The sequence below is a fragment of the Odontesthes bonariensis genome, chromosome 4 (assembly GCF_027942865.1).
Source record: "Odontesthes bonariensis isolate fOdoBon6 chromosome 4, fOdoBon6.hap1, whole genome shotgun sequence".
In the NCBI taxonomy this organism is placed as follows: domain Eukaryota; kingdom Metazoa; phylum Chordata; class Actinopteri; order Atheriniformes; family Atherinopsidae; genus Odontesthes; species Odontesthes bonariensis.
Genome location: NC_134509.1, coordinates 40,060,484 through 40,132,572, shown reverse-complemented (window position 1 = coordinate 40,132,572; position 72,089 = coordinate 40,060,484). Strand labels below are relative to the sequence as shown.

The 72,089-nt window shown below is 42.5% G+C and overlaps 1 protein-coding gene across 1 annotated transcript; it reads left to right on the top strand.

Annotated features, from left to right (window-relative positions):
* The first annotated feature begins 15,043 nt into the window (after positions 1–15,043).
* fbxo8 (F-box protein 8) lies at positions 15,044–62,136 on the top strand. The gene is made up of 8 exons (XM_075464207.1): positions 15,044–15,280; positions 16,549–16,660; positions 17,253–17,336; positions 24,178–24,322; positions 24,479–24,605; positions 33,496–33,614; positions 45,270–45,466; positions 56,321–62,136. Exons 2-8 carry the CDS (start codon positions 16,549–16,551, stop codon positions 56,506–56,508), a joined length of 972 nt encoding a protein of 323 aa, XP_075320322.1. The 5' UTR covers positions 15,044–15,280; the 3' UTR covers positions 56,509–62,136.
* The last annotated feature ends 9,953 nt before the right edge of the window (positions 62,137–72,089 follow it).

The following is a 72,089-nucleotide window of genomic DNA, read 5'->3' as shown; positions in this document are numbered from 1 at the left end:
GGAAATGCCAGAACCAACCAATGTTGCCGACATCAGAAGGGTGATGGGCATGGCTAACTACTTGGGTAAATTTCTCCCTCACCTCTCATCATTCACACGACCTCTGAAAGATCTTCTGTCTGAGAAAACAGAATGGTGTTGGGGAGCAATGCAGCGAGAGGCTTTTCAGAAGCTAAAGACAGAGCTGAGCTCGACCAGAGTCCTTGCTGTGTACTCACCCTGTGCAGAGACACGCGTGTCAGCCGACGCGTCGTCCTTCGGTCTCGGAGCCGTCATGGTCCAGAAACAGCCAGAGAGCGGTGACTGGAAGCCAGTTATGTACATCTCAAGAGGTCTGTCTGATGCAGAGAAACATTATGCTCAGATTGAGAAGGAGGCACTAGCAGTGACCTGGGCATGTGAACGACTACAACCATACCTGCTGGGCATGAGGTTCACCCTCGAAACAGATCACAAACCTCTGTTGCCATTGTTGAGTACTAAGGCGCTAGACGCGCTTCCTCCTCGAGTCCTGAGATTCCGCCTGAGACTGTTGAAATTCTCCTACGACATCGTGCATGTGCCCGGAAAACAGCTCATAACTGCAGACACGTTGTCACGAGCACCGGTGGAGCACACAGCAACTCAGGCTGAGAAAGACCTAGAAGCGGATGTCCAGATCTTTGTGGATGCGGTCATACAGTCTCTTCCTGCTACTGAAACTAGACTGCAACAGCTCGCGGAGAAGCAGAAAGGAGACCGCCTATGCAGAACACTAATCCACTACTGTCGGACAGAGTGGCCTGACAAAGTCCACCTGCCAGCTGAAATGGGGCCTTACTGGAAGGAAAGACAAAACCTGACCCTGGCTGGAGATCTTCTCCTGAAAGGACAAAGGATCGTCATCCCCAGCTCGATGAGGGAGGAGATGCTCAACGTCCTCCATCAGGGGCACCAAGGCATAGTGAAATGCCGCGCCAGAGCCCGTCAATCACTCTGGTGGCCAGGACTCTCAGCTGACATTAAACAGAAAGTTGGACAGTGTCTCACTTGCACCCAGCATAGAAGAACAGAGAGAGAACCCCTGCTGACAACTCCAGTACCCGAGAGACCATGGCAACGCGTAGGGACAGACTTATTCGTCTGGAACAAGAAGACCTACCTCGTGGCTGTGGACTACTTCTCCCGTTACATTGAAGTTGCCCACCTCAATGTTGCAACAGCCAACACCGTCATAGCAGCTCTGAAGCATGTCTTTTGTACTCACGGGGTCCCAGAATTCCTCATGTCGGACAATGGGCCACAGTATGCCTGCGATCTCTTTCGAGACTTTGCCAGTGAGTACGGATTCAATCACATAACAAGCAGCCCGAGGTACCCCCAAGCCAATGGAGAAGCGGAGCGAGCCGTGGCTACTGTCAAGGGCTTGTGGAAGGAGGGTGGAGATCTTTCTAAAGCTCTGCTCAGCTACCGATCCACTCCACTGGAGAATGGCTATTCTCCAGCACAGCTCCTGATGGGGAGACAACTGAGAACCACTCTACCTCAAGTACCTAAAGCCTTGTCTCCACGCTGGCCCAACATCAAGCAGGTCCGCAGCATGGAGATGCAAGCGAAGAGGAAACAAGAGCGACTCTACAACAACCGCCACAGGCCACACTACAAACCAGACCTGCGCCCAGGCCAGAGTGTGTGGGTTACTACAGAGAATGCCTACGGGACAGTTGTACAGCCGACAGCAGACCCAAGGTCCTACATCGTCAGAACGGAGAATGGACTGTTGAGGAGGACCTGCACGCACCTGCGTGCAACCCAGCAGCCACCATCTGATGCACAACCACACACTCCAGTTGTTATAGGCTCTGGTGGTGTTGTCAACACTGCAGGTGACACAGGCGCCACACCACACCGTGTCACAAGCTCAGGGAGACACTCCCGTCCACCCAAGAGACTGGACTTGTGATGATGTTACTGATTGTTGCATTGCAATGTTACTTTGTAAGAGAACAAAAGAAAAGTTGATTTGATTTGTTCACAGTCACTGCAACGTGTGCGTTTTGATAATGAAGAGGTTACCGGTTCAGAAGACTTGTATGTTATGTTCTTGGAAGAGTAGATTTTTGATGATTGTATTCTGCTACAAATAACAGGAAAGGTTCTTACTTAAAAGGGGGAGATGTTGTGTAAGCAAAGGGTTAACGCCAGTGTTCTGTGACAGCCAATGAGAATGCTCGATATAGAGATACGGACATGTCACCTGTGTTATGTGTTGTGGTCTTCAGTAAAAGTTACACAGAACCTCACGCTCTGCCTCGTTATTACTAGAACAGTCTAATAACGTAACAGAGGTGCAGTCAGGCGGAGGAGGAGGTTTGGCGATGAAGGTTGACATTGAGGTGGAAGTACAGCAGGGCAGTGGAAGCAGTATAGAGGAAGCAGCTGTAGTGGTGGGGGTGGAGGGAGCAGCAGCAGAGGAGGGAAAAGCCACACTGTCAAACCTGTTGTAATAATGGTTGAAAGTATTGGCTCTGTCCACATCACCTTCTACAGACTGAGAGTTCTTCAGTCTGTATCCAGTGATGGTCCTCATGCCCCTCCACACCTCCTTGGTGTTATTGTTCTCCAGCTGTCTCTCCACCTTTTTCTTGTACTCCACCTTAGCTCGACGTAATGTCTTTTTAAGCTCCTGTTGTACACTCCTCCGCCTTTCTGTATCCCCATTCTGGAACGCCCTCTTTTTCTGGTTCAGGAGGTCTTTGATGTCACTGGTGATCCATGGTTTGTTATTTGGATAGCACCATGGGCGTCAGTTTGATTTCAGAAGTGCTGGGGACAATTAGCATAAACCTGAGTAAGGTTTGAAAAGTGCTGGGTACAAGCTAGGCCCATTACTTCCGAATTGAGGTTTCATGATAAATAATAGGCATTGCATTAGATGATGCGTATTGACGCGATATTGTCCCCATATTAAAATTGGATTCGGATGTTTAATTCCGTGTCCAATCCTTGACAGTGCCAACAGTTCTTCTCTTGTGTACACCGCTTTAGTAGTAGTGCACATTGTCAAAAAAAAATTATTAAAACAAAAAAGCAGATCAATAAAAATAACTAAAAATGTTTAGATGGAAACTTAAAAAATGAAGAATGACAAATAATCATATAAACAATGAGAAAAATTGAGAGCTACACAGACTTGCTGCCAATAAGGTCGGCGCATAGCAACATATATATAATGCTTTAGTCTTTCAGTTTTTACCTCCAGTGTTTCCTCATGGGGGCCTATCACACTGGCAGCTGCTTTTGGTCCACTGACAGGGGTGCTGTCCTGTGGACTGCTCTGGCCTGGGTGGCTGCAGGACTCTGCACCTTGGTGTGGGGCCTCTTGGCTGCCCGTGTCGGGGCTGTCTCTGTGGCGGCGCTCCCTGTAGTCGTGGGCCGGGGAGCCCTCTCAGTGTGGTCGGCCGCCCAGGGTGTCTTTTTCCTTGCCTTCCTTGCCATTTCTCTGTCTATTAGGTGCAGTGGGTCTGAGCTTGTGTGTGTACGTGTGTGTGGGTGTGTGTCTCTGGGTATTTATGGAGGTGGGAGGGTTTATTTGTTTTGTCATTGTTGTTTTTAGCCAAAGTCAGTCAGTGGGGTTACATGGCACTGTACAAATTGGATTAAGGGTTAAATTACAATAAGACTGAGTTATTAAGTTCATGTATACACCTTAATCTGACAAGAAATTGGATCAGATTACTCGCGATCGGATTAAGACCCCGAGATAACTGGGTTGAAAGTCACTCTAAACCTGCTTTTAGACGCTGAAGCACGTGGTGAATTAGACTTTGCGTTCTGCGCATGCTCCAGATTTTTTCCCGGGGTCGTAAACCGGAAGTCAAAGGAGACGATATTACTGTTGTTGTCGCCGTCCGAAAGAAACAAACAACGAATGGAGAATGCGCCGTTGTGCATCGCGTTTGTACAACAAGCAGCTCATCACAGACCAAATGTAGAGGGACGTAGCTTCATCTTGCTCTTGTTCGCCATCTTTCTCGAATACCTGAGTTTGTTGTTGTTGGTGGTGGTCAGGCGCGTCATTTCCGCCGGGGACGGTGAGGACGCATCCCCGGCACTTTGTCTGACGAGCAGATTTGTCCCCACCACTTTAAAAAAGTAGATAGGCCCTCCAGAAAAACGCGATTTTGCGATCGCTGATTTTATTGCAAAATCAGCAAAATACTGCTGATTTATGCGGGGGTCAATATTTTTCAAAAAAGCTGCATATTCACCGCAATAATCACATTTTCCACGCAAAATATGCGAAATATGCAGGACTCGCTTGATTTCACAATCTCCGCAATTTTCTGCATAAAGTTGGGAAGAGAAAAAAATGTCGAAAATTAACGAGAGACAAAATGAAAAAAGCTAATCGATCTCACCTACCGACGCACATTACTGCCAAAGACCGGGCAAACCAGTACCCCGATGTCTTGCACGAAAGCGGGGGGAAACAATTCTGCACCCCGTGCAACTGTGTGTTGGAGCATAAAAGAAAATCGTCGGTGACGTGCCGCTTTACCAGCGCAAAACATTTGAAAATGCTTTCTGCAGCTGCGGAAAGGAAAGCCAAAGCCAGACAGCTGACGTTCACCGAGGCATCAACCTCCAAAAACATTGCGAGGGCTACCAGAAACGAGGTGAGTAGCGTACAAGCTTGAAATTGGCCAAATAAAGAATAAATGAAACAGAATGAGACCGAGAAGTGTGTGTGTGTGTGTGTGTGTGCGCGCGTGTGTGTATGTATTATGAAACTGCTCAAGTTGTTAAAATAAAAAAAAACCTTCTGTAAAGTAACTTGGTTCCAGTATGCTTGTTTATCATAGGAGGTCTTTAAAATGACTCTTTTTCATTCAGTAGCAGCATATTTTGCAACTTTGTATAATTCACAACTTTTTGCATAATTCGCAAGTTCCGCAATTTTTCGCAATTTCACGGCATAAAATCATTAAAAAACCCGTATATTCAATCGCAAAATCCAGGATTTTAGCCCACAAGATCAAGGATTTTAGCCCGCGTAATCAAGGATTTATGCCCGCGTTTTTCTGGAGGGTCTAAGTAGAGAAAGTGAAAACGCCGCTTTTGGTGCAGAAGCTGAATTGGTGAGCTGTGCATCATGCATGTAACAGACTACTCTGCTTTCCTAAAAACTATAATTTTATATCATGGCATTCTCCTAACCAAAGACTATTTGATCCGCTCTGCTTTCACTCTCCTTGTATGAATGCGCTTGCGATCAGCCCCCATTGCTGAATCGCAACTATGTTGAATCCGCTCCGCTTGCGGTCTGCAGTCTGTTACAGTGTAACGAGCGATGAAAGACGTCGCTGGTGTTGCAGGTGAGATTTGTCAGTGTTTATGATGCATATCAGGCGAGATAGACAATGAATGAAAACTTATTTCACAGAGGGGTTGCTGCTCGTTCACTCTTGCCCGTCGTTTCATAGCCTGGCAATGTTTGAAAACTTTGTCAGGGCAAGGGCTGTTTGTAGCCAGGCTACGTCTCCTGATGCGCTCTTGCTTGGTCGAGGTTTGTCTGAGATTTGTTGGTGTGTCAAGGGCTATGCAATAACCGAAATCGTGTCTTGTACTAAAATGCGGATTTTGAAATACGAATAGGGCCTACTCTTAAGTTTGTCCCAACACAGGATGTTTCCAACGGCCTAAACAAGACCGCGCAGATGGCTTTTAACTTTTAATATGGGGACAATATCGCGTCAATACGCATCATCTAATGCAATGCCTATTATTTATCATGAAACCTCAATTCGGAAGTAATGGGCCTAGCTTGTACCCAGCACTTTTCAAACCTTACTCAGGTTTATGGTAATTGTCCCCAGCACTTCTGAAATCAAACTAACGCCCATGGTGGTGGTGAAGCGGTCAACCGGCGCTGTACCCATTTCAACTATTGCTAATAGAGCCACTTCCGGTTGACCTCTTCACCACCACCAACAACAAACTCTCCCTCCATCTCCTGCCAGGTGTGACAGTAGGCAGCAACCAGACTCCGCCCTGGTGACCAAGGAAACCTGCTCACCCCAGCCTAAAATTCAGAAACAGACCTCCACAGCCAAGTCAGACCAGAGGTCCGTTTCATGTAGCAGGTTTAGTGAAAACTCTGAGTTGGTTGACCCTGAAATGAGGGAAACTCTGAGTTTTCCGTTTCACAAAGGGAGGTAACTCAACCCCGAGAAAGAGGGGTAACTAGCCTGTTTCACAAAGAGAGGTAACTTAACCTCTCGGTCAGTTACCGGAGTAACAGACTCTCTGAACCTAACCTGGTCGGGACCAGGTTTTATTCAAGAAACCTTGACTTTCTTTCTGTCTCCGCCCTCTTTCAGCCACACACGCCATTTGATTTCCTCATTCATTCAGTCAGCAGAGCGAGTTCTTCTACTTCTAGAAGTATGGACGAAGTCTAGGAGGCGACTTTTTTCACGAACATGTCCTTTTGACAACGATCCCGTGGATGAAGGTGCAGCATTATTGCGCAGAGAAATAAATATTCGTCGGAGATGGTTATCAGACCACGCATAGATTTTTGCATTTACAGACAATTATCTTTTTGAGCGGCACCATCAGAATGTGTTGGGACAAAAGAAAAAAAAGACATAAAAGACAAATAAATATTTGTATGAATAGGCTTAAAAAAGACATATATAGGCCTATTATATTTTATAAAGGCACTCGTGTCTTGGGGGTGGACTCCCTCCAGGGATTCCCTCAGCCACTGCCCTCCCGTTAGAGGTGGCGGTGCTGGGCACCACCCGTTTTACGGGCATCTGCCTTCTTTCTGTTGGCTCAGTAGAAGTCTGTGTTAGTTTAAATAGGCTTAATTATTTAACAGAACATGATATAGATGATGACTCTAAATTGTCCTTAGGAGTGAGTGTGAGTGTGCATGGTTGTTTGTCTCGTTTGTCTCTATGTGGCCCTGTGATGGACTGGCGGCCTGTCCAGGGTGTACCCATTGACCGCTGGGATAGGCTCCAGCCCCCCCGCGACCCAACCGACGGATTCAGCGGTATAGATAATGGATGGATGGATGATATAGATGAGAAGACATAGTTTATGTGTGTGAAAACAGCATTATGTTGGGAATAAAATAACTGCACAGTCAAATAGCCACTTAATATTTATTTTACAGTGTAAAACATGATCAAAATGAGGTACCTCCATGCCGAGGTCTCACCTGTTTGAACAATGTTTTTATATTTCATCTTAAACTGCTGCCAAGTGCGCTTCTCCCCCGCGGGATTGCACCTAAATGAAATAAATGAATGGGCTACCATTCAAGCAGTTTCCCTGTAATATTATTGGGATTGCAATGGAATACATTTAAACTTACACTTTTGCTGCTGCAACGGTGTTGCACTTATTTCTAAAAACGTATTGAAACTCGCCGTATGAGTGCATTAAGATTTCCAATTCGAGGTTGGTGAAAAACGTAGCCCCTCCTCTTCCCCGTTGCCAAGGTGACTCGTCGAATCGGGGCTCCATTGATGCTGGCTTTTTAAAGTTGTGGTGCACATGCAAAACTCAAGGTGAACCTACTCAGAGTTGATTAACCTCACTCAAATCAGCGTTTCTGGAACCGAAAACTCAGGGTTTTCTATCTCAGAGTAGATCAACTCAGAGATCAGGAATAGACTCAGAGTTGGTTGAACCTGCTTTGTGAAACGGACCCCATGACATTAGTGAAGTGGGAAACAAACTTGAGTATTTTGAAGAGAAATTAGTTGTTTTGACTGTGCTAGTATTTAGTTTAAGAATCTTCGTAATTTTTAAAGAGAATATGCTGAATTCAATTCAATTCAATTCATTTTTATTTATATTGCGCCAAATACAACAAATGTCATCTCAAGGCACTTAGATAATAAAGTCCAATTCAAGCCAATTGGAATTCAATTAATTGTAATCATAATTATTCATAAAATAATCCAATTCGTTCATATAGAGCCAATTCAAAAACTATTTCCTAGCTAAGGAAACCAACAGATTGCACTGAAACTTTTTTTTTTTTTCGGTCCAATCTCCCATCCTGAGCGTGCCTGAGGCAACTGTGGAGAGAAACGACTCCCTTTTAACAGGAAGAAACCTCTGGCAGAACCAGACTCAGGAAGGGTGGCCATCCGCCTCCACCAGCTGGGGTTTGAGAAGACAGAAAGGGTGGTGGTGGGGGGGGGGTTACTGTAACACCATTCAAAATGTAGCAACTGTGGCTGGTGATTAACCAAGCCTAGCTAAACCCCCTGGCAAGGCCCACCACCATGAAGACGACAATTTAGAGTGTAAAATGTATTTGTTTATTTACAACAGCGTTAAAATCCTGTAGGTGGTTTGGCAGTAGGACAATAAAAACACCAAATGACACACATGCAATTAAAACACTTTCAGTAAAACCATGCAAATAAAAGTCCACCTGCCCAGCCTGTCTCCCGATACTACCACCACGGCTACGAGGTGCTTTGACTCAGTTGCTAAATAAAATCAATAAAACCAAAAGAAAATAATACTAAAACAACGGCTGACAACGGCACCATGCACCCGTCTCCAAAATGTTTGGTGGCCAACTCCTGCTGTCACCTCTGACGGTACACTACGCCACCGTCACCCTGGCTTTTCTGCTCCCCAGCAAATACAGGACAACCACACACCTTGCTGTCTGCCGGGCACCAACACACCTTGCAGTCTGTGCAGCACAGCTCCTACTGGCTTTTGTCTTAGGAATTGGCCACACCTGGCCTTAATTACCCACTACCCCTGTCACAAAAGGATATCTGGTGGAACAGGGAAACACGAATTAATGACCACAATAATGTCACATATACATAAAGAGAGTAAAGTGAGGAAAGGTGTGACAGATGAGGCCCCCCAGCAGTCTAGGCCTATAGCAGCTTAACTATGGGATGTTTCAGGATCACCTGAACCATCCCTAACTATAAGCTTTATCAGAAAGGAAAGTTTTAAGCCTGGTCTTAAAAGTGGAAAGGGTGTCTGCTTCCCGGACATTTACTGGCAGCTTATTCCACAAGAGAGGGGCCTGATAACTGAAGGCTCTGCCTCCCATTCTACTTTTAGAAACTCTGGGAACCTCAAGTAAACCTGCAGTTTGGGAACGAAGTGCTCTGTTAGGAAAATATCTTACAATGAGATCTTTAAGATATGATGGAGCTCGGTCATTAAGAGCTTTATATGTGAGGAGAAGAATCTTAAATTCTATTCTGAGTTTAACAGGGAGCCAATGAAGAGAAGCTAAAACTGGAGAAATATGATCTCTGCTGTTAGTTATCATCAGAACTCTGGCTGCAGCATTTTGGATCAGCTGAAGGCTTTTCAGAGAATATGTGGGACAGCCCAATAATAAAGAATTACAGTAGTCCAATCCTGAAGTAACAAATGCATGGAGCAGTTTTTCTGCATCACTCTGAGACAAGATGTTCCTGATTTTAACAATATTACGAAGATGAAAGAAGGCAGTCCTAGAAACCTGTTTTATATGCGAGTCAAATGATAAGTTCTGGTCAAAAATAACTCCAAGGTTCCTCACTGTAGAACTAGAAGCCAAGGAAATACCATCTAGAGTAACTATATAACTAGGCAATTTCTCCCTGAAGCGCTCAGGTCCAAAGATAACGACTTCAGTTTTGTCTGAATTTAGAAGCAGACAGTTCTGAGTCATCCAGGTCTTTATGTCTTTAAGACATGCTTGTAATCTGACCAACCTATTGGGTTCATCTGGTTTTATAGATAAGTACAACTGGGTATCATCAGCATAGCAATGGAAATTTATGCCATGCTGTCTAATAATGTTACCTAATGGAAGCATGTATAAAGTGAAAAGAATCGGTCCAATCACAGAACCCTGAGGAACTCCATGACTTACTCTGGTTTGTGAGGAAGATTCCATCATATCTTAAAGTGAAATCTTTCAGATAAATATATCTTAAACCAGCCGAATGCAGTTCCTTTAATCCCAATAACATGTTCAAGTCTCTTTAATAAAATACTGTGATCGACCGTATCAAATGCAGCACTGAGATCCAACAGGACAAGCACAGACACAAGTCCGCTATCAGAGGCTAAGAGGAGATCATTGGTAACTTTCAGCAGTGCAGTTTCTGTGCTATGATGCACTCTGAATCCTGACTGAAACTCTTCAAAAAGATTATTTCTGTGTAAATGATCACAAAGCTTAGCTGCAACTATTTTCTCAAGAAGAACATTAAAGAAGACTGGATATAGGATGATAATTAGCTAACATCAGTTTTGATCAGTTAAATCTGTATAATGTATGAAGAGCACAGGGATTTCAACAATTGCAATGCAACATTTTGCACCATTTTTTGTTATCTTGTTTTGTTGTCTTAAATTAATGTTATAATTCTTTAGCTTCATCAAATACACTGCCCATGCTGCTGAGATTCTGGGTTGGCTGGGAGATGCTTCCTCCTGAACTCAAAGGTACTGACGAATTAACAAAAAACAAACAAACTAACAAAAACAACAACAACAAAAAACTGTTTTAATCAGATCAAAGTGAGAATACAGCCATGTGTTAATAGTTGATGGGTCCAATCAATATCATTATATTTTTCAAGAAAAAAACAATGCAAACAGTAATACATTTGTTATGCAAATTAAGATATTTTATTTTCTAGTTACTTCCACAATGAATTCATCATATGGTTTTCAGCATTTTCCGTCAACACTTCAGCTTATTCAGCATCTTCAGTTGCCCTCATTCGTCTTTTCAGCATTCTCACTGCTGTTTTGCAGGGACAGCTTTTTCTGGTTTATTTGACTTCTTACATGGAATTATTAGCCAATAATACAATTGGCATTTGTTGTAAACTTTCCCATAACAATAGGAAAAACACTTTACTGTGAACATGAATATAAAACTTTTCTAATTAATGGCAGTTGACTGAAATGCTGTGTCCTGTGCCAACTGAAGGGTGAGTGCAGCCGGCTACTGCCGGTGTTTTACTTATCAAACACTGCCCCCTTGTGGTATGTCAGCACACTGAATGTCCTTCTTCATTAACTATGGGAATATGTCTTTCCTTTGATGCCTTCCTATACCTTTCCTTACTGAATTGCCTAATCCTGTGCTTTTAATTTTTATTCTTTGCTTTTTATCACGTTACAAAAGCAATACTAAACAGTTTGCAGTTTGATTAGATAGAAAAAAAGAAGAAAAAATAAATACGTTTACAGATGTTTTTCTCAATTTAATTTTGCACAAATAACATTCACATGAAAAGTTAGAACTTTATCACAGAAAGACACAATAGGTTGCAACATCTCTTACCATCCCAAAAGTGGTGGGAATTTATTTGGAATTGTTTGTTTATATATGTGTTTTACTTATTGTTACTTCTATCTTTGTACTTCTATCTTAATCCACTGCATGCAGAACCTTTGCAGAAATTGCTAAGAATTGCTAGATGTTGCAACAGATTTGTGGCCATCACATTAATGCTAAATGCATCTTAAACATGTAGTTGATGGCGACGTACTTCTCCACAAACATTAGACGTCAGACGAATGTTGTTTGGTGACATACTGACAACATCCATGAGATTAGAAATATAGGCGCATCACAATGAATTAGAATATCACCAAAAAAGCTCTTTTATTTCAGTAATGCAATTGTAAAAGTGATACCCATATATTGTATAGATTCATATGTAGTGACATATGTCAAGCTTTTATTTCTTTCAATTTTGCTGATTACGGCTTACAGCTAATGAAAGCTTCAGTATTACATAAGACCAATAAAAAAAGAGTTTAAAAAAAGAAATGTTGGCCTACTGAAAAGTATGTCCCTGTACTGTATAGTATATGCACTCAATACTTGGTCAGGGTTCCTTTTGCATGAATTACTGCATCAATGCAGTGTGGCACTGCGCAGGTCTAATGGAAACCCAGGTTGCTTTGATAGCAGCCTTCAGGCCATCTGCACTGTTGGGTCTGGTGTCTCTCATCTTCCTCTTGACAATACCCCATAGATTCTCTTTGGGGTTTAGGTCAGGTATTATTATCATAAACCAGGTATTGGTACTTTTGGCAGTGTGGACAGGTACCAAGTCCTGCTGGAAAGATGAAATCAGCATCTCCATCTAGCTTGTCAGCTGGGGGAAGCGCTCTAAAACTCTGGGAAGACTTTGGACTTGATAAAACACCGTGATCCAACACGAGCAGATGACGTGGCTCCCCAGATCATCACTGACTGGAAACTTCACACTGGCCCTTAAGCAACTTGGATTCCGTGCCAGACTCTGGGACTTTGATTTCCAAATGAAATACACAATTTACTTTCATCTGAAAGAGGACTTTGGACCACTGAGCAACAGTGCAGTCCTTTTCCTCCTCAGCCTAGGAAAGATGCCTCTGATGTCATCTCTGGCTTAGAAGTGACCCGACACAGGGGATGTGACAACAGAGGACAAGACTCAGTTATCATCAGTCTCCAACTATTACTCCCATACATTCTCCTGTTGGAAAAATATGTTTTAACCCTCTTCTTCGTAACAATAATAAGTCAGTTAGATCCCTGTTTCAGAAGGAGGCGACTTCTACTCCTGCTGTCGTGCATTTTTGGAATCGCTTTCGGATTAATATATCTTGGAAATTTACCTGGTTGCTCCCAGATCACTTTCTTCTCACCAACAAGGTAAAGGAAGTGTCCTTATTCACAGGATCTACCCTGCTAAAGACTACCTAAAGAAGTTCAACTCTAACATTAATGTAAACTGTACCTTTTGTGACCTTTGCCCTGAGTCCATTACTCATTTGTTCTGGTTGTGTCCTCATTGTAAAGATTTCTGGCAACATTTTGGTAATTTTGTTGAATTAAAAATATCAGCAAGCTTCCACTTGTACTGGGAACATGTCCTGTTTGGGTTTCAACTAAGTGGCAAAATGAATCAGAAGGTTTTCTTTATTAATTTATTAATTATCAAAGCTAAATTTCACATACACAAATGCAAATTTTTGAAAAGAAAACCAAGTTTCTATGTTTTTTTGATTCAATTAAAGCAATACTTGCTTACAATTAAACCTTCAACTAATCATAAAGCAAAAACAACAATATGGGCTTGTTCCCAACTTGGGATTATGGACGAACTGTTGTCCTAAATCTTTGTTTTATTTGATTTTTTTTTTTTTTACACGAGACCCCTTGAAACATATGTCAGTTTTGTTCAATAGTTTTCTTTTTTGCAAGAGTTTTGTGACTGTTATTCTCTTATTATCATTATTATTATTATCCTTATGCTCCCCTTGGCTGGCTTTTTTTGACGTTATTTACACATTTATATGTCGTTATTCTGCTTTGTTGCAAATAAAGTTCTTAAAAAAAAACAAAAAAAACCTAAAAAACACAAGGAATGTGACAGTTGCTGCCCATGTCCTTGATATGTATGTATGTATGTGGTGGCTCTTGAAGCACCAGCTGCTTTCCACTCTTTTTTAATCTCCCTCAAAAAGCTGTTGCTTGTGCATCTTTTTCTACCAAACTTTTTCCTTACACTCAACTTTCCATTAATATGCTTGGATACGGCACTGTGTGAACAGCCAGCGTCTTTAGCAATGACCTTTTATGGCTCACCCTCCTTGTGGAGGGTGTCAGCCCAATGATGTGTAGCCTCCTGACCCAGACAGAGGAACCTTTCAGAGGCTCAGGAAACCCCAGCAGGTGTTTTCAGTTAATTAGCTGATTAAAGTGGGACACCATGAGTCGACAATATTGAACTTTTCCCACAATATTCTAATTTCCTGAGATACTGAATTTTGGAAATAAACGCTTGAGATATGTCACACTGTGTGCAATGAATCTATGTAATACATAAGAAGCACATGTCGAATTGCATTACTGAAACAGATGAACTTTTGGATGATTTCTTGTACATAACACCTGTGCATCCGTCTATGGCGACCATGTACTTCTCTGCGACATTAGACTCATGCCGCTGTGTCCAAAACTACTCTTCAATGAGGGGCGAGGCTAGGGTATTTTTAGTGGTGCCGAGGCACCACCGTGAGATAGCTCGGCACCCCCTGGCTAAGCACATTTTTAAAATATTGTATTATGCAAAAACAAATTTTTTTTTGCTCAAGGATGCATTATTTTAGTGACCATTCTATTTATTTTCTAGCATTTGTTTTTGTTTTAACTCTTTACTCCCAAAATAAATGTTGAGTTATCTTCAATATTTGTCTCAGGCTCTCTGTTATCCCTGTCGAGCCACAGTCTTTTGAAATGAAGATGTCAAAATTGAATGTTGTAGGGGAAAACACTACTCAAAGCAAAACTAATACGGCTCCAAAATTTATAAATGTACTAGTTCGCCTCAATTAGTGAGAAATAATGTGCCTCTGTGAGCACTGGGGGCTGGGCCCCCTAAAGACCAGATCCTAAAATCGCCCCTGTCTTCAATCATAAAAGTTACACGACAGTCTCCTAAGGTGTCTTATTCTCCATGGTAGTTTTAACATCCCATTGCTATTTAAACGATCGTTCTCTTGGTTTAAGAGACAAACTCCTTCGTTGCCGCGTGTCATCACTTTTTAGCGCTGGCGAAGAGAAAAGGAGTGGACGGTCCAACTGATTTATGCCCCGGGCGAAACCTGGTGCTGCTGCTGTTTTTTTTTTTTACTTTCTTTTTTCACACCCCCCCCCCCCCCCCCCGGGAACCCGCATCTCCTACTGCGCAGGTCAGGTTAACACACGGAATCCCTAAATTCAGGTGGGTAGCCTGAGTAATAGGTGATGTGTCATAATCATTACTCACTTTAGCAAGATGCAAGTCAAATAAACTAAGAACGCTTCATTGATATTACATCAAAGTCGAACAAAATAGCTCTCTCTTGTCAACTTAAACGAGCTTTGGTAAGCCAACTGTGGGATTCGCTGCAGGAAGGAGTGAAAGCCACCTCAACCAATCACGTTCCAGTCTGATGGCTCATGTGGTATGTGTAGCCAATTGTATTAAAGTGAGGGCGAGGCCACGGATCAACGCACCTTGCTTGTCCGAACTTCCATCGTTGCTTGTTTACAAGATTGCAATGGATTTGTTTCTGCAACGCAGTGAACGTTGGGCAGTCCAAGAGTGACAGAACGACTGGGCACCGCACTATAAGAGTCCTGCTGTTATGTCCGCTGGTGTTCTTCGTTCGGACGAGTTACCTACAAACTAATTCATTTAGTATGTGAATACGAGAAAAGGGACATGTAACTGGATGTCTGCTGCAGGTCAGTTTTATGTACTTGATGAACTTAGGCTAGCACGCACGACTTATTCATCGGCACCCAGGGCTTTCATTTGCTAAGCAAAAACTTTTAAATACATTTAAATGCAAGTAATTGACAGCTTTCAATTAAACACACGCACACACACACACACACACACACACACACACACACACACACACACACACACACACACACACACACACACACACACTGCGATTACCAGCTCATAATTTCACTCATAATTTCAGTCCACCACGACGTACTTTACCGAAATAAATGAAACATTAAACATCAGTGAAAGGAAGCTGTTTTTCTCAAGTATCCAGTGTCATTGTTCAGCTCCATATCTTGTAGATTTATGTTGATTATCAGATTATGAACAAGCAGGGTGCTTGCGCAAGTCTTGAAAGTCTTAATAAGTATGGAATTTTGAAGCACTGTTTTCCAGACCTTGAAAAGTCTTGAATTTTGTGTGAAAGTCTTAATAAAGTATGGAAAATAAATGTATGGTAGAATTTTACAGTATGCTCAAAGGCATTGTGAAATGAGAAATAGGAAGGTAGGCTATAAAACTATAATTTTACTTACTGGTCACGTACTGCATTAGCCTAATGAGATGTGAGTGAAGAGACTGAATTCTACATACATTCATCCATCCATTAATTTTTTTTTATAGATATTTTTTGTGACAGTTGTTTTATGTGAAATTCATGTACTTGTGATTTTCATGTTTTGAAACGTTTTCATCAGTAAAAGCATAATTTACTGTGAATAATACATTTGTTCATTGAATACTAGCCTATAAAAATGAACATTTCTAATAAACACAGTTGGTACAATCTCAACCAATGAAGTAGGCAGTAGGCACACAAGTTACAAGTACATAAAGTTAAGATCTTGGGAAAAAAAAGTATCAGTTTTAAAAAAGTCTGGAATTTTAATCTGGAAAAAGAGCAAGCACCCTGACAAGGCTAGATCATACAACAGGTGAAGCTTAGTCAAGTATTAGTTGTTTCTAACTAATTCACTGACAAGTTTACATGGAAACGCACTGCTTGCCCCCAGCAGCTGGTAGATAGTTTGGATGGAAACAACTGATTCTGAATCGTGTTTCTGTTGTGAGGTATACACATGGTCAAAGAGATGGGGCTACAGTTACCCTTATTACCATTTATGCGGGTCAATAGAAGGTCAAATGCAGCATTGTGTGTTCTAGCATCCTCTAAGTGACTTGCTTGTTGTGTAATGTGGGACTGTCCGGCATACAGATGGGTCAAGCACTCTGGAGGCTGCCTCCCAGACAACAGCAGCAGCTGCAGGAAGAGCTCGCTGACCGGCTGTCTGACCGAGGAGGAGGAGGAGGAGAAAAACATGAGCAAGGTAACTCTGCCATTTTCACATCACTTTGACTTCTGTCTGTATATTACTCAGTTTAATATTGGGGGTGATTGCCTTTCATTTCATGGAAGATATGAGGTTGGTAGTGCTAAAAAAAAAGCTTGGCTGTCAGGACAATAACTTAGTGTTCCATCAAAAGTATATTTAATGTGATGAGTAGGGTAGGGCTGTCACAATAGCTTCTCATTGGGAGCATTAATTGAAACGTATGATCGCTTTCTGCAGGTTTTTATGGATTACATTGCATGATTGAGTTATTGGATGAATAATGTGCACCTGTTCCAGATAAAGGGTTTGGGGAGGAGAGGCTCATTGACTAAACATGTTGAAAGTCTTTTATAGTTTACCAAACAAGCTACAAATAAATAATGGTCATGGAAAATAATGAGCCATATGGTAAGAACAAATAAGAACATGAGCCAAAGATTAAGAGCAAACTAATTAGAAGAAATACAGTTCTGTAATATATTTCTGTAAATAGTGACAATTAAAGTCCCCTTGTCAGATGGCAGGATTGTCTTCAACTTGCCAACCTTATGAAATACGTGTAAGCCCCCTCTCTCCCCTCCCCCAGGGAATGATGGAAGTGCTCAGAGAAGAGCTCCACAGCACTGCTACGGCCCCGACATTTATCATCTGCTGAGAACACGCCGGGGAGGTATGAACACACAAACATGTTAAGGCGAGACACTACAGGTGAATAGGGTAATATTTTAAGATAATAGATATCAAATCAAATCAAATCAAATTTATTTATATAGCACATTTCATGTACAAACAATTCAAAGAGCTTTACATAAAATAAAAGCATTGCAGCAGGGAGTGGAAGAAGCATTAAAAATACATAAAATAATATAAAGAGAAACAAATAAAATCATTTAAATGAATAACAGTCAAGATAAGTTCAAAGATATCGTGCAGATTTCATGCATAGACACATGAGAAAAGAAATGTCTTTAACCTGGATTTAAAAATGTCTCCATTTGGTGAAAGTTTAATCTCCACTGGCAGTTTGTTCCACTTGTTTGCAGCATAACAGCTAAATGCTGCTTCTCCATGTTTAGTCTGGACTCTGGACTGGACCAGCTGACCTGAGTCCTTGGATCTAAGAGCTCTGCTGGGTTCATATTCTCTGAACATATCACAGATGTATTTCACAGATGATCTCACCATGAAAATATGGGGGAAAAAAATGTATTACAAGTTTTAGAAATTTGTATGTTTAATTATGCAAATGATGCAGTATCTCATTAAATATGCACAAATTTGTATATATTTCCAGAAGATGGATCTGAACATATCATAAAGCCAGGTGCAAAATTCTTTTTTCATTTTGTTTACACACAAAATGTAAAGAAAATTAGAGGGATTTCAGGATATCTGCTTTAATTTCCTAGGAAATCAAAATATACTGTCCGTAGCCTAAAAAACATCGATTTTCGCCATATTTTTTTATTATAATGTCACATAAATCAGGCCAGGAATGATTTATCAACAAATCCTTCTGTAAATAACTTCAGAATACTGCTAAGTGTATAACTGGAAAGTTTGGTGTTAGTAGGTGCTCCATAGGCTGAAATATTGATACTGGAAAAATACAAAAAAACTGATTTTGAGAAAACGGCATTTAAAGATTTAAATAGGGGAATTCAATACATTTGTATTAGAAACAATTGCTCAAAAACAGAATAAATGCTCAGGCCCTTAGTAATACTAATATTGAATAAAATAATCTTATTGATAAAGAATACAAGCTCAATACAATACAATAAAAGATCGCATATCAATTCATTGAGACGTGCGACAGCCACGTCTCAATGTCATTAACTCCCCTTGGTTTCCTAGCGACAGTTTACGGTCAGGTGTGCTGCTCCCCGATGGTTAATCAGCTGATCTAATCGAATTTTTTTTTATTGCATCTTGCAAAGCGCAATTGTTGCTTTCTTTTCTTTGAAAGTTGCGGGGTTATGGGGCATTTTCGGAGATTCCGCGAAAGCTAAACACGTCAGAGTCCACCACATGATGCGTCTGAGCGAATCACGTTAGCAGAAACGAGCAGCAGCCAATGAGATTTTGTCATTAGCTATAAATCTGCCTTTAAACATTCACGATTGGTTACTGATAGAAAGGAAGTGCCATTATTTGGGTGACATATCATTGTGCAGGAGACTCAGGGCTTTACAACGATACCGGTCATAGACCGGTGGACTTCAGTAAACAGACGAAGCTTGGCATGGCGCGTTGGAATGCTAACTTTTTGGTAAATTCGGGCGAAAGGTACTACCGCGAGTAAACAAAATGTAATAAAATAAATATTTTAATTTGTTTTTTCTGCGTTTTCTTTAAAGCAGGTTGAAAGAACACATATTGAAGGAGTAGACTGGCCCAAAATCTCAAAATTGACCACTGCATGAAAAATCACTGTTTTTGCCTTAAAAGTGTCTCGCCTTAAAAGCACAACTATACTTTGTATTGGTACTTCATAAGTATACCACTTTCTTATTATTCAGTTCAGTTCAATAATACTTCATTAATAAATCGTTCTTATAAAGTATTGTTGTTGTATTAAGTGTTATTTGAAGATCAGATGTTCTTGGTTATTTATTTCATTTTGTTTTGATGGTGTGGATGTTGGTTCAAATATTTCTAACTGATGGGCATTGGTTTAATTCTTTCAGAAAAAGCTTTTACTACCAGCCAATTCATGCACATGAGGATAAACTTCAATCATTACTGTAATCCATGTTGATGTTTGACGTAATTGTTGGAATTTTATTGCTCTCAGACCACTTTTTAAATTGGGCTCAAAAAGCTTTCAAAGGGTCGTCCTCACATAGACTGAGCTGAATTCAACTGATGTTTGAAGTTTTGCTCTGGAGATTAAATTTAAAGCAAAGAATTTGGACTTTTCTTCTGATAAAATTAAAAACAATTTCATAATAACATTAAACACAATATTGCATGACTTGAATTAACTTTGAACTTTTCTTTGTTTGCTTTCATAGATTTATAATTGTTCATAATTTTTAAATTTGGTCAATATCCATAAGAAATTCAAATAAAAAAAACTTCTTAAAAATGCCGAGTCCAAAGGCAAAGACACCCCGGTGAGAATAAAAAAAAAAAATGAAGCAGCAAGCATTTGCAGCACGGATGCTGTGTTTGTTCATTTCTAGACACATTATGCAGTTATTTAGGTACAGACTAAAATGTCTGAGAAACTCCTTGAATACATATAAAGACTAACTTGAGGCAGAAAGCACATCAGGAATAAAACAATTCAAATTAGTCTCTTAGTCTTTTTTCTCTTCTTTTACAAGCAAAACCCAGTAGGCTGATTTTTACACTGGGTAAAGCTATAGAATGCTAATTATATGTTTTTAATCAGGCAAATTGATGTTATTTAGCGAACACCACGCAACCACAACATTTAAACCACCTCATCAGTACAGAGTTGCACATTGATATCAGCATTTAGTACACTATGCTCTGGGTATCATGGACAGTCTGATTACTATCCACCCTCTTTAGGGCTCTAGATTATTTTTCATCCAACTTGAAATTTTTGGAGCACCGGCACTAAATTCAGGGTCACTACTTTAATAGCAATCAAAATTTTTGCCATTCATGCATTTCTAATTCTTTAAAATCTGAACGACATTACTGGGAAATACTTTTGTAATAAACATATAAATGACCTAATATCAAACTACTGATATAATTCTAAGAAAGCGTCACAAAGTTAACTGTTGTTCTAAAGAAAGACTCTTATCTGAGAAAAAACACAAAGGGAGTCTGAGAGTGGCTCATGTGTTAGTGTTTGTCCAGCAATTATAACGCCTGTGGTTCAATCAGTGGTGCAAAAAGGGAGTATGCTCTCCATGCGGCACATGGGGCGCTGCACTAGAGAGGGCGCAAAGCGATGGGGGGAAAATAATTTCGAGTAGGGATTTTCTTTATTTAACAGCTTTTTGTGGTTGTGTAAATGATATGAACAGGGGCACGTTACTGATTCGGCGCCCTCGCCACACAAAACACTCGCGCTCCAGCGCGCTTTGAATCTTGTTTTCATCTTATGACAGGGTGCTAAAGATGGAGAAACGGAAGAGAAAGTTCTCTGGGGCTCAAAATAGAAAACGGTGGAGGGAGAAGGAGAAATAGTTTGAAGGGATGAAAGAAAAGTTTTCTAAGTGGTTAAAAGACAGCAGGTAAGTTCTGTCAAGGCTTAGTGGCTTGTAAATATTCCAGTTAGCTAAAGCTACTACTGGTGAAACGACAGGTTACTGTTGTCTTGCAACTGAACTGATCAGTATTTACCCACCCTGTGATTTAAAAAAGGAAAATCTGGAATTACTAATAACAAAGCAAGTGTCGCACTAAATTTACATACATACTTAGAATAGAATAGAATAGAATACAAGTACTTTATTCATCCCAGCTGGGAAATTACTTTGCAGTTGCAGCATACAGACGAGTAAAAATAAAAATAAGAATAAAAATAATATAATAATAATATGTACAGCAAAAAGTGCAACAATGCAGTTGTGCGAGATTGAGATGATAATTATTAGTGCAGAACAATGATTAACTGTTATTTTACAGAGTGATGGCATGTGGCAGGAAAGATTTCCTGTATCTATCCCTTCGACAGCGGAGCTGAAGTAGTCTGTGTGAGAAGGTGCTCCGCTGTACTTAGAATATAATGACCATTGGGTGACACTGGTACATGTAACTTGACCTGTTTTTTGTTTTTGATTGAGTAGATCACCAGGGGCCTCATGTACAAAGACTTGCGTGGATTTCCTACTGAAACATGGAATACGCTCAAACCCAAATGCCCTCCAACGTACAAAAATATCCGGATGTATGAATCTGTGCGCACGCATCAATACAAGCACATTTCCTTTGTACATCCCAATCAATGTGGAATTGAGCGCACATGTTGGAGCACCCGAGACATGTGGGTGACTCTGATTACCCCCCAGGTAAATACCTATGTTTTTGTGTAACTCACAACAACGTGTTCATACAGTATCATGAAGAAGGGCGCCGGGGAAAAGGTGAAGCTGCTTAAGACATTTTACACTTTACGTTATTAACATTTGCCCACAGAGACGATCAGGGGCTTGTTAGAAAGATCTGAAGCTGAAGTTTAACCAGCAAAAAACAGCAAGAAACTAACTTTAACCACCGACTGATGCTGTGAAGACGGGATAGAAATTGGGGGCGCACATGCTCAATGCACGTCATGGGGAATAATATTAGGACAATTACACAATAAAGTTACTCACCAAGAAGCCACCCATCGCGCACAGTGCCACCTTGTAGTCTGTTCCCAACGACGCTGTTACTCAGAATGTATGAATCGTGCGTTGAACTAGGCCACCTCGCCACAATGTTGGTTAATTGCATTTGCGCTTCACATATGATCTGTACATCGATCGAATGAAAATGTTTCCTGTTGACGTACAAATTCATCATGTGATGGCGCTTTTATAGCAGCGTGTGTGCAGTCGATAGCTCCGATTACATTAGGAAAACTGGCTCTCGCTTCAAATTGAGCTTTAATGTTGGCCTGTTCAACTGCATTGTATGGCTCAGATGCGGGTAATTCCGTCCCACCGGCTGGCATGGCTCGGCTCAGGGTCGACTGGCACAGTCCCAATCGGTTGGCCAGCTCCCTCTGGAATGCCCCGGTTGCTATAGGAACCCCAGTGTGCACATCACCTGTGGGCACAGGCAGCGCATGGCTTCTCTCTGTGTTGCGCTCCAACGACGGCCGCAGCTCTGCGCACAGTTCAGGAGGATTGCCCTCGAAAACCTAAAGCGGCTGATGAGCCAGTCGCCATCATGTTCACTAGTGATGCGCGGGCCGGCCCGAGCCCGGCGGGACCCTCGGGCTAGCCCGCGGGCCGGGTGGGGTCGGGCCATTATTTTCTTAGAATCCACGGGTTGCGGTCGGGTCGGGTCAGATCACAGACAGTTATCATAATTACACCGTTAAAATCACACTTACGCACATCCGAGACAGCAGAATGCCAATTGACAGCGTCTGCACTTGTGTGCTTGCTCTCTCCCCCTGCGCACAGCACCAATGCTGAAGACCGCAGAATGCAAGCAAACAGGCAGCCTACTCACGTGAAGCTCTCTCTCTCTAAATTCATATGACATGCACAGAGCTTGGGTGTCTGATGTGGCAATGAAAAGTGGAATTACAACCATAATCGTCAGATGGATGTGCTGCGGTCAAGACTTTAGAGTAGCAACTGTATTGATGCAAGGGAAATTAAGGGTGAATGCGCGCAGCTTTTGGCAGCCTATGACATTACGCACCCCCTTGCGCGGCCGCAGACAGTTCATTTGTGTTTAATAGGCCTACATAAATAAATACTTATTCATTTAATTTTTTTTTTTAAGCGGGTCGGGTGGGGTCGGGTTAAAAATCATTGTGTAATCTTTCGGGTTGGGCGGGCTGGGTTGGCTGCGTGATGGGTCGGGTTGGGGCGGGCCGTAAAAATCATCGGCTTGCGCAACACTAATGTTCACACACGCTCTCTTCGAATTTCACCATTTGCAAAGTCTTCTAATACCGCTAAAGCAGCCATTGTTTTTAATGGTATGTATTGCACCACTTTGCGCATGCTTTTATATCCACTTGTGTAACTGCAGACACATGGGTGTGATAATTGTTTATCAGTATTAATTGTTTATGTATCTCAAATGTGCACATCACTGTCTGAGTGATCTAATTGTTTTCACATTTATTTATTATAACAGTTTCCCAACATCACCTCTAAGTGTCACCAAAGAATCAACAGCTGTAGAAAAGTGCGTACGCCAGCCATGAAGTTGCCGCGAGGCACCGCACATTTCCACGGTCATTTCGCTCTTGATACATCTGATCGTTGACGTGAAAAGGTGCGTACGCCACTATTTTGTGCGTACGCACCCTTTGTACATGAGGCCCCTGCTGTGCTGTGTTGTTGTTTTTTTGCAGTATGAGACGACACCCCCCCGTCTCTCTCTCATCACCAGTCCCAGTTATCGACCGTACTTGATCATGACTGGATCACTGAAATTCATAGAATAGATAAGATTCATGCCAGTCATGTGTCTGCATACCCCTCATAAAGTAGGTAGTTGTACACCTGGGTCCAATCACTAGCCCCTCTATGTACTCTAGTGTTGCATTGCCCTCTAAAGTGCTCTATGGTGTACGATATGTAAGATAGAGAAAAGGCACTGCATGCGTAGAATAAGAAGCAGCGCTGTGTGTGTGTGTGTCGAATAAAAAACACATTGCAAAGGGTGTTGTCCAACTTAGCTAAAGTTAAAAGGAGCTGAAAAATAATTTGCCATTCAAGTACCAGTGTATTTGAAAATGAGTTTCACATGGAGTTTCCAACAACCTCTAGTTTTAATTTGACTAATAGAAGCTATCGGGGAGCATCTAACTAAGTCTAAACATTTGTTTCTTATTTTTGTCTTCCTATTTGTAGGTAAAGAGCAGCATGGCTTCATAGATTTGGAGAAACTGCCCCCTGAATTGGGTATTACCATACTGTCATATCTGAATGCTACTGATCTGTGCCTGGCTGGCTGTGTATGGCAGGACCTGGGAAATGATGAATATCTATGGCAGGGGTATGGAAGTTCCCCTGTTTTTTTTGTTGTTTTTTTCAGCTATAAATTTGTGGTGATTAAAATCATTTTATTTTCACCTCCAGTATACAATGGTCTGTTGTGGTCTTACTTTTTTAGTTTGCTACTTTTTTAAGCCAACATGTGTTGAACCAACAGGCTGTGCAAGTCCACATGGGGTCATTGCTCCATCTACAACAAAAGACTATCTGCTGGTTTCTCATATCGAAAACTCTACCTACAACTAGATGAAGGCAGCTTGACATTCAATGCCAACCCACAGGAGGTAAGTCATACACAAACATCGCAATTCTGTAGCCTTTTAGGTCTATCACCTCAGCATCAAAGTGTGATTGATATGTATATGTGTTTTTTTTAAGGAAGTACACTTAATATGTTAAGTTGGCACTTTAGCCTCACAGTGCCCAGTTCAAATCTGGGTTTGGGTTTTTGTCTTAGTTTGTGGAGTTGCCATGTTCCCTCCATGCCAGCGTGGGTTTTCTCCATGGGTCTACTCCAGCTTCTTCTGACAACAGACACGTTAGGTTGATTGGTCTCTCTAAGTTTACTGAAGGAGTGAGTGGGATTATTACAATGATTATTTGCCTTGCGTAGTGAAGTGTGGAAAAAGGGGCGCTGAATCTCTGGGAGACCCAATAACATGTTGGATTTATTGACTCACAGACCTGCACAGAAGTTTACACAGATCCCCAGAGGCTTCAGGAGCCAAGAAACATATATACAGTCACTTTCTTAAAATTGGCCATTCGCATTTGAGATGACTTTGGAACTCCTACTGTACTCCTTAAACTCCACAAATCTGCCACAAGACCAATAGACTTAAATGATGTCTTATCAGATAATACAAAGGACATTGAAATGTAGAGGAGGACCTCAGGCCAAAGACAGAGCAGATCCTCTCTCCCAGCTAAAAAAACTGTCCATATGATTTAATTTAGTCTCCATCTCTTTCGCACATATATTCATACTTTTGATAATTGTTGCTGACCTTGTTCTAAATATTACTAATGTCTTTTTCAGACCCCTTTGAACAATATGTGTTTTAAGACAAGAGAATGGAGAAATTAAAAAACTGGAATTAGACCCAATATTTTGCGCCTCCCAGACAAAGACAATAAAGTCCTCAGTCAACCCTATTGGCTGAAATCGGATCCTAAAGCCACATAATGCTAGCCTAGCAAGTCAGACCCGTACAGCAAAAAGCTGTACAGGGGTCTAGTGACGTTGGATAGCAGTGTGGGCGGGATAAACGGTTGTCTGTTAAGTTGCCTCTGCACTCAACATCACGCAATAGGATGGCGCAACAACCAATCAGAGCGTCGTCCCACCAATGGAGCAAGCTGGTAAATTAAACTTTTACCGTACCCGGTGAGCAAAACTCAGAAAACGCCCTTTTTTTTCAAGAAAAACTTAAGTGCAGTTATCTGTTCGTCTCGCAAAGAAAAATGTATATTTAAATCTTCTAGAGTCGCTGCCAAAGCCAACTCGAAAGACTGTTCACTGGGCGCAGCCATTGTTTACCTCTCTCTGGAACTACACACTGAAACGTCGCACCTCTGTCGTCACTAGGTAGCCCGGCCTCCGACCCCGCTCCTCACGATTTGATTGGCCCGATTAAGTTTCGATTTTCAGCCTCGCAAAACGACCACAACCAACCAAACCAACTGCACCTTTATCTCATTTTGTATTGAAGCGACGTGTTGCAACATCAGCCTGAAGCTTCGTCTCTGATGTGATCTTTTTCTTCCATTTTTTTTGCCCTTTTGAAGCATCCCCATAATTTATATCCACGTGGTTAAAATATTGCAACAAGGGGTCGCTTTAACCGAATATTTTCCGTGGTAATCGACGACGGTGGCGAGTGCGCATATTAATTGGCTAATGTCTCTCCTGATACATGACCTCGTTGGCTTCCCTCGTTCAGAGACGGAATGCTCCTCAAGGACCGCGACACTGCCTTCAGGTCGGGCACTACAGGACTGTACAGTGCTGCCAGAGCCAACCTGAAAAAAGGAATTACAAAAGCCAAACAGGACTACAAACGCAAAATAGAGGATCATCTCGCTAACCACAATCCACGGCAGATGTGGCAGGGCATCCAGGAGATTACTAACTTCAGAGGGCGAAGTAACATGGCTGTGGACTCAAGCGATCTACTAGCGGAGGAGCTGAACACCTTCTTCGCACGCTTCGAGATCCCAACCGATAAATCTGCAGCCACACCTCTACAACCACAACCCCAACCCCACCCACCCACCCCCAGCTCCCACACATACACTGTGCAGGCACAGGATGTGAAACGGGAGCTCAATCCCAGGAAAGCCACCGGTCCTGATGGGGTTCCTGGGGAAGTACTTAGAGCCTGTGCGGATCAGCTCACACAGGTCTTCACCACTATCTTCAATCTCTCCCTTGCACAGGGCTCCATCCCAGCCTGCCTGAAGTCTGCCATCATCATCCCCGTCCCCAAGAAAACACCAACGACCAGCCTTAATGATTACCGTCCCATAGCACTGACACCCATCATCACTAAGTGCCTGGAACGGCTGGTCCTCACACACATTCAAGCCTACCTCCCCCCCCTCCTTTGAGCCCTACCAGTTTGCCTACAGGGCAAACCGATCCACTGAGGATGCCATAGCTATCGCTCTTCACACCGTGCTGAACCACCTGGAACACAGAGAGAGCTACGTCAGGATGCTCTTCATAGACTTCAGCTCAGCTTTTAATACCATCATCCCTGACATCCTGGATAGCAAGCTGTCTGACCTCGGACTTCCCCCACTCACCCGCAGCTGGATAAAGGTCTTCCTCACGAACCGGGCCCAAACAGTTCAACTTGGTCCCTACCTCTCCTCCACCCGAACACTCAGTACGGGCTCCCCACAGGGGTGTGTGCTGAGCCCCCTCCTCTACAACCTCTACACCTCCGACTGCAGACCGGCCCACAGCAGCATCACAATCGTGAAGTTTGCTGATGACACGACTGTAGTGGGGCTTATCTCAGGAGGAGATGAGTCAGCCTACAGAGAGGAGATTGTGCAGCTGTCTAGCTGGTGTGAAGCAAACAACCTGGCTCTGAACACCACAAAGACTAAGGAGATCATCCTGGACTTCAGGAAGCACAGAGCAGATCCGCCTCCCCTCACCATCAAGGGCAACGCAGTGGAGAGAGTGCGCACCTTCACCTTTCTGGGCACCACCATCTCTGCTGACCTGTCCTGGTCCGCCAACACCAAGGCTGTCGTCAAGAAGGCTCAACAGCGTCTGCACTTTCTGAGAGTGCTCAGGAAGAACAACATCAACCAGAAGCTGCTGCTAACCTTCTACCGTTCCTCTATCGAGAGCATCCTGACCTACTGCACCTCGGTGTGGTTCTCCCTTTGCACCGGGGCAGACCGGTTGAAGCTCCAGAGAGTGATAAAGACAGCGCAGAGGATCGTGGGTTGCCCCCTTCCTTCCATCAATGACATATACGCATCTCGCTGCCTCAGCAGAGCGCAAAACATTATCAAAGACATCACCCATCCCGCCCACCACCTGTTTGACCTGCTTCCCTCTGGTAGACGCTACAGGTGCGCCAAAGCCAAGACAAACAGACTCAAGAACAGTTTCTTTCCAAAAGCCATCACCATCCTGAATGCACACATGCACCAGCGCCCCCAACATGCAAAACCTCATGTGAAATAACCCCACCTTCACAGAACCCCCTGTGCAATAATCTTTTGTGCAATAATGTAAGATAGTATTTTTCCATTTGTATTTCATTTTGTATTTTTGCACTTGTATCTATATTGTGGTATTTTTATTTTTTTATTTTATTTTATTTCTTATTTATATTAGGACCAGCATGTCGTGGAGCCCCCTGTAATTTCGTTGTGTACAGTTTGTCTGTTGCACAATGACAATAAAGCTTTCTAATCTAATCTAATCTAAGTCTTGCCGACTTCTGATCACTTCACTTTGAGAAATGTTCCCTGATTTCAAATCTTTGGCTGAAGTGGCGCTTGTAATTCCAGTCTCCAGGGTGGCAGCAGAGCACGGATTCAGAACAACATCAAAACAGCCATGAGAAATCGTCTGTCCGAGGCAAAAGTCCAAAACTTCATGACAATAACCTCTGCAGCAATCCCACTTGAGACATTTGATTACGCACAAGCGGACACGCAATTCAAGTCATTGCGGCCCAGGAGGAAGGTGTGAGGCTGTGCGTTCAGGCCACAGCAGGTGAATTGTTCAGGCCCCAGCAGGTGAACTGTTCAGGCCACAGCAGGTGAACTGTTCAGGCTACAGCAGGTGAACTGTTCAGGCCCCAGCAGGTGAACTGTCCAGGCTACAGCAGGTGAACTGTTCAGGCTACAGCAGGTGAACTGTTCAGGCCCCAGCAGGTGAACTGTTCAGGCCCCAGCAGGTGAACTGTTCAGGCCACAGCAGGAGAACTGTTCAGGCTACAGCAGGTGAACTGTTCAGGCCACAGCAGGTGAACTGTTCAGGCCCCAGGAGATGAACTGTCCAGGCCACAGCAGGTGAACTGTCCAGGCTACAGCAGGTGAACTGTTCAGGCCCTAGCAGGTGAACTGTTCAGGCCCCAGCAGGAGAACTGTTCAGGCTAAAGCAGGTGAACTGTTCAGGCCACAGCAGGTGAACTGTTCAGGCCACAGCAGGTGAACTGTTCAGGCCACAGCAGGTGAACTGTTCATATTTTAAGTGCAATCGTTTCATTTCATTGTTCATATGTGGCTTCTGGGGCCACAGTCAGTGGTTTTGTCTGCTATAAATCTGCTTGATGTGTGATGGCGCAGTGTGGATTCTCTGCCCTAACTTGTTCGGACTGAATATTAATAAAAAATGAATGAAAATGAAATGCTGTTGAATATGTCATTATTATCACAAGACCATTTAAACTTCAGTACTTATAGTTTATATCATTTTTAAAATGAAAGCGACGGGTAAAAATAGATTATGACGGGATTTTTACCACCCTGTCAGTCAAAATGACGGACAATGAAAAAGTCTAGCGCAACCTCTGATTGCAACTCACCTCACAACACATTAAGTTTGTACACATACCAGTTATTTTCGTTGTCAGACACTGAGGTCAATTCAAGCCAGTGGCATGTGTGGCTGATTCAGATGAATTAGAATTTTATTCCCTCTTTGAAGGTGGTGCCCTTTCATCAAGGTTTTCTTTTGTTCTTCCTTAATATGGTAGTGAGTACGCTACACTTGTTTGTCTGTGTGTTGACATTTGAAGGACTAGCCCCAGATGTGCAGATGTGCCCTGCCTCTTGCCCATTGGCAGCTGGGATCGATTCCAGCTTCCCCACAACCTTGAGTCGGATTAAGTGGATATATGCATGCTCAATCAATCCTAGGTTAATTTCAGAAACGCCAATAAACCTAATTTGCTCGTTTTTGGATGGTGGGAGGCAGCCGGAGAATCTGAAAAAAACCACGCATGTATGTGGAGAACATGCAAACGCCACACAGAAAGGCCCCACCTGGGATAATAATAATAATAATAATTTTATTTGTAAAGCACTTTCAAATCAAAGTGCTGTACAGGCAGTTAAAATAGCATATAAAAAAGTTAAAAACACTCATGACACATAACACAAGGTGAACAAGTGGGTCTTTAGCTTAGCTTTAAAAACATCCACAGAGCAGGCCTGTCTTATATCTACAGGAAGACTATTCCAAAGCTTAGGAGCCCGGAAAGAAAAAGCTCGCTCTCCGACAGTCTTTTTTCTGACCTTAGGGACATTCAAAAGGCCAGTTCCCTGAGAGCGAAGAGCACGAGAAGGTGCATACATGTTTAAAAGATCATTCAGGTAAGAGGGTGCCATACCATTTACAGTTTTATATGTCAACAATAAAACCTTAAAATCAGCTCGAACCTGACAAGGAAGCCAATGAAGAGAGGCCAGCACCGGGGTAATGTGCTCAAATTTGCCTGCTCTGGTCAGAATACGAGCAGCAGCATTCTGCACCATCTGTAGGCCTCGAAAACATTTTTTAGGCAATCCTGATAGAAGGGCGTTACAATAGTCTAAGCGAGAGGTGACAAAGGCATGGATGAGGACTTCAGCATCCTCAAAAGACAGGATGGACCTGATCTTAGCGATCTTTCTAAGGTGGAAAAAGGACACTTTGGTTACCTCCTTTATGTGTTTGTCAAACACAAGAGTCTGATCAAATAAAACACCAAGATTTTTCATTTTGTCGCTACAGTGAATAACACAATCATTCAGAGACAAAGTAACATTCTCAAATAGGTTATGCAGTTTTTGAGGTCCAATGACCATCATCTCGGTTTTTGCAGAATTAAGGAACAGGAAATTTTTTGAAAACCAGCTCCTAACTGCTGAAAGACAGACCTCAAGTTTGGACAAGTCATACCCATTTTCCAAGGTTACAGGTATATACATTTGTAAGTCATCCGCATAACAGTGGAAACAAATTCCAAAAGAGCGTAATAGATGACCAAGTGGTGCAAGGTAGAGGGAGAAGAGAAGGGGACCCAAAACAGACCCTTGTGGAACCCCATATCTAACTGTACAGGACTCTGACAGAACATTATTAAACAAGACACATTGAGATCTGTCAGATAAATAAGACTTCAACCACAGCAGCACCTTGCCCGAGATGCCAAAACAATGTTCGAGTCTTTCCAACAAAATACAGTGATCAACCGTATCGAAAGCAGCGCTGAGATCTAACAACAAAAGAAACGAAGCACGATCAGAGTCAACATTTAATAGCAAGTCATTAACCACCTTCGTCAGCGCAGTCTCTGTGGAATGATTTGCGCGAAAAGCAGACTGAAGAGGTTCAAAGAGATCATTTGTGTTTAAATACTGGACGAGCTGCTTTGAGACCACTTTCTCAAACACCTTTGATAAAAAAGCAAGGTTCGAGACGGGTCTGTAATTTGATGGTGAGTCAGGATCTAATCTAGGTTTCTTCAGTAAAGGTGTTACCACAGCTGATTTAAAACATGCTGGAAACATTCCTGAAGACAAGGAATAGTTTAAAATGGATAAAACATATGGGCCTAATGTAGACCAAAGCTCCTTTATCACCCAGGATGGGAGAGGATCCAAAGAGCAGGTTGTTGAGCGTGCCGATGTTACAGTCTTAGATAGTTCAGACAATGAAGGGAGTGCAAAGTCAGTTAGTCCTTGTCGCCTGCTAATGGGAGGAGCAGCAGCACATAGCACATCACAGTTTGGAGACTGGGGTATCTTCAGTCTGATGTCCTCAACCTTGTCATTAAAAAACAGGAGAAAATCTTGCGCTGTCAGTTGAGGGCAGCTGATCACCTGATTTCTCTGGGTAAGTTTTGACACAGTGTCAAACAACAGTTTTGAATTGTGCCTATTATTCTCAATCAAATGAGAATAGTAGGATGACATTGCAGCTGACACAGCAAGCTGATATGTAGTCAGACTATCTTTCCAGGCCTGATAAAATACCTCTAGTCTGAATTGACGCCATTTGCGCTCAACTTTCCTACAGTTTTTCCTCAAAATTAAAACATCTGCATCCAGCCAGGGAGTAGGACTCTTTTTAAGACACTTCTTAACCTTTACTGGGGCCACCGAATCCAGCAGGTCATGAAGGACAAGATTAAACTTCTCAGTTAAGATATCCAAAGAACAATCAATACTAAAAACTGGATCAACCAGATCGGATAATCTTAAATTGAAGTCTTGTAAGGCACTGGGGCTGATATACCGAGATGACCTTGATGTCGCCATTTCTCTCCCTGAGGTCAATGATTTCGGAATTAAAATATCAAACAGAATTATTAAATGGTCTAAAATTGGTAAGACACATAATTCTTTAACTGAGACAGACAGCCCATAGCCTAAGACAAGATCCAAGGTATGTCCATGACAATGTGTTGGCCCAGACACAAACTGTGTCAAATTAAAAGAGTCAATTATGCTTAAAAAGTCTTTGACCAGTGGCTTATCGTCACAGCATAAATGAATGTTAAAATCCCCCACGATTAAAATCCTGTCATAATGAAAAACAAGACTTGTTAAAAAATCAGCAAATTCAGAAATAAAATGTCCATTATACTTGGGGGGGCGATAAATAACAGCAACTAAGACCACACAGGGATGATTTATAGTGAAGAGCTGCGATTCGAATGAGACAAATGCAGCAGAGCTTGCAGACTGACTGCATTTAAGAATGTCATTGAAGACTGAGGCAACTCCCCCTCCTCTCCCTGTCAGTCTCGGGGAACTGAAGAAGCTGGTGTCAGGAGGACAGAGCTCCAGCAGGGGCGCCACTTCACCGTCACGCAGCCAACTCTCCGTTAAAAACATGACATCCAGCTGATGAGTTTCATAAAAGTCACGGAGGACGAACGTCTTATTAGAAAGGGACCTGGCATTTAAAAGAGCCATTTGGACCCTTCGCTCCTGATCCGGAGGAGAAGCCGTGCAGTGCAGCCGATGCAGGTTGTCAGAGTTTACTCCACCTCTCGAGCCCCGCCTCCTCTGTGTCCAGCAGCTCCACATCAGCTGATCGAGCTGGGTAGACGCCGGGTAAACAGGAAGGAGGTACCGCTGCTGGCAAAGTAGAACCACTTTACAAAGGGAATAATCACCGATGTGATTTATAGTTTTATCCTTAAGCCAGGTACGGAGCTTAACACGCATGCCTGCGCGTGTCCCACGAGCCCGACCTCGTCTCCTACGGGTCCTTCTCCAAGGGAGAAAAGCCGGCTCCCGGCAAAGCAACTCCTCTGGCATCGATGAAAAAGGTTGATGACGCGTAGTAGTCCTCGATTCATCGCCAACAGGACTAAACTTTCCGATTATGTCTCGGATGTCTAAAAGGGCCTGGCGCTCATACACCAGTGAGGATTTAGATTCAGTTACTAGCAAAGACACCACTGTTAAAGCAACGAACAATACATACAAGACAGGAACAGAGACAGAGAGATGGCATGCCACAACAGTCGGCGCCATCATGCACAACAACACAGAGCCTGCTTGGATTTGATTCAAACCAGGAACTCTTACTGTGAGGCAGCAGTGCTAACCACCACACCACATACAGCATGTAGATGTATTCCATTTGGATTCTTTATATTTAGCTCATTATCTTTGTGTATCTGTGTTTGTGTTTGCATGTAGGGTGTCGCTTACTTCAGGTCTAAAGGCATACTAGTGGATCATCCAACAGAGCTGGCTAAGTTCATTTTCTACACCAGACGGCTCAACTGGAAGATGCTGAGGATTTATCTTGATGAGAGGTTAACACGTAAACACCAACACACACACACACACACACACACACACACAGAAACCCCATAAGTCCCCTTTAGTCATGAAAAATGTAAATATTTTATCACAAGAAGATAAAATTCATAACCTATGTTTATGTGTGTGCAAAATGAAATTTAGGCTTCAGTAGTCCCATTTCTCAATCACATGTCTCAGGGGGACCTACTGTGTTGCTGAATTGAGTTGAAGCTTTGCCAGCGTTGCTTGGCAGGGTAAAGTTTTTAAAGACGTGTTTAAAGTTCAGAACATTTCCAGCAGCAGTGGAACATTCTGTTCATCAAGTTACATTTCTGATCTCATGTCTTTGGTCATGATTGCTTGTCCCTTGAATTCCGAAAGTTGAGCACAGCCAACATTGAAGCCTGCCTGTGAATCATGTCTTTGTTACTGTAAAGGGAGCTATAGACTGACAGAAAAAACAACATACACCATCTTCTAATTCTGAGGTTTTTCACATCAGGTCATTGTTAAAAAAAATCATGTGGTCATTACCAGGTCTTAAAATAAAGTAAATACAACATGAAATGAACAACAACACAAGACATATTACACCATGTCATGACTTTCTTTTACAAAGATTAAACTAGGATTAAGTGTGTGAGTACACCCCATGATTCAGCAGCAGAACCTTAAAGTAATCATTTTCTGTATCATGTTATTTATCATTTTACATAACTATGGAGGAATTTTCAAAGTTTACCACAACAACAACAATTCCAACATATGTGACAAGATGTCAGCATCTGACACCTACAAGTGGCCTCGGATGGCCGATCCCCTCAGGCGATAACAACCTCATAAATACAAACTGAAACCTAAAGAAAAAAAATCTATATTTAGCAATCTAACAGCGGAAGGAATAAAAGAATCTGAATAACGATTTATTTTCCTTGGGGGTGCATAATTGTGCCACCCTGAGGGCATCAGAACAAATTCACTGGAGTGAACATGGCCAAATGTGGACCACTTGTATCTTCCAAAGTGAACACAGGTCTTTGAACTGGACTCCAATAATCGTGGAGCACACTTTGACAAGGCTGTTTCAACTATTTTTGTCTGTCACAGACAAACCATTAAAGCAGCATATTATTGAAAATGGGACGAGACTTTCAATGAAAACTACAATAAACATTTCTAGAAACGCCAAATCAAGACATCATTAACAGGCTTGTGCAGAACTTAACAATCTGTTGAAGAGATCCATTTCATCTGAATCAGGTGTGTTGAAGCAGGGCAACATCTAAAACCTGCAGGACAGCGGCCCTCGAGGACCGACTTTGGACATCCCTGGTGTATATGCTCAGTTCCTATTTCCTTTCCTATTTATTCACGACTTGGCCACATGCCACAACAACTGAGCAGCAAAGATACAACAGAGCTCATATTCACACTAGAGGGATGGTCGAGTGTATGTTTGTAGTGTGTAAAAATCATTTCCAGTGTTTACGTAATACACTTCATTTTGAGCCAAGAAGATGCTGCAAGGTGATCATTGCTCCAGCTGTGCTGCACAACTACCTGAAGCAGCTTAATTGTCCTGATCCTCCAATGGAAGACCAGAATGATCCAGATGTGCCCATGCTGGTGGCAGAAAATAACCAACGAGGACTTGCGCTCAGAGCTGCTTTCACATTGCAGCACTTTCAGTTAGAAAAAAGATACATTGAACCATGGAATGTATTGATTATGGCTTGTTTTGCCTTAAGTGTTTGTTGTATCCAACATATTTAAATAGTGTGCTGAAAAATGAAATGAGAAACTCAACCAAGGCTGTTCTAAAATGTAGGTTGCGGTGACTACAGTACTCACACATGCATCTTTCTTTGAACATCTCTCACATCCAATTTGACCTGTAGAATTCTCATTATTTTAATGTCATGCTCTTCTTTCAGAGATTTCATTTTCTGCTCGTGAAATTCTAATGCTGCGTGTACACCAAGAGTGACCTGAGCGCCGGAAATCATTATTTCTCTATGGAGGGTGAGCGAACTGGTCGACCAGAGCGGATTCCAGCGATTAAACTCAAGCTAATATTATGGTACTGAGCTATGACGCGGTTCGGCGAAAACCAATGACAATCCACAGATTGTAGGGGTCCGACAATCCGCGGGGTTCGCAGAAACAGACGTGTAAACTTTGGTTCCTATCCAAACAATAGTCGTTTAATCCTGAGACTGTTGCAATTGCCGTGTCGAGTGCTTCAATACAATAGTGTAGTAACCCCACGCATACCTTTCTCACTGCAATTAAGTTTTATTTCGGATTTTATTTTGAATTTAGTTTATTTTTCACAGCTGTCTCTGCTATTCAATTCATTTTTATTTATATAGCGCCAAATACAACAAATGTCATCTCAAGGCACTTAGATAGTAAGTCCAATTCAAGCCAATTGGAATTCAATTAATTAATAATAATCATAATTCATAAAATAATCCAATTCGTTCATATAGAGCCAATTCAAAAACAATTTCCTAGCTAAGAAAACCAACAGATTGCACTGAAAACTTTTTGTTTTTCGGTCCAATCTCCCGGCCTGAGCGTGCCTGAGGCGACTGTGGAGAGAAACGACTCCCTTTTAACAGGAAGAAACCTCTGGCAGAACCAGACTCAGGAAGGGTGGCCATCCGCCTCGACCAGCTGGGGTTTGAGAAGACAGAAAGGGGGGGGGCGCGGCGGCACTGTAACACCATTCAAAGGATATCTGTTGGAACAGGGAAACACGAGTTAATGACCACAATAATATCACATATACATAAAGAGAGTAAAGTGAGGAAAGGTGTGACAGATGAGGCCCCCCAGCAGTCTGGCCTATTGCAGCTTAACTATGGGATGTTTCAGGATTACCTGAGCCATCCCTATTCAAGGTAAACACAAGAAACTTGTGCTAACGAAAAAATAAATAATAAAATAAAGGACCAGACTCAGTGAGTAATTCCCTATACTCCCTATATAGATCTGCTCCTCACACCACAACAACCATCTTTTTATAGCCACAAGCTACCTCAGCCTCTCACCAACTGCACACCAGTCACAGCGGGGTGGGGATGCAAACCCTGGTTCGGGTAGGGGGAGAAATAAAAGAGGTAAGATAAGCGGGAATGGGATTCAAACCCTGGTTCGGGTAGGGGGTAATGAAAGTATAGAGGGTGCCAGAGGTGGAGGCAGAACAAGACACACTAGTATTCCTGCTCTTCTCAGGTGTACCTAATGTAGTTTTTCATAATTTTTAACGTGATGTATATCTTGTATAACAAATTGTAAATAACAACACATTTATTCGTGTCCTTGCCCTCTCTTTCCTCATTTGTTCTTTTTCGCGGGGGTGCTGCACAGCCACGGGGCCTTTAAAAGTTGAACATTCTAAATGTGACGTCACGAGCGAACAAAGCTACCAAAGCAAATTCTCAAGCGAAGCTTCTCCAGCTACCTCCGCTACCAGGTAGCATAGGTCGCCCTTGGTGTACACGCAGCATAAGGCTAACTTTTCAAGCATGGACATCCTTTTTGGTCTCTGCTGGAAGGTGGTGGCAGCATCTTTTCTCTGAGATGCCATATCAGATGTGGAGGGTGCACAGTCACTGTGCACTGGCTCTTCCACCAGGGTTAGAATAATTTCCTGTGGTAAAAGAACACTGTTAAGATACGAAAACTCACATGGTCCTGAATTGAAATAAAAATAAAGACAGACACAGACAGTGGAATCATCTGTATGTACAGAGGGAGGTAACTAATTTACTTTCTATGCTATATTTACCATTTGGGCTCAGTTCTTCATGTCCACTGTCCAAATGGTCATCATCTGGTTTACCATCCAGAGGTTGCTGTTCCTCTATTATTCCAGTCAACAAGTCAGCCAATTCATCGGTCTTGTCTTTACTTGGTGGGGGTCCACCAGTAGTGAATCTCTCTCTTCTGGCCTCTGCAATCCTTTTTTCAAATCTAATTTGATGTTCTTCCACAGAGTCTATGAAGGCAGATATCAATATAAACAATATCACAAAACTATATGACATTTGTGATATACAGATCATAATAGACATGTCTCACTTGCAGTTGCTGTACCGCTCTTGTGGTTACATTTTCATTGGCATTGAATTCACTGTAAATAGCAGCTGTATGGGCTTTACTTTCAATGACGGCATGATTTCCCACAATTGGTTCAAGTAGAGTTTTTTTCATACTCAGTATAGTTCTTTGAGCGTGTTCTTCTAGCTTCAGCCATGTTTGGTGTCAAAATTCCCTCCAGCAAAACTGTCCTCAATTCCATTCCAGATTTTTACAAGCGCCATTAGGCTAACAGGCTGTGCTCCCACTATGAGGCTTGATCCAGGTGTTCTCATTTAAGCTTACTCCAGGACTCCACAGTCTGGGACTAACTAAGACAAACGTAAGCCACGCTCATGACAGCCACTTAAATGACATAGCTTTACCAGTCTGACTTAGGCCTACTCCTGGCTTAATATAAGCCTTGTCCTCGGCCGTTCATCTTTTAATTCCAGGTATATTCAATTCAATTCAATTCAGTTTTATTCATATAGCGCCAAATTACAACAAATGTCATCTCAAGGCACTTAAAGCGGCAGTCGGCAACTTTTTTTTAGTCATATTAGCTTGAACTGTCATGGGATTCTGGAAGTAGAATATTAAATAGGCTGTTTAGGAAAAATAACGAAATCTGTAGCTCCCTCTGAAGCCTGTAATCATGCTTACAAAAACCGAGCGCTCCCGGCTGTTTTTAACCAATCAAGTTAGGGTGGAGGAATCCTACCTGTCAATCACAGCTTGTGCACACGCTGCTGAGCGTGAGTTTGCCCCAGCTTGTGTGCGCTCACACTGGTGTGAACTCACGTGCACAACCTCGTCCACAGAGGGGGAGGGGTTTGGGGGGCGATTCGGAGCTTGTTAGAGGTTGGGGGAGGGACCTGAAAGTTGTATCAGTTCGAATTTTCCGACTTTAGACTCGCAATTTTGAAAACCTGCCGACTGCAGCTTTAAATAGTATAGTCCAATTCAAGCCAATTGGAGTTCAATTCATTGTAATCATAATTATTAAAAAAAAAAAATCCAATTAATACATATAGAGCCAATTCAAAAACAATTTCCTAGCTAAGGAAACCAACAGATTGCACCAAAACTTGTCTTCAGTCCAATCTCCCGCCCTGAGCGTGCCTGAGGCGACTGTGGAAAGGAACTTTTTCTTTAGTGATCCTTTTCCAAGCTTTTACTGCAGCCTCTTTTGATTGTTGTTTGTTTTGGGGGGGGTAACTCTCTTCAGTCTCCTCTTTAGCAGGTAAAATGCATACTCTAAGGTCTGGAGATTGACTTGGCAAGTCTAAAACCTTCCACTTCTTGCCCCTGATGAACTGTGTTTTGGGTCGTTATCTCGCTGCACAATGAAGGATTTCCCAATCAGTTTGGCTGCACCTTTCTTTAAATTAGCAGACAAAATGTTTCTTTAGATTTCCGAGTTTATATTGCTGCTGCCATCATGTGTTACATCATCAATGAATTCTAATTGGCCTGTCCCAGAGGAAACCATGCAACCTCAAGCCATGGCATTACCTCCACTCTATTTCACAAATGCTTGTATGTTTGAGATCATTAGCAGATCCTTTCTTTCTCCAAACATTAGCCTTTCCATCACTTTGGTAAAGGTTAATCTTTGTCTCATCAGTCCATAAAACTTTGTCCCAGAATTTTTTAGGCTCGTCTCTGTACTTTTTGGCAAATTCCGGCCTGGTCTTCCTATTTGTCTTGCTAATGAGTGGTTTGCAACTTCTGGTGTCGTCTCTGTACTTTTGTTCAAGAAGTGTTCTTTGAACGCTAGATTGTGAGACCTTCACTCCTGCCCTCTGGAGGTGATGTCACTAACAGTCTTTCTTTGTTTCAAATATGTTTATTGAGAAACACCTGCATCAACATGAAATGCCCATGACAACTGTATGTTTCTTTTTTTTTTAAAGAAATTCACATATACAGTAAGTACAAAATAAAAAACAAAACAAAGAGGCACAATAATTATGGAGTGACACAAATGTTACATTAATGATTAAATGATAATAATAACTATGTCCCTCAAAAATGATCTGATTCTTTGCAGATGAAGGGTATCTGTCAGATCTGTCAACCACAACTTGAAGTAGGATGCTTCTTTCTTTTTTCAAAAAAGTAGGATTATTTATTTTTGCCAATATGACACCATATGTTAGAAGGCACTGCTAAATAACATTTAGTTTAGAAGATTTACCCATAACAGCAAAGATTATGAAAACAGGGTCAGGCTCCACCCGTACTTTCAGAATCCTGGAAATAAAATAGTATATATTTCACCAGTACTCATGAAGCCTGGGACAGAGGAGATAACTGTATTATAACGTCAGCTTCATGAGCCCACACTTCTCACACAGTGGTGAAGTATCCGGAATCATTCTATATAGTTTTGTCTTTGAATAGTGTAATTTGTGGATGATCTTAAATTGTACTAGACAGTGATGGGTGTTAATAGAGCGTACCTGGATGTTCTCTAAACTCTCTTCTATACATACAAAGGCACTTAGACACCAAGCTCCCTTTCCAATTCTGCCTTTATGATGTCTATTTTAGGAAGGCTTGTGTTTTGTAGAGTTTCATACGATCAGGATATTATTGCATTTGAGTTGGCAAAGACTTTGATGGCGCTTCTAAATCATTAGGTTTTGCCCATTCAAAATTGGAAAGATAAGTTTTAACATAATTTCTGATCTGCAGGTATCTAAAGAAATCATTTTTGGCAATTTGTATTTTTGATGTAACTTCAATGTATAGGTCAGCAATGTTGCAAATATCTATTTGTTTACAAATGTTAAAGGACCTGTCCAGAGAGGAGGGAACAAAGGTGGGGTTTGCTGCTATGGGGGATGGGAACGACAGGGCCCTGAGCTTGAAGTGTTTCCTCAGTTGTTTCCATGTTCTTATCATATCATAGATAATTGGATTGCGTTTATAGCATATGTTGCTTGCTGGCACAGGTGATAATAGGACTGCTCTGATAGAATTAGGTAAGCAGGCTAATGCTCCATCTCTAACCCTGTAAAGGTTGATCGGGTATCATCTAGCCAAAGTGCGATGGAGCGGGCCCTTGGAGCCCAGTAGTACAGCCTGAAATCAGGCAGACCCAGCCCGCATTGATTTTATGCTTGCATAGATGGTCTTTTCTTATTCTGTGGGCTTTATAATTCCATACAAAAGGGAGAATGATGGAGTCAAATTTCTTGAAAAAGGATTTAGTAAGGTAGATTTTGAAAGAGGTAAGGTATCTGGGGAAGAAAGATCATTTTCATAGCCTTTACTCCACCCAGCAGAGAAACTGGGATTGCCCTCCAACATTGGATATTGTGTTCTAGTTTCTTTAACAATGCAGGAAAATTGGCTTTATAGAGGGCGCTGTGTATTTCTTTGTGACAATGATCCTCAAATAATTTAAATTGTCAAATGTTACACGAAAGGGAAGCTGTTTGAGTCAATCCTGATCTTCGAGTCTTACTTGTAGTAATTTGCTTTTATTCCGGTTAATGTTATATCGAGAGAAAGTACCAAATTAACAAAATACCTCCAATACAGTTGGAATAGATATCTAGCATTCCAAAACATACAGCAAAATGTCATCTGGATAAAGAGATATCTATTCTCGGTATACTCTGTATTGTAACACTGGATTGTAGGATGTGAGCGAATGGTTTCTGCAAGCGGCTCAAATGAATAGAGCAAACAAAAGCGGGCTGAGAGGCAGAGCATGTGAACGGAGCGGAGCGTGGAGCGGATGGTGGAGCGGAGCGGTGAAATATGGTGAGAGCGGAGAGCGGTTTTCAATTCAAAAGCTGGAGCGAGGATTTTGCTCCGCTCCAGTTCGCTCCGATGCGCTCCGATGCGCTCACAATGTCAATTAAAAATGTCGGATTATAAAATTTGTAAAATAACATTTTTGATTTAATGTAGTCTAGTGTAATAAATTAATAATTAAATAGGAAACGCGGTGCAACATGAATGGCGCGAGATGTTACGTTCACAGCTGGGGACAAGCAGCCACGCGTAGTAAATGAGGAAGTGAGCAATTCAAGTCGAGGGCGCAACGGTGTGTTCTATGTGTGGTGGAGCTAGCATTAGTTGCAGAGAGAGTGCGGATAATAAACAGGGAAACGCCCGAACTGTCGGGCCTACAAACACTATCGAGCGTGGATTGTGTATTTCGTCTGGAGTCTTGGGACACGGGAACGCTAGGAACAGGTCAGGTACCGTGAAGACATATTCCCCTTTCTGATTGTCTGAATTAAGCTGACTGCTCAGGTGCTAGTTCTAACCGTGACCCTCGTTTCCTCTGCTTTGCTTCCGTTTCTGCTGATGCTCTCGCGGCCACACACACACACACACACACACACACACACACACACACACTAACACACACACACACACACACACACACACACACACACACACACACACACACACACGCACGCCTCTCCCTCCTCCTGCCTAACCCAGCCTGGGCTCTCTCTTTGCTGTGTCGTGTGATGCATATTTAAGCTGAGTAATCTGATGGGCTTCGTCCTGACGAAGTAGTTTTCTACCTGGCGCCCAACATTTTCTAAACATTATTTTTTGTACGTCAGTGGCGATAATTTAACAGCCAGTTAAATAAGACAATACACCGGTCACATCATTAAATCAAACGCCGTGTGTCCCAGGGCCCTGTCATAATTACATGAAGTTAAATGTCAGAAAATTCCTTCTCCTGAAAATTTGAGCGAGCGTGGAGCGATTTCGCCTGAGCAGCAGGAAAATTAAGGTGAGCGCGGAGCGAGTTTTGAGCGGAGCGTCCTGGCTCAACTTTGAGCGGGGAGCGAATGAGCGAACATCCTCCTGAGCGGGAATTGCGCTGCGCTCCGCTCCGTTCACATGCTCTGCTGAGAGGGCATCCTTGCCTTGTGCCTCTGCAGAGTTGGAATGGGGTAGAAAGAGTTCGGTTAGTAAGTATCTTAGCACAGGGTCTACTGCAGCCGCGGCTATTCAGAGACAACAGGGGAAGCCGGACAGCCTCTCCCATTCTCTGGCGAAATTGCTACATCTTCAATGTCAAATTGACGATAAAACAGTTATTCACAAAACACAAGATATGCCCAATACTGCATTTACTAACTACAACATGTTGTCCTGTAGCTTAATGATGTGATTTGTTCTGAAATCGCCGCCGTTCACTGAGGAAATCATGTTATGAAGCCGCCACTAACAGCCAGGCTTCCGAGCCGAGGACGCCCGGCTTCAGGAGGGGGCGGGAGAGTCAAGTTTTTTTCTACAATTCTAGGTCATCATTGGCTAAATCGACAAAAACTCATGCCATGGCGTGTCAATATGAGGGGCTGTGTCGTGATGATTGGAGTTAGTGTGTCCATCATGAGAGATGTTGTGGCAGCCGAATTTTTAAGCGGTGAGAAGCACGCTGGAACTTCAGTCCCAAAGCGGATACGAAAGAGACTGGTTGTCTGTGAAAGTGCTGTAATACTTTTAGTTGTTTCTTTCCAGAATTCATGCTGCCCATTCACAAATGTTACCTTTTTTAAGAATACTTACCACCACCATCAAACTCTAAGTATTCATTATGACAGGGAAAAATACTCCACAGATTCTGATCCAGCCACAGATCCAGCCATTTACAGGCCTTAGATTCCATCATACTTGATTTTGGCCTTGCTGTGTGAATTTTCAAAGTCTATACCTTCTTTCTGTGTATTTGCTGGGCATACTTGTCATACTAGACACAGCTATGTTATAACTAATTCTTTTTAACTTTGCTATCTTCTGCTTTGGGATGGCACGAGCCACTACAACCCTGAACGCGTAATATGGGCTTCCCCTGTTTTAAAAGTCAGCAGCCGCCACTGATCTACTGTATTAATAACCCAATCCAAGATACAAATGTATCACCACAATTGAATTTCTGCAAGACTGCAAATAAATAAGGCCATTCGACCCGATCGAACGCCTTTTTGGAATCCGAAATAAGGATGATGAGGTCCTTCTTGGGAAGTCTGGGAGAGTGTATAATATTAAAGAGGCGCCTAAAGTTATTGAAGGAATTTCTGTTTGGTATAAATGGTGAAAGCTCTGCAGACTTTTTCTGACAGTGCTTTGTTGAGTTTTTATTTAAGCGCAGAAATGTTTTAATACGTTTCCAGCGAGGGTTTCTGGGCATTCTCTCTGTCCAACTGATGGATCTGTTCCTCTAGTTCTAGCTGCTTTTACCTGTTAAGGCTCTAGCATGGTTGCCGCGTCTGCTCGCGCGAGCGGTGTTGATGACGTCACGAGTTCGTGCCCGCCATAGGACCCTATATAGTGGCGCAAGTCGTTGCGCGCCAGTAGTTGCAATTTTCTCCGTCACAGAGGTGGCGCTGCTACGTGAAGGTTACCTCTACTCTACAACCACGAAAGTGGAGAAGAAAACAATGCCGCTGTCAAGAGCAAGAATACTGTAATTAATGATACTGCTGCAGTTTTCGGATCATTTTAATTTTTTAATTCAGTTCAAAGAGGTGAAGGTTGAAGCCCCCGGCATCAACAGAGTCTCTGCCCTCTTCTTTTCCTTCACGTATCTGTCCCGTAGCTTCTTCCACACATTCTTACAGAACTCTCCCTCTTTCCCCAAAGTTCTGCCAATCTCTGTGCATCAGTTTTGGGAGTTTACGTGCTCCCTGTGCTGTTTCACTGCAGTTTCGTACAGCTGCCTGTACAGCTGCCTGTACAAACGCACCTCCTCACTGAGCCTGGTCTCACATCGGTCCATCCGGTTCGTTGTGCTCGGCGCCGCCAAGTTACAAAAATCGACTGGTGCACGACAACGCGCTGCGCCGTCTTTTCAAGGGAAGCGCCAGGCCTGAAACGTCATTTTGACGTCACGGTGCGACACCGCCGTGACAGACGCGGCAACCATGCTACCGCCTTTACACTTCTTGCAGGAAAGAGATTATGCAACCTCTCAAATATGCCTTAAAAGTTTACCATAATAGTGTCTTTCATTGGTTAAAAAAATAACTTTATGTGTGACTAAGTGATTGCAAAATTTGTATCTGTCATGAGTTGAGTATTGAATCCTCAGCCTGATTTGCAATTTCACAGGGCTGAAGTGTAAATGACACTGGGCAGTGATCAGAAATAATAGTCCAACACGGACTTGGTCAAGATCACTCGTCTCCCTACTCTCCTCGCTCTGCACACCTCAATCACGACATCTGCTCTGTCCCACCCCCTCACCTATAGACTGCCCTACGATTGGCCGCAGTTACCTGAGCTCTACACATGCCAATACTGTCAAAGAATTGAATGATTGACAACTCACAAAACAAGTAATAATACAGTGAGCCTAAATATCACAAAATGACTCATATCTCACAAACACTATGAAATGAAATGGCATAACGTGTATTTTAACAGATCACTTCTTTTGCATTTTTAACTTGTTCTGCATTTTAACCATATTTATGCATTTTTACCCACTTCAATACATGGTGAACTTTTATGATCTATGAATATTTGTTCTCAAAATAAATCGATTGTTTTAGCAAGGGCTACATCAGTATATGTCTTTGTCTATGCAGGCGGGATGTCTTGGACGAATTGGTGACACTTCACAACTTCAGTAACCAGTTCCTTCCCAACGCTCTGCGGGAATTTTTCAGACACATCCATGCACCTGAGGAGAGAGGAGAGTATCTGGAAACCCTAATTACGAAGTTCAGCCACAGGTTTTGTGCCTGTAACCCGGGTCTTGTCCGTGACCTTGGCCTTAGTCCTGGTACGTCCTTGCATACATTTATACTGAACTTATCCTGTATACTGATTTGGTTGTTGTGGGCCTAACTTAATGGTTAGCTGAAGGCTGCAATTTGCTGTAAATTTTTTTAATGATCAATCCCGATGGGTACAATATACATTTTTATATACTTTTTGTGAACATATCTTTTTTGCAGTCTCACATGAATCATACTTCATGAAAAATAACTTGACTGACTGACTTAAAGTCTGTCAACAATATGACAGAAAACCTTTAGAGTAAAAGATTAAGAAACTTAAAAGTGTGCAGCATTAAATTGTATGAGATAGTTGTATTCTCAGTAAATTCTCAGATCAGCTCTCGTCGTTAATACTGTCTGTTTGAGGAGTCTCTCACCTTAAATACCCTGCCACAGTCCATGTGTCAGGCAATTACATCATTATTGGTTTAAAAAAGGTAGAGACCCTCTTAGCTGCAGTACTTATCGCCCTATCTGATGCTACACTGATGCTAAAATCCTTGCTAAGGTATTGGCACATCGCCTTGAGAAGGTAGAACCAACAATTGTATCTCCTGACCAGACGGGATTCATAAAAGGTCGCAATTCTTTTTTTAATATCAGACACCTATGTAACATTTTGTATTGCCCATCTTCACCCAGTGACAAACACTGTGAGGTAATAATTTCGCTTGACACTAAAAAAGTGTTTGATCGGGTGGAGTAGGATTATCTTTTCAAATCTCTAAAGTCTTTTAAATTTGGTCCTAAATTCATATCCTGGATCAAAATTTTATACACTCACCCAATGGCCGCAGTACGTACTAACAACAACATTTCAAACGACTTTGAGCTACAACACGGTACAAGACAGGGATGCCCTCTTTCCCCACTCCTATTCACCATTGCCATGGAGCCTCTGGCTATGGCTCTATGACAAAGCCCTAATATCAAGGGGACGCTGTATTGGAGCACAAGGCCTCTCTTTATGCGGATGATATACTAAACATCATTCTGAGAGTGCTCCCATGGTCCTCTGGATGGAAGAAAAGGTCTATGATGGTGTAGATTACAGCATTGTTTGCCCCCATGCCCAGCTGAAAGATAAGTTGCTGAGGGTTAGCTCAGCAGAGTTAACTAAAAATCTGAGGTTACAAATAAAAATCTACAATATGGATCATGTACTGCAAGAATAATTTGAATAAAGTGTTTTGCTTTAGGAAACATGGAGACTGCAACAACTTATTAGACACCTTCTATACGCTGTATAATTTCTGTAATTTCTGGTGAACATATCATATGCCACTGACAAAGTTTGGTTAAATAAGCCTGTTGGGTCAACAGTTGAAAATGCAGTGTAAGAGTGATTGACTGCCAATTTGATGAGTGTTCTCAGCATCACTTCAGAAATGCACATTTCGCACAACCACTGAGGCACAACTCTATACTACTCTGTTAACACAGCAATTTTGAAGGTTAAGTGCAAAACTCAAAAACATTGATAGTGCAATAGTAGCCTAAGTGAAGGCTATGGGCAGCAAGAATGTCAATTAGTCTTGAACTCAGAAGATATCATATAGCCTCCACCATAGGGCCCAAACCATGGCTATAATGTCTAATCAAAACAAAAAAGAAAAACAGCATGTTTTGGGCATCAATAAGGAAAACAAAATGCATTGACCAATGTGGACATATTGACCGACATTGACAGGAAACCAAACATATCACAACAAAACAGCTAGTCCAAATCTAAAACGATCTTTTTACTCTTGTTGTTTTCTATTCAATCCACCAGGGCCTTTTAAGTTACATCCCATTAGTCAAAATAATAATAATAAAAAAGGAATGACCGATCAGAGTTCACATATAACAAGGTCCATCCAGACACCACTCACCCGCGCAGTATGACCCGACTGCGCTACGATTCTTCTTGTGAGCTGGAGTCTTCCAGACCCTGTTCGCCTGTACGTCTCTTCACAAATCAGGTCGCCTCCTCGGGGGTGAGAAAAGAATTCCTCTGCCTGTCCTTGTCGGTAACCTGGAGCTTGGCAGGGAACATCATTCTATAGCTCAATCCCACGTTCTTCAGCTGTGTTTTCATTGGAACAAAAGCTGCCCTCTTCCTGGAGATTTCAGCGCTAAAATCTGGGAAAAATTGAATCGTAGAACCTCGAAATGAGACGGAGCTAGCTACTCTTGCTGGCTTCAGGATGCGCTGCTTGGTTTGAAAGTGGGGAATTCGCACAATGAGGGGACGTGGTCTGGAGTCAGCTGGATTCTTCTTTTGCTATGGTCCGATCCGATGAGCTCTGTCAGCGATAGTAGAGGTGGGAAAAGCTACTGCTCCAAATGTTTCTCTCAGTAGAATGTCAATGAAAGTTGTGGGATGCTGGCCCTCGATGTTTTCAGGGAGTCCTATGATGATGATAATAATAATACTATTAATACTTTTATTTACAGGCGCCTTTCATGGCACTCAAGGTCTCCTTACAAAACAACGACAACAACAAAAATTATTAGAAATAATTAAAATCAATAATGCAAAGAGAGTTAGAGGGAGTAGGCCTGTTTAAAAAGGTGGGTTTTCAGATGGGATTTGAAAGTGGAGAATGAGTTAATAGCCGCATTCGGACTGTAGGAACCTTTGGCAGTTCCTATAACCTTTTAATCCACGGGGGCGTTTTCTCCCGCATTCGCACATGCGTAACACGCAGGCGGCTGCGCCGCATCAGTCCCTATCAAGGTCCCGACTCATATGCGAATGCAGAATTGGTTGATATCGAGACTTCACCGTCACAAAGGAACAAATGTTCACCTGAGTGTTGGAGTTACAAAAAGTGCAAAAAGTTGACAAGCTTACGCTGGCTATCTTTGTAGGAAAAACGAACTATCTGATAACAAATGCAGCAGCGGAGGTTAAAACGTGCAACGTAAAACAGACATGGAGACGAGATAACGAGAGACGAATGAAAAACACAAAAAACCTATGTCTTTCTATTACTTCATTCTGTTTCTTTCTTCTCTCGGATCTTTTTCTTCTTCCTCATCTCTCTATCCTTTCATCTTTTCATCTGTCTTTGCTTCTTTCTTCTTCTGACTTCCATTCTAACTATATTCTAATAATCTTCTCATTCTCCCTTCTTCCAACTTTCTTCTCGCGGGTCTCCTGAGTTTGATTCGCAGAGGCGGGGCATGACGCAGGCTTATGCTCCACTTTCAGCCAATGATATGCCTGAAACCGTTATGGCGTTCGCTTGGGTGTGTAAAGTACAAGACTTAATTCTAGTGTTAAGAGTTTGATAAAACAAAGAAAACTCAATTCAAAGAAAATTCTTCTTTGTGTTAACACACATTTGTCCAGAGGATTATGTTAAGATATGAAGGTAAAGACATGAAATAAACGTATGAAAAGAAAAAGGCATCAAATAACAACATAAAATAACATGGATAATGGTTGTGGATCTTGAATACCTCTCAAATTCACATGGATATCTGTAAAGTTATGACATATGAATAAAGAACCAAACAATGGGCCTCATGCAAGAACATTTTCGTATTTTTATTCTAAATTTCTCTCACTTTTTCCGTACGAAGGTCTCGTACGAACACGCCACGTCAGATTCAACAAACGCTCTTAACTTCGGAAAAAGTGTGTAAACGACCTGCGTAAATGATGAATACCACCTGTGCGTATTTAAGGGAACGTGCACGAGGATAGAAAATTTGCATACTCCACGCCCAAAATTATACCATATAAGGCTGTGCTTCCTCGCTCCTGTGCCAGGAAGTGTTGAGTGTTGAGTCATGAAAATGGCATCAAGGCGCATAAAGAACAACTTTACGGGCTCTGAGACTGAAGTTCTGCTTTCAGAGATCCAAAAAGGAAAATCTGTCATTTTTAGCAGTGGAATTACGGGACCTGCTAAAGCGAAGAAATGGGAAGCAATTAGGAGTGCTGTTTATTCAATGTCACCTGTAGTTCGTAAAGTCACCGAAAAAAAAAAAAAAAAAAAGAAATAGTTTAACATGAAAATAGCTTTAAAAAAAAAAACCTGTCTCACCATGGGCAGGAACTCGATGACTGCAACTAAAGCCGTGCAATCAGTTGTTGAATCATCATGATGGCACTTTAATGGGGCGGTCCATGAGGGGGGTCTTCTGGTCACCTGGCCTTCAGCTCATTGCGCTCCACGACAGGGGCAAGGGTGCTTTGATGCGTATATGTGTCTCGTGCTCCAATTATGTTTGGCAGTCCAGCCATGGCATGAAAGTCCCTCTTAATCTGTACTTGTTGGACAGCGGTGTATGGGAATCTGATGTACCATGGGTGATAAACTGATGAGAGCTTTGATGACCAAGGGGAGCGCACGACTCACAGAGGACTGGGACACCCCCGATCTGTCTCCAATCTCCCTCTGAAAGGTTCCAGTGGCCAAAAATCCAAGGGTGGTGAGGACCTGGACGTGTGGTGGAATTGGATTTGATCGGCGTGTTTCTCTCTGGAGTTTTGTCTCTAGCAAGCTGCATATTTTCAGCAGCGCAGTCCTTGGCAATCTTAATCGCGATGTCACCCATTCGTCTGTCTCTGCAAGGATATCTACACGCTCGATTCCAAGAGCCTGACCCGCTAAGGCATCCAAAAGTAACAAGTCAGCTGCTGGTTACACTTCCCATTGACCTTGTTATATACAGATTCAAATGAACCTTCAATTAGTGCATAATTCAAGTTAAACAGAATAATGTCAGCATCATTATGGGGTATAATGTATATATTTATTTATGTTTGCTTCAAAGTAATTAAATATACAATCCATTAGTCAAGCAAACTTGATTGGAACAACAGCGGACTATCTTACGAAACTCCTACGACAGCTCTGGATCACTCGTAAATTCTGTTTGTACCTGAAAGAAAACGTAAAATACGAAAAGATTGGTGAATGCGCAAATTCTCTTAAATCACTCGTACGGACGATTTAAGAACAAATCTGTGCATACGAACGGTTCTTGCATGAGGCCCAATGTTATTTAACAATGTGAATCTGAAGAGAGTATTTTGAGAATTCAATGAGACGTCTGTTTCTCGTCTGGCTGGATCAAAGCAGATAGGTGCCCTTTTTGATTTACATTGTTTAGATAAGAAGGAAGCAACAGTTGGTCTGGCCCCTCCAATCGTCACCTAAAAGGGTTCTTTGTTTGTTCAGCTTAGTTAGCATTTGGGCGTTATGGGACAGGTCTGGTGGGAGAGAATCTCCAAGTCCTCTACAAAGGACAAAGGTTGGGGTAAATGAGATGATCTCTGTCTCTTCCTTTGTGTGGAAATCCCCCCATCTGCATCTTTGCACCAACATTACCATGCAGTAATCTTGCTGCGCTTTCCAAAGGTTAAGTTTCATAATAAATCCACACTTGAGTTCACTACACAAGGAAGGCTTTATGAATATAAAGCTCCTCTTGAAGCCCAACTTCAGCTTTTTTTTTTTATTTATTTTTGTGAAAATACAATATATATATATATACAGTATATTAATGCCGAATGTGAAGGGGGGACAAGGAAAGAAAGGGAAAGGCCTCCTCATTTCCTGGGAATGGTGCAAAGGGCAGAAGGGCTCAATGTCCACAAGGTCCGAGGCATACTCCATACCATATAAGGCTACGGCTACACGGAAACGTTTTTCACTGTAAACGATACTTTTTCTTATCGTTTGGCTGTCGCGGCCACCCGGAGCCGGCGTTCCCACTACCCCAAAACGATAGTTTTTGAGAACGGGTTCCAGAGTGGGAAGATTTGAAAACGGGGTTGTTTCGTTTCCATTGTTACAGCGAAAACGGATTCGTTTCTGCGTCATAGCCACATGGCTAACGCAGTGACGTATACACATACGTCAGTGACCAGAACAAAAAGCGGCTTCCATTCAAAATCCGGAAGAAGAAGACAACACAACAAGGACAGACAGCGATCATCATGGACCCCACAACATTGATAGCAGCACTGCTGCAGACACTGCTAACTACAGCCAGAGAATGTCTAATGGAACGTCCGTAGACGGGCTCTGGGCGTACACGCATGCGCATTGCTTCTTCTATTGTTCTGGTGTAACCGGTGGGGGTGGCTTACAGCGCACCTAGAGGTGTTTCGTGTGTACTGCATCGTTACATCGTTTTTCATCTGGACCTGTCTTTACAGCAGCGTTGCCGTATGGCCGCAATAATTTTCGTACCCGTTTTCAAAAAAACCCTTGTTTCGTTTTCGTGTAGCCGTAGCCTAAAACTATGCTTCCTATCTCCTGTGTGTAACGCTTAGTCGGCTAGGCACTTTACTGCGGCAAATGCTAGAATAAAGCAATCAGAAGTAGGTTCGACTACGGAGCCTGTGTGTGTCAATAAATCACCCAGAGACTGAAAATACCTTTCAGTATTTGTATTAAAATAATCAGGATCCAAATATCATTTGTATATGTGTTAGAAAGATATGTAATAATAACAGTTAGATATACATATGAGAAAAAAATAATCATAACAGAAAAACTCCCCCCCGACGACACCCAAGAGTTTCACTTTTCCTGGGTCCAATTGTAGACGAAATGAATTAATAGTTCATCAATCAGTCAATAATCCACAGGAAATAGAGTCAATAATCCAAGGCAATAAATCCAATAGTTCAAAGGCAATAGGTCCATAGAAGGAACTTGGTGTCTGATAGTTGCTACCACAGTTGCGGTGATCTAGTAGCTCGCCATCCTGGGTGGGTTCGAACTCGACATACAAGTTGAGGGAAAACCAGAGGGAAAAAAAACCTGACCGTCAAGTGGTTATCAGGAAAAAGAAAAATAACACTGTCGGCTGAGTTGTTTTCAGCTGATTCGTGAATATAACAGCGGTGATTTAAGGAAACGCCAACACATGTCACAGAGACAGCAGTGACAGCAACAGCTGTGGAACAAGCAATGAGCTCACCTCCGACCCGGAATTTAAAGGCGCGTACCCTCAGTCCGACCCGCCACAATAAAACATGACAGGTTATTTACTAAGGGTTACATGTGCCAGGAAGTTTTAATTCATGAGAATGGCATCAAGGCGCAAAAAGTAAAACTATACAGGCTCTGAGATTGAATTCTACTTTTAGAGATCCAAAAAGGAAAATCTGTCATCTTTAGCAGTGTCAGCAGTGGAATTATGGGATTTCCATGTTAATGTCACCTAAGTCACCCAGTGTCCACAGTGTGGGGCATACAGGAACACTACACTTGAGCCATGTTGATAGGTCCTCACAGACCTCAAGCCAGAACTTCTGTACAGGTGCAGAAAACCACAAAGCGTGTGTATAATCATCAGGTGTGTTTTCGTGCAATGTGTGCAGATATCTGAGTGTGTAAGACCCATTCTGAACATCCTTTGTCCTGAATAATGTGTTCTGTGAAGAATTTTATATTGTATGAGCTGCAAATTAGGATTTCGAGTCATTCTGAAGGTGTTCAAACATATTTGTGACCAGAAGTTATGATTAGAACTGATGGATATATCTACCTCCCATTTTGAGGTTGGTAGAGAAATTGAGTAATCTATCTTAGACATTAATCGATACATTTTTGACAGCAATTTTGGGGTGCAGATGCTTAAACATTCTGCTACCCAAATAGGGAGTTGTAGCTCTAGTTGATGTATTTCTTACTCATCACTTGAGTTGTTGTAAAAGTGATCTGCTTTCATGGGTGTGCTAAAAAGACCAAATAAAATAGGCTACGCTGTGTGTGTGTTTTGTTTATTTATTTTTTATGAAGATAGTTTGATTCTGAGTGTATTGGTGTTTAGTAATAAAATAGGTTAATTCAGAGAAGTGAAGAAATGCAGATGAGGTCAAAAAAGTGTGAAATGAACATGTGAATGATGAACATTAAAGCAATACTATGTAACATTTCTACCTTAAAATAACAGCTTGAAAAAAATTGTGCGGCTAAAATGAGTTTTAATATTACCATTGGCCTGTCTCCTATGCCCTTCGGGGGTCTGAGTTGGAAAAACTGCGCTATGTAACTTTGCTGGAACGGCCTGGAAGTGGCCCGGAAGCGGCCCGGGAGCGGCCCGGGAGCTGAGCGGAAGTACTTCGACTTGCTTTCTGGCACACCTACCGCAAAAACAAATAGACCCCTCTCACGCTCCCAGGTACATTTGATTAATCTTACCTTCTCGGTTGACATAGCTTGCACCTTCTGACTCCTCCGTCAACAAACGTGAAACGTGAAAGCGAAAGGGTGTTGTATTTACGACAGTGTAACTGTACATTACCTCCAAGCCTGTAGGGGGAGCTCCATAGTGGGCTTTTTGAGAAGTTACATTGTATCGCTTTAACTAATTAATTGGTAATCTATGTGAACTGAACTTTGAACTAGTTCTTGTGAAGTATGAACTTACACAATGCTGATTGTAATAGATGCAGTATGTTTTTTTGTTTTGTCTTGCTGAAAATATGCAAGGCCTTCCCTGAAGAAAATGACATCTGGATGGGTGCATATGTTGCTCTTATATCTGTATGTACACCTTTCAGCATTGATGGTGCAACTCCAGATGTGCAAGTTGCCAGTTCCACAAGCAACAATGCACATGGATACCATCATAGATGCAGGCTTTTAAACTGAGCGCTGATAACAATCCAGGAGGTCCTTCTCCTCTTTAGTTCAGAAGATGCTGTGTCCAGTGTTACCAAAAATACCTTTTATTTAGATTTGTAGATTTTATTTCGTTTCACTACAGTGTTTCACTTTGTTTCAGTCTTTTTCAAATGAGCCCAGAGAAGACAGCTGTGTTTCTGTATCGTTTTCGCATATGGCTCCTTATTTGCATGATAGAGCTTTAACCTGCTTTTTCAGATCGCACAGCAAACTGTGTTCACAGACAGGGATTTTTGGAAGTGTTCCTGAGCCTATGATTTCAATGACAGAATCGTGCCTGTTCTTAACGCAGTGCCATCGGAGGGCCTGAAGATGACTAGCATTCAGTATTGATTTTCATCCGTGTCCTTTGCGCACAGAGAAGTCTCCAGGTTCTTAGAATCTTTTGACATTTTTCACAGTACAGTAGATGATGAAGTGTTCAAAGTCCTCACAGTAAAATGTTGAGGAATGTTGTTTTAGAATTACTTGACAGTTTTTTGCAGATTGCTGAAGCTTTTGCCAAAGATGCTCTTTTTATACCCAATCATGTTACTGACCTGTTGCCAACTAACCTAATTCTTTGCAACATGTTTCTTTTGAGTACTACTTATTTTTCAAACTTTTGTTGCCCCCATTCCAACCATTTTTGAGAACGGTTGCTGTCATGAAATTAAAGATGAGTTGAGGTTTTGTAAATTGTAAAATGCCTCAGTCTCAACATTTGATATGTGTACTATGCCCTGTTGGAAACTGAACATTGGTTTATGAGATTTGCATATGATTGCATTTTGACTTCTTTACATTTTACAGTCTCCCCACTTTTTTGGTATTGGATTGTTATATTTTAATCTGGAATATTAAAATTTGAGAATTTTGCTTACATTTGCCATGCCTTTGTGGAATTCAGGAAAGGGTAATGTATGGCTTCTTCATGTGTGGGTCCCACCGTTAAAGGATGAAATTGGAGGTGTGGGGATGCTTTGCTGGTACCATTGTTGGCAATTTATAACACACGACCATTATCACTAGCACAGTATTCTGCAGCAAATTGGCATTGTGGTTTGGGCTTTGTGTTACCATATTTTTTGTGACAGGACAAAGACCCAAAACGAACTTCCAATATTTGTAATGGCTGTTTACCCAAGGAGTAAAGGAATGCTGAGTGAGATGACCTGGATAGTCACCCAATCTAAACCCAAATGAGATGGTTTTGGATTAGTTTAATCACAGTGACAAAAACAACCAAGTCCTCATCTGAGAACTCTTTCAAGATGGTTGGAAGACCATTCTTGTTGATTGTCTTATGAAGCTGGTTTGCAAAACGTCAAGAGTGTGCAAAGTTGTCATAAAAGCTGAAGGTGAACACTTTGAAGTATTAACATTATTAAACGTTTTGTTTACCACATGATTCCATGTGTTCTGACATAGTTTAGTTGTCTTCAGTTGCATACAACTATGTAAACAGTTAGTGTAAATTGGACCTGAAGGTGACGCTTCAGGAAAGCTCATGGATTGTCTCAAACAAAGGAAAGGTGCTTCATCTGGTGGAGAACACTAAAACATTCAGAAAATTTAAGGGCAGTATAATTTAATTTACTTTTATATGATGTTTGAGTGGAATATTGATATTCAGCATTGAGATAATGATGCTACAAGGAATATTCCTTGTATTTCTTGTATTCCTCAAAATTATAATATCCCTCTGTTTCGAACTAAATTCTCAAGATGCAAACAAGAGACATTTACTTTGTTAAATTCTGAAGTAGATCAAAAACCGAAAACTCATACAACTGACTTAGAAGCTGCATTCTGGTCGAATTACCCAGCAACAAAAGTTTTTGGTTTTTTTCAACTTTTTAAAGTAATCCTTGACTTCTTTTTCATCAGTGGGTGAAAATGTCCCACTCGAGCGTTTATTGATGTCCTCGGGCCATAAGAAAGAACAATCTCCCACTTGGTTACTATTTTAGATCTACTTGTATGACAAGTCATATAATTAGCAAGATTAGTGCTTGGGGATTCACCCAAGGAGACAGAGGAATGACTGGCTGCCAAACTGAGGCATTTTCATTTCACTGCTATTCGGCCCATCCATCCCCCGCGAGAGGTTGTGCAGTAGATATTTATTTGTCATTCTCATCACCATTTATACTGAACGGAAAACGGTTCTACATTGTATCATGTTTCTTTTACTTTCTTTAATCCAGGTATGCTTTTATCTCTCCGCAGATGCTGTATACGTCTTGTGCTACAGTCTGATCCTGTTGTCCATCGACCTCACCAGCCCACATGTCAAAAACAAAATGTCAAAGAGGGAGTTTATCAGGAACACTCGCCGAGCAGCACATAATGTTTCAGATGACTTCGTAGGCCATCTCTATGATAATATATACCTTATTGGTCATGTGGCTGCATAGCTTTTCTTTGTGAAAGGGCTTCTGTACATGTATGAAAAGTATTAAATATATTTATATTCTAGAAGGAATATACCAAGTAACAACACAACATTTTGCCACTCCACTCTAAGAGAGACTGTGCTACCAAATATCAGTAATGTCTTACCTTTTAATTAAAGGTGAAGGTGAAATATCTGGAATCATTTAAAAAAAAAAAAAAAAAAAAAAAACAACCTGCAAAGTAACTACAAAGGAGGTTTTAGAGAAGATGAGTTGTGATACTGCACTGATGTATAGAATTGGTGGTGGAAGACACTAAACGGAGGAAAACTGGTGTCAGTCTGCTACAAAGCCTAAAACATTATATTGATTTCCTATTGACTATGAGCTGAGTCGAGCTCATTAGCTGGACAAAGCTTTCATGTTGGTGTTGGTACGTTAGACACTGAAACGAAATTGGCACAAGATAACTCAAATATTACTTAGATGATAACAATGTAACATTGGAGCAAATCAGCTGATCTTTACAGATTGGCCAGTTGTAAATGAATTAGTTTGTGTGGTCCAGATTAAGATAAATAGTTTTCTTTAGATGGAACATCAACACAACTCATTGGGCCTCATGCAAGAATATCATCATATTATCCGAAGTCTTTAAGGTTTGTTTAGACAAGCAAGTTTTTTTTTAGGTCACGGTGGATGTTCAAAGAGCAGAGGGATTTTGCTGTGGTGTATGGGTGAAGAGCTCTGTCAGGTATCTGTCGGGTATGGGGGGTCAATACCACTGATGCATTGGAAGGTGAGGAGAGAGACCGTGTACTCAATCTGAGCTGAGATGGGGAGCCAGTGTAGTGAGTGGAGGATGGGGTGATGTGCTCATATGTCTGCACTCTCATCAGGATCCTAGCAGCATTGTTTTGAATGTACTGCAGCTTCTGGATGCTTTTGCTGGCGAGGAGACAAATGCATGGATGAGTTTCTCTGTGTTGGTGAGGATAAGAGTGGGACAGAGTTTGGAAATGTTTCTTAGGTGGTTAAAGGCAGTCTTGCAGAAGTTTTGGATGTGAGCCTCGAAGGTTAGATGAGGGTCCAATCTAACACCGAGGTTGGTGACTTTGTGGGCGGATCTAGGATTTTTCTGAGTAAGGGGCCACAATATTTGCCAAGTATTTGTCCAACATCCTTGCACACAATCCCCTGTTTTGGTAAGATATATATATTTCACCAGTCACACCATGTTCAAACACCTAATTAAACACGTAATTAAAAAAGCAGTAAAATATTTTAGTAAAATCTCCTTACCAATTTTACATGCATTTTTACTGTACATAGACAAAATACTCATGTACAGAATACAGCATGTGATAAAATCCAGCATTTTATTAATTTATTAAACCTTTTTACTTTTTCACAAATACTGTTAGTTCAAAACATCTCTCTCTCACTAACATTCACAGCATTATTCTTCGGTTTTTGTGACGGGAACTGAACATTCTCACCTATTCATTCATGTCTAATGCTTTTGCTCGTCAGGACTCAATGCTCAGCTGCTTTGCTCATGCTGTCATTGTTGTTCGTAGATTATTTTTAATCAAACTTAGGGCTGAAAAGCTGCACTCACATGAAGCACTGCTCACTGGTACCACAATGGCTATTTTTCCGAGCCTAAACAGCTCATGAAACACCTTGAATATTTCTAGGAATACTACAAATTCTAGATGTGTAGTAAGCCTCTGCATCCCACTTTTTTCTTTCCTCTTCAAAACTCTCTTGATCTGATACAGTGATCGTTGGCCAAGTCATCAACATTTGAATCAAAAATCTTGGCAAAGGAAAAAAGAGCCTCTTCTTGTAGAAAGGTTATGCTTTGAGGGCGAAATGCTTGAATTCCCTTCATGATTGTGCAGTTGGGCTTAGAGGAACTTCTTTGCAGTTCACAAGACATTGAATCGAGCACTGGATAGAAAGTATGTCTTTTAAAGTTTTCCTTGTCGTTTCCATCAACTCTACGCTCACCAGTTGATGTAGTATGTAATCACATAGCCACCATATCTTAGGCTGCCTCCTCTCAGTCCTTTCCAAGCTTAGATCACACTTTACAGCCTTTTCCTCCCCCTCTTTCCACACAACCTCAAAAAAGGCCTCACTCCTGTATTGCTGCAATGTGTCAAGGAAAGATTCCACAAGAATGACCGCTGCTGCGAGGTCCAGTGAGGGAGACTGTAGCATGTCTTACAAAAACTTGGACTGACCCAGAACTTCCTTGAAAGTAACCAAAAGTCAAATAAAGCTAAGGTCAAAGCTAGCAATGTCATGCGCATCTACTGCCTGATCACCATGACTTTCCAGCCCAATTTTTTTGCAGTGAACGGTACACTGCTGGGAGTCTATCAAGCAGATTGGGACAGACTGTGTACCTGCTTAGCTTAGGAAGTTCACGAGGCTGACCATCATACATTTCTCTCTGAATGTCATGCCATTTTGTGTCCACATATGATCCAAATAAAAAAGCAATGTTGTTTTTGAAGAAGTGAGAAAAAGCAATCCGCCTCAGAGACTGACTTCACACTATCAACAATCACAAAGTTTAAACAATGAGCATTACAATGCACATAAAAAGCATATTTGGCAACTTCCTGAATCCTTGTGCACAGACCTGAGTGCTTGCCACTTATCAGCTATTACACTGAACACCTCACTCTGTTTTATTTTTCATATTCTTCTCTATCACTGCCAAACATAGTTAATGTTAACACACAAATGCAAATTACAAAGAAGTACATGAATTGGCATTACATGAATTAGCGAAATGCTAATGTTCATGTCTAAACACAAGTAGGGCTTCAGTTAACATTACTCGTAACTAATGTTAGCTTTGCTTCTCAATGCAATGTTTGTCAGACTTAAGCTACGCAAGAGCTGTAAATTAATAGGGATTTATGACTTACCATTACCAATAAACTCCTCAAAATGTAGACTGCCATCAGTTTTCGGTTAAAAAACTTTCTCTGCGAGATCGTTCAAATCTTCTTCATCTGTAAGCTTTATTCACGCTGGACATTCCTGTTAGCGCCACTAGTGTTTTGGCATGGAATTGCATCCACCTATAATTTGATCATTGCTCTCGGACAAAGGACAGATGAGTGACAGGACAGGGGCACTTCAGGGGCCCAATCAGATTTCAGTTGGGGCCAATGCCCCTGTGGCCCCACCCCTAGAAACACCCATGTGGTGACTGCTAATGAGAGGGGAATGCCGGCTGGAGAAAGCAATGCTGGTTATGGCAGATGTTCGGGTTTGGTAAGGGGTGTCGACTAAAACTGCTTCAGTTTTGGAACTATTGAGCTGTAGGAAGTTGTACTTCATCCACACCTTTTATCTCCTCAAGACAGGCAGTTAGTATGGAGAGTGATGATGATGGCGATGACAACGAAAGGTGTGTCTGTTTTCATGTAAAATTGTGTGTCATCAGCATAGCAGTGGAATGAGATTCCAAAGCGGCTGATGACTTGGCCAAGGGGGAGCAGGCACAGTGTAAACAGAATGGACCTGAGCACTGCTGCCTGTGGACCCCACAGGTGACATGTGAGTCCTGGCCCATGAGCCATCCATGGAGACATATTCAGTTCCATCAGAGAGGTAGGGTTAAATCAGGTTACGACAGTATTACTGAGTCCAGTGCTGTACTTTTTGCCTGTTGAGAAGAATGTGATGGTCATTGGTGTTGAATGCTGCAGGCTGGTCAAGAAGGATGAGGAGGGAAGGTGAACCAGAATCAGCTGCCATTAGCAGGTTATTGGCGACTCTGATCAGGGCTATTTCTGTGGGCGGAACGGAAACCATAAACTTGTGTTTGAGGTAGTCCTGAAGGTAGGCAGCAACTACCTTTTCAAGGACCTTGGAGAATAATGGGAGGTTTTGATATGGGTCTGAAGTTTGCAGGGACTTCAGGGTTAAGGGAGAGTTTTTTGAGAAGTGGTCAGTATGAAAAAATGGGTTTCAAAATCATGGGAAAATTAGCTGTGTTCCCTGCTCTGAGATGCTGGGAGCATGTGTGACGAAGACCCCATTTTAACAGCTCTCAAATCAGCGCAAATGAATGGCACAACAGGGCAAACAGTAGGCTTTCTTTTAACCGAAGTAAACTATTCAGATGTGAAATCACAAATGCACACTTAGGATAATGAATATTTTTGTCTAGTTGTGGACAAAGTAAACAGCATTAATAAAATTGTACAACTTATTTGCATTCATATCCCAGATATTTCCAAGCAGACATACATTGACACACCTTGAGAATGTGGAGAGATTCAGCACAGCACTCGCTGGAAAGTATCAAAATTGATCCATGCCATATAGCTCTAGTACATGCACATACAATCCATAAAGAAATGTAGTTCTAAATGGTTAAAGCAATACTATGTAACAATTCTACCTTAAAATAACAGCTTGAAAAAAATTGTGCGGCTAGAATGAGTTTTAATATTACGATTGGCCTGTCTCCTATGCCCTTCGGGGGTCTGAGTTGGAAAAACTGCGCTATGTAACTTTGCTGGAGCGGCCCGGGAAGCGGAAGTACTTCGACTTGCTTTCTGGCACACCTACCGCAAAAACAAATAGACCCCTCTCACGCTCCCAGGTACATTTGATTACTCTTACCTTCTCGGTCGACATGGCTTGCACCTTCTGACTCCTCGCCGGTTCGTCAACAAACGTGAAAAGTATTTACGACAGTGTAACCGTACATTACCTCCAAGCCTGTAGGGTAAGCTCCATAATGGGCTTTTTGAGAAGTTACATTGTATTGCTTTAACTTCACATTTCACTCCACTGAGCATAATACAATATTCGGATATTCAATAGAGTCATTTCACAATAAAAGTCATCTCAAGTCATTATAATTCCATTAAATCAAATTCCTTAGAATGCAAATTAGTCCAATGCATATCATGGAATTGAAAAAAAAGTTGCCCAGCTAAATAACCAACAATTGTACAACCAACAGAAGATTAAATCTTCTTTTGAATTCAATCCCCTTTCCTCAGTGTACACTAGGTAACCATGGAGACGAAAACTCCCTTTCAGCAGGAAGAAACCAGTTAAGAGTTGAGAGGACAGGACAAACGGGTCAGAAAGCACCATAACAACAGGCCAAGGATACCTGCTAAAAAAGAAATGTAATTTACATATGTGGGGGCTCAATGCATTGTGGGAGGTCCCTCGGCAATCTATAGCAGCATAATTAAGGAGTGGTTCGGGGTTACCTTATCCATCACTAATTATAAGCTTTATCAAAAAGCAAATTCTTAAGTAGAGAGGGTGTCTACATCTGGAACCCATACTGGCAGTTGGTACCACAAGAGAGGCACCTGATAACTGAAGGCTGTGCCTCTTAATCTGATTTTAGAACTCTGGAAACCACAAGTAAGCCTGCGATCATAAACTTTAAGATCTTTAAGATTCATTGGAGCTTGGCCATTAAAAGCTTTATATCTGAGGTGAAGAATTTAAATTGAATTCTGGATCAACAAGGTGACAATGAAAAAGCTCAAATTTGAGAAATATTATACATTTTCTAACAGATTTTGACAAGAGAAATGTAATTTTCATTTGATGGTTTTATTTAATAAATTAATTTTTTGTTCTGTACAGTTTTAGTCTTCATTTTCATTAGGTTTTCATTACTTGCTGCTCTTGCAGTTTTTGATTCCTTAAATTGGGTGGTTAGGCAGCCGACACAGTCATTAACCAGTTCACAAGGGAACATATGAAGAATGTTTCAGGTAATGTTACCTTAAGGTCAAGATGGAAAATTTTCTTATTTTCTTAAGCATTCACTTTTAGAAAAAAACATACTTTTGGTGAATTCCCTCCGTTGCCCTTCTATCCCAGTGTTCCTTTTCCCATTGTTGGGAAAGACTGCTGCTCCCAGAAATTGCTTAATTCTTTCATGATACAAGTTTTCCTCACTTGTACTGACAAACGTACAAGACAATGCATGCCTCTGACTACTTGACAATTGTTTTTGGCAACTAACTAATTTATTTGTCATTGTCATTTACCAGCAGTAGCAACAGGGCCAACCAAGCAAATTCAGCGTTCCTTTCCAAGGCAGCTATTTTCTGCTCTCCACTGGTAATTTTTCCTAGCCAGTTTGGAGAATCATCTCCTCAGTGTATTCCAGTCTACTTCAACATCCACATAACTCTTCAGCAGTAACTATATACTTGTAGAAATACCACAGAAATTGTAATTTATTTATAAGCCATCCCAGTATGGGAAATAACTGTCAATGGATTAAATGCAAATTTTAACAGCTAAACCTTACGTTGAATTTAACACAATTCTGGGAAAAAATACATAAAAAATAAAAATTCTAAATGAACAAAATAATCATATTCAATACTGTAATTAACAATGTGATTAAGGATTGCTTATTTTGTTCACAAAAAAATGATAATATAAACACAGTGCCATTGTGGGATGAACTGTCAGACTCAAAGTGAATCAAAGTCCAAATCGTTCAGAGGCTGCGTAACAAAATTAAAGAGGTTATTTGAATTATCGTCAAAATTATCACTCAAAATCAAAGCTCAATAAATACTACAGGAATGTCCACAAGTTTATTTAGATTCAATTCAATTCAGATTATTTATATAGCGCCAAATTACAACAAATGTCATCTCAAGGCACTTAGATAAAAAAGTCCAATTCAAGCCAATTGGAGTTCAATTCATTGTAATCATAATTAATTTCAAAATAATCCAATTCATTCATATAGAGCCAATTCAAAAACAATTTCCTTGCTAAGGAAGTCCAATAGAAACTTGTCTTCAGTCCAATCTCCCGTCCTGAGCGTGCCTGAGGCGACTGTGGAAAGGAACGACTCCCTTTGAACAGGAAGAAACCTCTGGCAGAACCAGACTCAGGAAGGGTGGCCATCCGCCTCGACCAGCTGGCGTTTGAGAAGACAGAAAAGACAACAAACACTGTAACACCATTCAAAGGATATCTGTTGGAACAGGGAAACACGAGTTAATGACCACAATAATGTCACATTTACATATTATCATTTGAGAAATTAAACGGGGGAAAAAGAGAGTAAAGTGAGGAAAGGTGGGACAGATGAGGCCCCCCAGCAGTCCAAGCCTATAGCAGCTTAACTATGGGATGTTTCAGGATCACCTGAACGATCCCTAACTATAAGCTTTATCAAAAAGGAAAGTTTTAAGCCTGGTCTTAAAAGTGGAAAGGGTGTCTGCTTCCCGGACATTTACTGGCAGCTGGTTCCAGGTGAAAAAAGGCAGTCCTAGAAACCTGTTTTATATGAGCGTCAAATGATAAATTCTGGTCAAAAATAACTCTTAAGGTTCTACACTGTAGTACTAGAAGCCAAGGAAATACCATCTAGAGTAACTATGTAACTGGACTGTTTCTCCCTGAAGCGCTCAGGTCCAAAGATAACGACTTCAGTTTTGTCTGAATTTAGAAGCAGACAGTTCTGAGTCATCCAGGTCTTTATGTCTTTAAGACCAACCTATTGGGTTCATCTGGTTTTATAGATAAGTACAGCTGAGTATCATCAGCATAGCAATGGAAATTTACGCCATGCTGTCTAATAATGTTACCGAATGGAAGCATGTATAAAGTTAAAAGAATCGGTCCAAGCACAGAACCCTGGGGAACTCCATGACTTACTCTGGTTTGTGAGGAAGATTCTTCATTTACAAGAACAAACTGAAATCTATCAGATAAATATGACTTAAACCAGCCTAATGCAGTTCCTTTAATCCCAATAACATGTTCAAGTCTCTGTAATAAGATACTGTGATCGACCGTATCAAATGCAGCACTGAGATCCAACAGGACAAGCACAGACACAAGTCCGCTATCAGAGGCTAAGAGGAGATCATTGGTAACTTTCAGCAGTGCAGTTTCTGTGCTATGATGCACTCTGAATCCTGACTGAAACTCTTCAAACAGATTATTTCTGTGGAAATGATCACAAAGCTGAGCTGCAACTATTTTTTCAAGAACTTTAGACATAAAGGGAGATTGGATATAGGTCTATAATGAGCCAACACTTCTGAATCAAGAGTAGGTTTTTTAAGTAAAGGTTTAATTACAGCAACCTTAAAAGGCTGAGGTACATATCCTGTCAACAAAGACAGATTGATCAAATCCAATATGGAAGTGTCAATTAAGGGAAAACCTCCTTGAACAGTCTGGTTGGGATTGGGTCTAAAACACAAGTTTATGGTTTAGAAGAGACTATTGCTGTTGTTAGCTCAGAGAGATCAACTGGACAGAAGCCGTCTAAATACAAATCAGGTTCTAAAGATACTTCTAAAGCTGCTGTACTTGATGATACATCACTAATAATAGTGGGAAGGACTCCATCAATCTTCTCTCTGATAGAAACAATTTTATTGATAAAGAAGCTCATGAAATCATCACTGCTGAGAGTTAAAGGAATAACTGGCTCAGCAGAGCTCGGACTCTTAGTCAGACTGGCTACAGTGCTGAAAAGAAACCTGGGATTATTCTTATTCTCTTCTATCAATGATGAATAATAAGCAGTTCTAGCTTTACAAAGGGCTTTCTTATACATTGTTAAACTATCTTTCCAGATTAACTGAGACTCTTCTAAATTAGAGGAACGCCACTGTCTCTCCAGCTTTCTTGCAGTCTGCTTTAAAGCACGCAGCTGTGAATTATACCAAGGAGCCAACCTCTTCTGACTGATCACCTTCCTTTTCAGAGGGGCAACATTGTCCAGTGCTGTACGCATTGAAACTATAGTGCTGTCAACAAGAGAGTCAAGTGCTGCTGGAGTAAAGTTTAGGTAGTCGTCTTCTGTCATATCTGCACATGGCAGTGAAGAAAAGGATGATGGAATTAACTCTTTAAATCTGGTTACAGCATCCTCTGATAGACACCTTCTATATGTACATTTCTTCTCAGAAGCTGTATAGTCAAGTAATGTAAACTCAAAGGTTATCAAAAAATGGTCAGATAAGACAGGGTTAAGAGGGAACACTGTTAACTGTTCACTCTCAATGCCATAAGTCAGCACAAGATCAAGGGTGTGATTAAGGCAGTGAGTCGGTCTGTGAACACTCTGAGAAAATCCAATAGAGTCCAATATAGAATTAAAGTTCATATTCAGGCTGTCATTTTCAACATCTACATGAATATTAAAGTCACCCACTACAATGGCTTTATCTGTACTCAGCACTAACTGGGATAAAAACTCTGAGAATTCAGACAGAAACTCAGAATAAGGGCCAGGTGGACGATACACAACAACAAACACAAGAGGTTTCTGTGATTTCCACTTTGCGTGGGAAAAACTGAGAATCAGAGATTCAAAAGAGCTCAAACTAATCTTGGGTCTGGGACTGATTAGTAACCCTGATGTGAAAATAGCTGCCACTCCTCCTCCTCTGCCTGTGGTTCGAGGAACGTGAACATTTAAACAGTCAGAGGGAGTTGATTCATTAATGCTAACACGATCCTCCTGCTGCAGCCAGGTTTCTGAAAGACAAAATATATCAATATGATGATCACAAATCAACTCATTCACTAACAGAGACTTCGAAAGGAGAGATCTGATATTCAGCAAAACACATTTAATAGTTTGATGTATTTGTTCAGTTAAAGTTTTTGTTTACATTTTTTTTGCTCCTTTTGTGTTTATTGATTGGGGAGGTAGCAGCAGGTGGGAAGCTGCAAAGAAGTGTGTCAGACTACAACTACGTTATGTGGCTCCACACTGGCTAAAGGGACCTGGCTCGCTATCGGAAATTGATCTGAATTATTATTATTTTATTTTTTGGGGGGCTTTTTATGCCTTTATTAGATAGGACAGTGTAGAGAGACAGGAAGCAGAGAGAGGGAACAACACGCAGCAAAGAGCTGTCCGATGCGGGACTTGAACTGGGGCCAGCTGCAGCGAGGACTGTAGCCTCATGTACCCACTACATTTTTATAGAAAACTATCAAGTTTTAGATACAAAAATTCAAAAAATAAAAATTTTCTTCCAAACAGTTCCACAGTTGATTCCTTGTCAAGATGTTCCATATCAGAAAAATACACATTAAACAAGTTTTGACAATTTTTTTAAATTAACAACCTTGATTTTAAGTGAAGATTTGAAAGAAAAAATAGACCTTACCAATCATTACATTTTCATTGTAATTGTTTTCAGTCTCATTCTGTACTTAATTAGAGCCAAGCTGGACCCAAATGAAGGCATTTGCATCAAATAGTGACATTTTAGTATAAACCATCAACCTGCAGCAGTTTTTAACAAATTATACATTTTCAAATGAAATTCCCTGACCCATCAGCACCATTTGTAACAAAAGACAGAAAAATAAGGTATGTCTGAATATGTGATGTTTATTTATCTAATATCAACAAACATTGGTTAAGGTTAACTCCTTCTAGAAAAAGGATTTACTCTGCTTTTCCTTTTCGTCCCTTTTCAAAAGCTAAAGTCAGCTGTTACTGTCTTTGAGTTTACCTACAGCTGACCCACACGCTTTATTTGAATGTACATTAATGCCATCCTGACATAGTTTAATTGTCTTCAGTTGTAAGTGTTAATTTGACCTGAAGGTGACACTTCAGGAAAGCCCATGGATTGTCTCCAACAAATCCATGGAGACCACAAATGCATTCAGTAAATTTGAGGGCAGTATAATTAAATCTGCTTTTATACGATGTATGATTTTTTTTAAATTAAAAAGTTGGTAAAGAGTCTGAATGGGCATATTGTTAATGCACCTCTGAGTCAGCAGTGCAGGTAGTCATTATCAATGCAATATGTTTGTCAATGAGTGTATCAGCATGCAACCAGCAAAGGTCACTAGACTCAGTTATGTCAATAAGAACAACTAAAGTGAAACATCAGCACTTAAACAAGGAGGTCTTTGATAGATTACAGTGTGTACCTCTAATGAATGCGTTATTTCCCTCACCACTAATAGTGTTCAACTCCATCTCATGTGTCCTGGCAGTCATGGCTATTTGAAACTACTATAAACAGTGATGCATAGTTTTTTTTTCAACAGCAGGCACTAGCCCTTTGTGCACAGCCTTTTCAAGACAGTACTGTTTTGCCTTCATTGTGCTTCACTGTTTTGTTTGTAGGGTGCATAAACTGAGTGGGGGGGGGGGGGGTCTCTGAATTAGCAGCAAGAGTAATAACAGCTGAGTTGCAATATGTGCCCTAAATGGTCATTAATGGCTACAGGTTTTGTAACCTTTGGGGAAGGTAGCTGTTTACTGGGCATGGGGTTTAGGAAGGTGGCAGCTCGGGTTGTAGTGCCATTTCTTAAAGTGACAAACACACACGCACATGTGCACTTAATGTGTGCGCTAGTTGTATACACTTGCATGCACATTTAACATACTGCTTTTATGTTATGTGTGCGTCTGTGGTGGCAAGTTTACATATATATATATATATATATATATATATATATATATGTTGTTGTGGCAGGTTTGTGCCACCGTGGGTTCCCCAACAGATACACAGACCACTTGGTTCGAGTTAACCTTTTATTTCTCAACTCGATTCAGGCTCACGAGGATGTACTCAGTGGACGATCCTCAGTTTCTCCACGCTCTGTCTCCTCTCTCCTGTCGTCCCTCCGCAAGGTCATCTCCTGGCTCTCTCTTCCCCTCGCCCGGACCAGCATGCTACTAAGGCCAGGTACCACCGGGTGATCCGGGCATTCGTGTCCTTCATGCGGTGGAGCCACTGGAGGGGAGCATGGTCCGAACAGAGGGTGAATGGCCGGCCCAACAGGTAGTACCGCAGAGCATCGACCGCCCACCGGATGGCCAGGCACTCCTTCTCCACGGTGCTGTACCTGGCCTCCCTCTCGGACAGTTTCCGGCTGATGTAGAGTACCGGGCGGTCGGTGCCCCCCACCTGCTGGGAGAGCACGGCCCCCAGCCCTCTGTTCGATGCATCAGTCTGCAGAGTAAACGGGAGAGAGAAGTTAGGGGTGTGAAGAAGAGGCTCCCCACAGAGGGTCTGTTTTACCCTCTCAAGCGACACCTGGCACGGTTCCGTCCACTGAACCGGATCTGAGGCCCCCTTTCGGGTGAGGTCGGTCAAGGGGCTGGTCAGCTCGGCGAAGTTGGGGATAAACCACCGGTAGTAACCAGCCAGCCCCAAAAACCGCCTCACCTCCTCTTTTGTCTTGGGCCTCGGGCAGGCTGCAATTGCTGCTGTCTTATCTACCTGAGGACGCACCTGCCCGCAGCCCAAGTGGTACCCCAGATACCGTACCTCCCTCCGTCCAACTGCACACTTCTTCGTGTTGGCCGTGAGCCCCGCCTGCCTCAGTGACTCGAGCACCGCGGCCACCTGCTGCACATGCTCCGCCCAGCTGTTGCTATTGATGATAACGTCATCCAGGTAGGCTGCAGCATATGCAGCATGCGGGCGCAGCATCCGGTCCATGAGGCGTTGGAACGTGGCTGGGGCCCCGAACAACCCGAACGGAAGTGTGACAAATTGGTACAACCCGTACGGAGTGCAGAAGGCCGATTTTTCCCTGGACTCTGGAGACAAAGGAATCTGCCAGTAGCCTTTGGTCAAATCCAGTGTCGTAAAAAACCGAGCCGTGCCAAGGCGATCCAGGAGCTCGTCGACCCGGGGCATGGGATAGGCGTCAAACCGTGAAACATCATTCACCTTGCGATAGTCCACGCAGAACCGAATAGACCCATCCTTCTTGGATACAAGAAGGATGGGACTACACCAGGCACTGTTGGACTCTTCTATTACCCCCATTTCCAACATAGCTTTCAATTCCGCCTGAACCACTTTTCTCTTGTGTTCAGGTAACCGATAAGGTCGTGAACACACCGTCACGCCCGGGTGAGTCTCAACATGGTGTTGAATAAGGCTTGTGCGTCCTGGCAGGGGGGAGAACACATCCGCGAACCGCTGCTGCAACTTGGCTACATCTGCTTTCTGTGACGGAGAGAGGTGGTTTTCACAAAGGAGCGAGGTGGGATTGTTCGATTTTGGCACCTCAGGCCCCAACTCATCTCTTTCTGCAATTGTCGTCACCAGAGAAACAGACTCTGCCTCCCTCCATGCTTTAAGGAGGTTGAGGTGGTAAATCTGTGTTGCCCCTCCCCTGTCAGATCGCACAAGCTCATAGTCAACGTCACCCACTCGCCGTGTGACCACAAAGGGCCCTTGCCACTTGGCGAGTAATTTTGAGCTGGAAGATGGGAGCAATACAAGCACTTTATCTCCCGGTGAAAATTGTCTCAGCCTCGATCCTCTGTTGTACAGCCGCTGTTGACATTCCTGGGCTCGGACCAAATTCTCGCGTGATAACTGACCCAGGGTGTGGAGTTTTGCTCTCAGGTCAAGGACGTACTGCACTTCATTTTTGCTGGGGCTCGGACCTTCCTCCCAGCTTTCTTTTACCAGGTCCAAAACCCCCCGTGGTTTCCTGCCAAACAGCAGTTCAAAGGGAGAAAATCCCGTGGAGGCCTGGGGAACCTCGCGCACTGCAAACAGCAGAGGATCTAGCCAATTTGGTTTATCATCGTGCACAAACTTACGGATCATGGACTTCAAAGTCTTATTCAGGCGCTCGACGAGGCCGTCAGTTTGTGGGTGGTACACACTGGTTCGAATAGACTTGATGCCCAATAATCCATAAAGTTCCCTCAGTGTTCGTGACATAAACTGGGTGCCTTGATCAGTCAGGATCTCTTTCGGGATCCCAACTCGGGAGATAACCTGAAACAGCGCTTGCACCACACTTTTTGCAGATATGCTGCGCAGCGGCACTGCCTCTGGATATCGAGTTGCGTAATCCACGAGAACCAACACAAATCGATATCCACGTGTGCTCCGGTAAAATGGCCCGATGAGGTCCATCCCGATCCGTTCAAACGGGACCTCGATCAGTGGTAGCGGGCGCAACGGCGCTCTCGGGATGGCCGGTTGGTTAACCAACTGGCATTCAGCGCAGGACGCACACCAGCGGCGAACGTCCGCTCTAATGCCCGGCCAATAGAATCGGGCCATTACACGGTTCAGTGTCTTCTCATACCCCATATGCCCAGCCATCGGGTTGTAGTGAGCCGCCTGGAAAACCATTTCCCGGCGGCTTTTCGGTACCAGCAACTGGGTAACTGTCTCCTCAGTCTGAGTGTCACGACTCACTCGGTACAACCTGTCCTTCCTTAATGAGAAGTGTGGGTACGTTAACGCTGCGTCAGGGCGCACCATATGACCATCAATTCGTATCACTTGGTCAAAGGCAAAGCGTAGAGTATCATCACGAGACTGTTCAAGTGGAAAATCTTCCATGGAGTTAAACACGGGAGCCGGCTCCCCCTCCCCGTCTGCAGCGTCGGACAACCTCGCATCACCACTGAGCACAGCGCACATATCCCATCTCTCTGTCGGTCGTGAGCGCACCCTCACACACTGCCCCACTAGCTTATGAAACCCCGGCCAATCAGCACCCAAAATAAGAGGGTGCGCCAGGCGGGAGCTAACCGCAGCCTTCACACTATGCTTTTTCCCCTTATAACGAATTTCCACTGAAGCAACAGTATCTGTGAATATCCCCATGCACACACTTAATATCCACCCAGCTCGCCTCTATCAAAGCCAAGGGCCGAATCAGATTCTGGTGAACCATGGACTGCATGCAGCCCGAGTCCACCATCGCCTGATGTGCACCCCTTTGGATCCTTACCGGAACGCTGTACGTCCCTCCCGGACCGGCGGAGGGTGCTGCAGGGCCGACCACCCGGATCACCTGGCCGACCTCCATGAGGGGGCACTCCCGGCGGAAGTGTCCGGGCCGTCCACACCTCCAGCACTCCTGCACCGCCGCTTGAGGGACCATCTGTGGGTTGAGGACCGGGTCCGCAGCGCGCTGGCCCTGTGGCAGGAAAAGTGGAAACGGCCGGTTAGAGCGGGGAAGCGGGGTGGGTCGGGTGGCCGCGCTGACTGGAGGCCCGGGTGCCTGAGGAGGCCTCCTGCGGGGTGCCGGCGTGGGGCGGGCAGCAGGCGCCGGGTGGACCTCCGGCGCTTGGCCATCGGAGTGGACGGCCAGGTGGTCCTCTGCCAGCGTGATGGCCGTCGCCAGGTCCGCCGGGCGGTGGCACCGCACCCAGGCCGAGGTGCCGCTCGGGAGCCCCTCCATAAACTGCTCCAGCACTATAGTCTCCAGCATCCGCTCCTCTCCAGCCGATCCCCCGGGCTGCAGCCACCTGGTTGCCGTGTCTTTTATTTGCTGGGCATATACAAACGGGCGCTCGTCTGGCTCCATCCTTGCCCCCCGGAACCTCCGCCGATGGTCCTCCATGGAGCAGCCGATCCAGGACGGCCCGCTTCACCTCTCGGAACCGCCCTCGGCTGGAGGCTGGCAGGCAGAGCGCCGCCGTCTGCGCCTCCCCTGACAACAGCGACAGCAGGCGTACCGCCCGCTCCGCCGCGGGCCAGCCACAGGCCGTTGCCGTCGCCTCGAACATGTCAATATAAGACTGCGGGTCATCCCCCGCAGTCATCTTGTGTATGGTCATCCCTGCGAGTGAGGGC

Coding starts and splice junctions, on each gene's coding strand:
- fbxo8 (XM_075464207.1), top strand. CDS start 16,549: ATGGGTCAAGCACTCTGGAGGCTGCCTCCCAGACAACAGCAGCAGCTG. Junction 24,323..24,478: donor GATGAATATCTATGGCAGGG/GTATGGAAGTTC, acceptor TTGAACCAACAG/GCTGTGCAAGTCCACATGGG. Junction 24,606..33,495: donor TCAATGCCAACCCACAGGAG/GTAAGTCATACA, acceptor GTTTGCATGTAG/GGTGTCGCTTACTTCAGGTC.